Raw genomic sequence first — 72,089 nt, 5'->3', positions numbered from 1 at the left:
TCTGATCCACAAATGGGGGTTCTACAAAAGGAATAAGGTGGGGTATAGTAGTGAGTACATGATCATAGGATTCACTGGCTTTATCCCATCCCATACTGCACCACATGGATAAAGCAATGGAATAACTCATTGAGGAACAACTGGGAGATCAGCCTGGAGGTGACACCTTACTGTATATTCTCTAAATCAATAGCCATTATACAGTATGGTGTCCCTAACTATTAGAGTATAGAGGTCTAAGAACCAAGGGGTGGAAGTAGAAGTGCCCTGCTTACCCACACTTCTGGAGGTGCATTGGGAGAATTTCTGCTGTTTTTCCTGCAACACTGGGCTCTGTGAATTTAGAGAGTGTGGCTCCCAGGAAGAGGATGTTCCACCAGGGTGCACAGCAAGAATCCTATTCAAGTTCAAGTTTTGTCTGCTGCCTAGTCACTTCAGGTTCCTCATGCCAACAAATCAGCAGGCATAGAAAGAAGTCACTTGCTTTAGGGGGAAAGTTACCCTAAACATCTGGAAGAGATGGGGGCATGAAATAATATATTTGACCCCAATATATTGGTGACCAGTTGGTACTCTCTTGCAGCAGCCTTAGCTTGAGAAGGGCAAGGTGACCAGGAAATCAAGCCCCTAAGCTACAAGAGCCTGGGTCATGCCACTTAGAAAAACCACCTAACCCAGAGAAACTGCAAGCTAAGGTCGACTGCACTTTATCACAGGCAGTAGAAGATGGAGTTAATGAGTACTAGGCGGGACCTTGAGACCAGGTGCAGTGGAGGAGACGAGTTTTTTCCATTAACCTTCCTCTAAGTTTCCCTCAGGGAAAGATGCTCACTAGGCTCATCGAAAATCACTCCTTCCCAAGGCCAGTCCAGCTTCAGAATTTCTCCTGGGATTGCAATGAATCCAACTTTTTCTCCACCCACTCCTGCTGCCATCACTGCCCCCACCCCCCAGGGGCTGATCACGAGGGATCAAGGGGTAGAAAGCTCTTGTATTCACATCTCCATTGCAGATTCTGCTTTCTGGGGAACTTAACTTGTGGCAGTTTTTAATTGTATCAGTTCCTAATACATCTATTTCATTTTTTTTCTGTGTTTCTCCCTAGTTGATACATACTTTTGCAGGATGGGTGGGGCTTGATTATCGTTGCATACATGTACTTTTTTGTATTTATTAATTTAACACTGTCATAAAGCACTCTTTCCACATATTATTATATAGTCTTCATAAATCTGATTTTAATGTCAATATAACATTCCCTTCCATTGATGTAGCATAATTTTTAAAAAGTATCCTTCTATTGTTAGCCACTTAGGTTTATTTTTATTATAGAGTATATCTTATATAAAATTAATATCTTCCTTCAGAGAACTGTCTTCTTCAATTGAGTACTCATCCTGAGTAGTAGGATGATGGAGTAAAAGGGGGTAAAAATCTATTTTTAGGCCTCTTTGTATCTATTACAAAACAGCTCTCCAAAAAAATTATATCATTTATACTGCTGCACCAAGGAGCATTTCAGCACAGTCTTCTGTCACTAGAAATTATTACCATAGAATTATTGGTAGCTTAATAAATGTAAAATAGTACTTCATTATTGTATTACCTTGTATCTTTTCTGCAAATTCTGGCCAAGATGTTATTGTTTATTGTCACTGTAATCTCCTTTTGTGTGCTAATGTTCCTAAGAATACTAACAACATTTTTGTAAACTACAAGGCACTACCACCATCACCAAAATAGAAGAGGATGGAAAGGGTTTCTGATGAGTAAAATTCAAGTAGAAGCAATACAGTAATCTGCTGGAAAGAGCACTGGACTTGGAATCAATGCATGTGCCCTCAGGTTCTGGCTGAGTCTATTAGTGCGTGTGTTATCTTGAAAATATTTTAGATCACCAAAAAAATTGAGAGATCTCAGAGTAGGCCAGATCCTATTTTGATTTTTTTTTTGTTTGTTTGCAAAGATGTTTTAAAATGATAGATACCAAATGTAGAAACTGATCAGAAGAATTTAAGTCTTCAGTTTATGCTCTCCAGAATTCCCCACATTACATCTTCCCAACCCCAGGAGGTTGGAGTCTTCAACTCCCAGGTTGTCCAGGGTATTGAAGCTGACCAGCATGGCCCATTTAGTTTCAGGCAATTGATGTCTGGTGACAGAGAGGTTATCAGGCTTCTGAAGCAGACACTTGGTTGGCAGACCAGAGAACTAGGCCAAGGAAAGAAAGTATTCAGACCTAAAAGAACATTATTCTATGTTCCATGGTTTAAACAAGCTTAAGAGAAATAGGGCTAGTTGACATTAACAGACATTTTGTAAATGATAGTTATTTATTTATTTATTTTTACAAAATAATAAATGATAGTTATTTTTACTTGTTTAGGATTATTGGTTTTTGGTTTGTGGTTATTGGATTATTAGTTTTTCTTTAATTTTTCAACAGACATTTATTGAGGCACTAAGCTAAGTGTCAGGGATATAAAAGTGAATAACACAGCCCTTCCCCTCAAGGAAGATCATAATTTACAATGGAGACAGCCACTTACAAGATTATAACTACAATATGTAATTATAACTATAAGAGTGTGGTAACCACAGCCATGAAAGCATGCACAATGGCTTTCTTCTGTTGTGAATGATGTGTTTCAAAGTTTTAGTGTTTTAAAATATCTTGTTCTTTTGCTTATTAAGTAGAATAAAGAGATTAGAGGCTGAAAAATTAGAAAAGAGGAAACAAAAATGTCATTACCTGAAAGTGATAAAACTGTATATCTGAAAACCTCAAGAATATTGGCTAAGGGGCGCCTGGGTAGCTCTGTTCTTTAAGCGTCTACCCTTGGCTCAGGTCATGATCCCAGGGTCCTAGGATGGAGCTCTGCATTGGGCTCCCTGCTCAGCAGGGAGTCCTCTTCTCTCTCTCACTCCTCCTCTGTGATCTCCCTCTCTCAAATAAATAAATAAAAATTTTTTAAAAAGTATCAGCTAGAAATTAGCATAAGCAGTAAATGCATACAGCAAGTCGTTGCATTCAAAATTAATATACAGAAATAATTAATCTTCATATAGACAAACAACTAGTCAGGAATACACAGAAAAGACCTCATTTATAAAAAAAATTAAGGATAAAATAGCCACATAAAAATTAAACAGTCACAGATGCACAAAACCTATAGGAAGAAAATTTTAGAACACCAATAAGGAAGACAGAAGATAATTTGAACAAATGGAAAGTCAAGACATATTCTTGCTAGGGATAAGCTTAACTAAAGAGGCAAAGAATCTATACTCAGAAAACTATAAAGTACTCTGAAAGAAATTGAGGAAGACACAAAGAAATGGAAAAATGTTCCATGCTCATGGATTGGAAGAACAAATATTGTGAAAATGTCTATGCTACCTAAAGCAATCTACACATTTAATGCAATCCCTATCAAAATCCCATCCATTTTTTTTCAAAGAAATGGAACGAATAATCCTAAAATTTGTATGGAACCAGAAAAGACCTCGAATAGCCAGAGGAATATTGAAAAAGAAAGCCAAAGTTGGTGGCATCACAATTCCAGACTTCAAGCTCTATTAAAAAGCTGTCATCAAGACAGTATGGTACTGGCACAGAAACAGACACATAGATCAATGGAACAGAATAGAGAGCCCAGAAATGGACCCTCAATTCTATGGTCAACTAATCTTTGACAAAGCAGGGAAAAAAGACAGCCTCTTCAACAAATAGTGTTGGGAAAATTGGACAGCCACATGCAGAAAAATGAAACTGGACCATTTCCTTACACCACACATGAAAATAGACTCAAAATGGATGAAGGACCTCAACGTGAGAAAGGAATCCATCAAAATCCTTGAGGAGAACACAGGCAGCAACCTCTTTGACCTCGGCCTCAGCAACTTCTTCCTAGGAACATCACCAAAGGCAAGGGAAACAAGGGCAAAAATGAACTATTGGGATTTCATCAAGATCAAAAGCTTTTGCACAGCAAAGGAAACAGTTAACAAAACCAAAAGACAACTGACAGAATGGGAAAAGACATTTGCAAACGACATATCAGATAAAGGGCTAGTATCCAAAATGTATAAAGAGGTTATCAAACTCAACATCCAAAGAACAAATAATCCAATCAAGAAATGCACAGAGGACATGAACAGACATTTCTGCAAAGAAGACATCCAGATGGCCAACAGACACATGAAAAAGTGCTCCACATCACTTGACATCAGGAAAATACAAATCAAAACCACAATGAGATCCCACCTCACACCAGTCAGAATGGCTAAAATTAACAAATCAGGAAATGACAGATGCTTGTGAGGATGCGGAGAAAGGGGAACCCTCCTACCCTGTTGGTGGGAATGCAAGCTGGTGCAACCACTCCGGAAAACGGCATGGAGGTTCCTCAAAAAGTTGAAGATAGAACTATCCTACAACCCAGCAATTGCACTACTGGGTATTTACCCTAAAGATACAAATGTAGTGATCTGAAGGGGCACATGCACCTGAACGTTTATAGCAGCAATGTCCACAATAGCCAAACTATGGAAAGAACCTAGATGTCCATCAACAGGTGAATTGATAAAGAAGATGTGGTATATATACACAATGGAATACTATGCAGCCATCAAAAGAAATGAAATCTTGTCATTTGCGACGACGTGGATGGAACTAGAGGGTATTAGGCTTAGTGAAATAAGTCAATTGGAGAAAGACAAGTATCATATGATCTCCCTGATATGAGGAAGTGGAGAAGCAACGTGGGGGGGTTTGGAAGGTAGGAAAAGAATAAATGAAACAAGATGGGATCGGGATGGAGACAAACCATAAAAGACTCTTAATCTCACAAAACAAACTGAGGGTTGCCAGGGGTAGGCGGGTAGGGAGAGGGTGGTGAGGTTATGGACATTGGGGAGGGTATGTGCTATGGTGAGTGCTGTGAAGTGTGTAAACCTGGCGATTTACAGACCTGTACCCCTAGGGCTAATAATACATTATATGTGTATAAAAAATTTTAAAAATATTAAAAAAAACATATTCTTGGAGAAGATGATGACTCAATGTCACAGATATGTCCATTTTCTCTAAATTAATCTATAAATTTAATCCAGTTATACTCTCCCACCCAAATTTAATTAGCAAGCTGATCTAAATTTTATATGGAAAGATAAACAAGCAAGAATACCCAGGAAAATTTTTGCAGTTATTGAGAAGGGACTAGCCCTAGCATATATTAAGCATATCATAAATATTTTAATATATTATAACATAACATATAACATAAATATAAAAATCACAAATAAAATTGTGATTTTTAAAACAGTAGACTATGAAAAAACAGATCAATGGAGCAAAATAGAGAAGTCCAGGAATGGACCCAAACACATATGAGATTTTGTATATAATATGGCTAGCAAAGAGACACAACACTACTTTCTGCCTGGTGTTAGGAAGGCAGTGTAGTGGCTGTCGTGTTGTACCATCCATATTCCTGCTTCGGGACCACGAAACCAATTCCTCCAGCTGCTGGGAGTGCTACTCACTGAGGCTCCTGGGTGAGGCCCTCCATAGGAGTTGCTGTTGGCCAAAGGGATCTGCCACATCTAAAAGCACACCCTCAGGGTCAGTAATATCTAAGGGCTGGTTGATGCGGGAGTACAAATGCCTGGACCTTTTCACTCAATTAAAGCCACTCCAGGTCCAGAGCTCATGCAGTTGGATAAAGCTTTGTTGCCACGGCGTCTCAATTCAGCCTCTCCCTCTGCCCAATTTTACTTCCTTCATTACTTATAGGTATGATTCCTAAGAGTACTCGGCAGCAAACTTCTTGTGTTCAAATCTCTGTCCCCAAATCTTTCTCTTGGGGAACCTGGTCTTCAAAACGACCTCTTTGTTGGATGCAAACCTTGCAAATTCAACTAGAATAAATTTCAGCTGAATCCAAGCTTCAAATGTCAAATTAAAAAAATAGTTTTATGTACAAAATCTCCAATGTGTTTGGGTCCATTCCTGGACTTCTCTATTCTGCTCCATTGATCTTTTTTTTTTTTTTTTAAGATTTTATTTATTTATTTGACATTCGGAGATCACAAGCAGGCAGAGAGGCAGGTGGGCGTGGGGGTAGGGTGGAACAGGCTGCCGGCTGAACAGAGACTCTGATGTGGGGCTTCATCCCAGGACCCTGAGACCATGACCCAAGCCAAAGGCAGAGGCTTAACCCACTGAGCCACCCAGGCGCCCCTGATCTGTTTTTTCATACATCAGTAGTCTACTGCTTTAAAAATCATAGTTTATTGATATGTTTTAATATACGCTAGGGCTAGTCCCTTCTCAATAACTGCAAAAATTTTCCTGGGTATTCTTGCTTGTTTACCTTCCTATATAAAATTTAGATCAGCTTGCTAATTGCTATCAATGTAGTAGAAGAAACTAGAGAAGAATTTTTATACCTCGAATAGCCTAAATATTAGAACACATTTAAAAAAGATAATTTTTTCCACATTAAAATAAAATTCGGATGAATGGGTAAACAAAGTACGGCATATGCAAGGGATTATTATTCGGCTTTAGAAAGGAAGGAAATTCTGCTCCTTGCTACAACATAGATGAACCTTGAAGACATTATGCTAAATGAAATAAGCCAGTCATCAAGGACAAATGCTATGTGATTCCACTTATATGACATCCCCAGACTAGTTAAATTCACAGAAACGTAAAGTGGAAATAGTGGTTACCAGGGCATGGGGTGAGGGAAATAAGGAGGGAGGAAAAGGGAGTTGCTGTTAAATGGGTACAATGTCTATATTTTGTATTTCTGTTCTAGAAGTGGATAATGGTGATGGTTGTACAACACAGTGCCTGTACTTGATGCCACTGAACTGTACACTGAAAAAATGGTTAAAATGATATATTTTATGTTCCATATATATTTTGCCACAATGAAAAAAATAAATAAATAAAATTCTGTTTGGCAAAACCACCAAAGTGAAAAGAAACAAAATATTTGCAACTTCTATCAGAACAAAGGGTTAATTGTCCTATGAAGCAATAAGGAAAAAACCCGAAGTACAACAGAAGAATAGGGAAAATGACCAGAACAGAGAATTCACAAAAGAAACAAAATTGGCTTTTAGATACATAAAAATATGCTCAACTTCACTCCTAAAAAGTGAAATTCAATTCAAATTACATTCAGATAACTACCTTACACCTGCTAGGTTAGGTATGATTTAAAAACAGTTGGGATTCCAAGAGCCAATGACTGTATGAGGAAATATGCATGTATTGCCACCCCACAGATGGACCACGGGTGGTAATGATCCAATTATAAAAACATACACCTTTGACTCAGAAATTCCATTCCCAGAAATTTATTTTACAGACATACTGTACTTACCACTTATTACACAAGATGACACATTGCAGTGTTTTTGGTAATAATAAAATTCAAAAGCAATCTGAAAGCTCATCAATAGAACATTTGTTAAAACCTTTTTAAAAAGGAAAGCAATTCATTGAAGAAATATGTGTCAGGGGATTTGTGAAGGGTTCCACCTTTTCCAGGTGGGTAAGTGAGTCTCTAAGGAGCTTCAGACAATATTTGGGTAAATAGATGAAGGTAATAATCTGAGCTAGTTGGCCCAGGGACTTTGAGCCTTTACTGCTCTCCAAATGAGCCAAAAGCTAGAGGAGCGTTTCCAGAAGAAATAAACAAATTTGATGTTAGGACTGGGGAAAAAAAGACAAAGACAGGCTTATGAAGTCTGAAAGACGTTCCAGTGGTCCACACAAAGATTTGCACACAAATGTTTATAGCAGCATTATTCATAATAGCCCTAAATTAGAAACTACCTAAACACTCATCAAAATTTGTGAATGGATAAACCATGATATAGCCATACAATGAAAAACGGCTCAGCATTAAAAATGATCAAATTTCAGACGAATCTCAAAAAAACCTATGCTCAGTGAAAGAAGCCACATGATATCTGATTCCATTTATATGAAATATCCGTAAAGAACCAAGCCATAGAGACAGAAATTATGTATGTGGTCCCCCAGGATGGGGAGCTAGGAATTAACAGCTAATGTGCATGAAGGATCTTATTGGAGTGATGAAAGTGTTCCAAAGTGGGTTTACGCTGATGGTTTGCACTATTTGATATATTTACTTTAAACATCACCAGATTGTACTTTTAATATGAACAAAATTAAAATTATTTACAAATTATTTACAAGAAGTTCTCGGGGAAGAGGGTGTCGACTCAGGAGGCTTGTATACGTCTAGAATGAGGAGGCTCAGTTGAGGCCCTTTCCTTACTCTCCTAACTCGTGGGTTGCTTTTGGCCGGCGAGAATCCGCCTGAACATGGATTGGTGGAGCCCCAGAAAGGGTCAGGGGAGAGGGTGAGCCTTCTCTGGAGTGCTGGGGACTCTCCTGCTCCTGAAGGGGCAAAGAGGAAAGGGCAGGGTGAGTACAGAATCGCCTGAGCCTGGGTAGGGAATCCCAGGAGCTTCAGAAGGAAGATCCTTTCTCAGCCAGAAGTCAGGGCTGGAGAAGTACACGCAGAGACTGAGGGCACAGAGAAAGTGTAAACCCCAGCTGAGACCAGACAGGAGCACTCTGCCAGATAAGCAAGGAAATGGATTCCCCACATGGCTTGGGATTGGTAACTTTCCAGCCTGCATGGGTCTCTCTCTCTGGTGTGGTGGAGGGAACAGCTCTAGACCCGAGCCTGCAGAGGTAATGCTGTGCTAGGCAGCTCTACTAGCTCTACTAATGGTATGTGCCATTTGGGAGACACAAATTCAGAGTGGATGCAGCAGAAGATGCATAGCGTTCTCTTTAGTTTGATAATCTCATTATTCTGTGGCTGATTCTGTGAGGTTCCAGTAAGAACACAGAGGCTCACCAGTGAGTCATTCTAATACTCACGCTCCCAGGGCACTGCGTGAAGGGGAGTGGGGGATGTTGAGAAATGTTAAAAAAAATGCTAAGAAGGACAGAAGGCCAGGATCCCACGGGAAGGGCACAATGTGTGGCATGGGAGTTGGGCACTCTGGCTTTGCCGTCACGGATGGGATTTTGGACCAAGCCACTCTCACTAGTATGTGCTTGTCCTTGCAGAAGTTGCACAAAGTTCCAGATCTTTAGTTTCTTCACTTGTGAAACAGACACATGGCAGCGCCTTCCACCCAGAATTCTCACGGGGATGAAAGGTTGGACAGCATCTAAGTGCTTGGCACAATCCCAGGCACATAGTGTCTGCTCATTAAGTGCTAGAAAGTTGTACTATGATTACTGTTCTCTCTCCTTGTCTTAAAAGCACTGAGTGGGATGTCATGTACAGCATGGCAACTATAGTTAATCCCGCACGCATGTTTCAAAGTTGCTAAGAGAGTGGCTCTTTAAAAGAAAAAAACGATCTTTAAAAAAAAAAAAAAGATTTTATTTATTTGACAGACAGAGATCACAAGTAGATAGAGAGGCAGGCAGAGAGAGAGGAGGAAGCCGACTCCCTGCTGAGCAGAGAGACTGTTGCGGGGCTTGATCCCAGAACCCTGGGATCACAACCTGAGCCGAAGGCAGAGGCTTAACCCACTGAGCCACCCAGGCGCCCCAAACAATCTTTTTTCTTAAAAGAGAAAATTATCTTTCTCATCATAAGAAAAATATCTGTGACTATGTGTGGTGATGGGTGTTAACTAGACTTACCGGGACGATCGTTTGGCAATGGATACAAATATTGAATCATTATGTTGTACACCTGATACTAAAAGAATGTTATGTATGTCAACTAGAACTCAATCTAACAAAAAAAGCAGTGTTATGAAGAGGCCCATGTGGTGAGAAGCTGACACCCCTTGCCTATAGCCAGCACCCATTTGCTCTCCAGATGTGCCGGCTGCTTTGAGAGTAGATCTTTCAGCCCAATTCAAGTCTTCTGATGGCAACAGCTCTAGCCAATAGCTTGACAGCAACCCCAAGAGAGACTTCAAACCAGAACCATCCAGCTAAGCTTATTCTGAGTTCCTGACACTTTGAGATAACAAATACTTATTTTTTAAGCCAAAACAAAGATAGTGAGATCATGCACCAGTGAGGCATCTCCTCTTTCACAAGCAGCAAATAACAGTCAAAGCACGCTTCCGGGTGGGGTCGGCATTCCTGGTGAGTGTACCAAAGACCCTGTCTGTTTCCTCACCCTGTCTCTTTAACCCCGAAACCAGTCAAAATGAAGGCATCTTGCTGACTTATAACAACCATCTGCAGAGGGGACAAAGGTACTCTCTGCTCTAGTCAGAGAAAGAATTCATGAGCTGTTTTGTATTGCAAACTCGTAAATCAGACTGCCAGGACTGGCTCCTTGCCTTATACTTGAACTGTTGCCAATAACCCATTTTAACCCCTCTCAAGTTCTTAATGGTGGCTTCAGTAAGTGTGAGGGTTTGGGGGGCAACGTTTTAAGCCTTAAATAGGCACAAATAAATCAGGTGCTGTTCAGTACTGAGCATTTTAATCTGAATTTGTAATACAGCAGACAGAATATATGCATTATTTTCAAGGTCATGTGGACCCAATTTTTTAAAGATTTATGAGATGATGGATTTTTGTGCTTATGTTAAGTTAGGAATAGCAGTCAGCATCTGTATCATGTAAATTTAATTTAAACCTTAAGGCCATAGTATCCCATTTTTATAGCCAAGTATGCCTGCCAAGGTCACCAATTGTGCCCCTGCCCAGCCAGAACATTTCATTTCCTCTAACTGGTTTCACTTAGAAGGGAACAGAATCTGAACTTTATCAGGGATGTCAGTTCTGCAATGTGGTCTCCAAGTCCAGTCTTCACTCCCTGGAAGATTCTATGACCTTCCCGGTGCTTCAAAAATAAATCTGTGGGTGCCTGGGTCGCTCAGTCGGTTAAGCATCTATCTTTGGCTCATGTCATGATCTCAGGGTCCTGGGATGGAGCCCCACATTGAGCCCCACGGCAGGCTTCTTGCTCGGCAGGGTGTCTACTTCTCCCTCTCCCTCTGTTCCTCCCCTCCCCCTCCCCCGCTCGTGCTCTTTCTTTCTATCTCTCAAGCAAATGAATAAATAATAAAAAAAAGAAAAAAGGTCCTTGGGTAAGTTGAAAGTTACTATTTTGTAAAACAGCTGTAACACCCTTTGGTAATAAAAATATTATAATAACTTGAACACTATGGGTATTGAAATTTTAATTAATGAAAAAGATACTATTTTTGAAAACGTCTAAAAATTTTTTTAAAGATTTTATTTATTTATTTGACAGACAGAGATCACAAGTAGGCAGAGAGGCAGGCAGAGAGAGAGAGAGAGAGAGGAGGAAGCAAGCTCCCTGCAGAGCAGAGAGCTCAACGTGGGTCTCGATCCTAGGACCCTGGGATCATGACCTGAGCAGAAGGCAGAGACTTTAACCCACTGAGCCACCCAGGCGCCCCTGTATAAAAATTTTTTATCTTCTAGGAAGAATCATATAAAATATAAGATACCCTCATTAAAAGATATTACAACAGGCACAGAATACCTGAGCAGAAGGTGCAGGAATTTTCGATATGCCCTCTGATCTCACATATGCATAGCTGCCATCATTATCAATGTCCCCACCAGAGTGGTACATTTGTGACAATTGATGAACCTATGTTGACACGTCATAATCACCTTGTTAGGTTCCCCCCAAAATTGGGTACCCCAATAATGGGTCCGTGATTAAAGGAGCGAGACTGATACAAAGCGAAGGTCAAGCAAAGCTTTATTTTGTGCCCAGCATCAGGAATCAGACCGCCCATCAAACAGACCAGTTGGGACTGCCCCTCACAGAGGACGACCCCTCCCTGGTTTCCAGACTAACTTTTATAGAGCAAAGTCCATGTGGTTGGGCCCGGCCACACACAGGTGGCCAATGAGATTGTAACACACACAGGAAACTCCACAGTGATGCTAGGTGACCAATTGAATTACAATTTACCCTAGTAGACATTTGAACCAGCATATCATCTAGTTCAGAATTGGTGCCCAAAAGGTGCCCAAGGGGGGGGCATACTCCTTGGTAGGTAGGAGACAGTATGTGCCCCCACTGATTGAATACCTCCACCTGGTCTGACACCCACCCCCCGCCCCCGCCTTGGACTTTGTTACCTGGGACTGGTTTCCTGGACTTGCTTTTAAATAAGTTCCCCTGGGTGGGGGGGAGTCAATTTAAGTTTTACAACAAAATAGCAGTTCAATTTTAGTATATGTGCTGCGAGCACCAAAATAGCAGTTCAACCAGGGTGGGGCCACTCTGGCTGAATAGGTCCTTACACACCTGAAGTCCATAATTTACATTAGGGTTCACTCTTGATGCTGTACATTCACTCCATGGGTTGTACAAATCTATAATGACATGTATCCACCATTGGTGTATCATACAGAGTACTGTGATTTCCTTTTAATTCTAGGCATTTTCACATTGCTATTGATCTACTTTAGGAGTGTGTGCTCTTCTTTCAGTTATTAAGCAAATACTTAATGAACACTGCTGAACACTGCTGTCTGCCAAACAATGTGATTGACACTGTGTATATAGCTGCGAAAAAACCAGACCTGGTTTCTACCCTCCTAGAACTTACAAATGAATGAAGCACGTTAGAATGTAAGTAAGTAAATAAATAAATAAATGTAAATAATTTCAAGTGGTAAGCGCTGCAAAGGCGAAATAAAAACAACAACGAAACCCTAGAAAATTAGGAGTAAAGGAGGGGCCTAAATTAGAGGGGGTAGAGGGTGGGGGCAGGGTGTGGTCAGGGAGGGTCTCCAAGGAAGTGACATTTAGACAGATTCTGAAGGATAGATTAGTCAGCGAGAAGGGTGGCAGGAAGAGTATTCTAAAGAACAGTTATCTGCAAAGGCCCTGAGGTAGGAAGAAAGGAGCTCAGTGAATTTGAGGAAGTGAAGGAGGCAAAAAAAAGAAAGAAAAAGAAGTCAGGAGAGGCAAAGTAAAGTTGGGAAAGATGAAGCCCCTTGTTGCCATCTAGACCTTGAACTCCTTAAGCCCAGGGACCCCATTTTGTCTTTTATATATTACCCTTCACTCCCGCCCTGAGTACCAGGCACAGTATTTAATACAAAGTAGATATACCAATACATGGATGGATTTGACTACTTTACTGATTTACATTCTAAGATATCAAGAGTGTACAGAGGGAATTAGAATAAATTTGAAATAATGCATAATCAAGCAGAGTTGTTTTAAGACTTGGGTAGGTTCCAGGCATTCTCATTTGCAGAGACCCTACCACCCTCACATTATTCCAAACATATTCAAATGAACCCACAGTTTACACCAAACATTGTTTATAGGCTACCACCTAAGAGTTGAGTTGAGTTGCAGTTACTTGTTTTTCGTGATGTTAAATTTGTGGACATTAAAAGATACACATACTAATTTTGATTACACAAGGGCTGAACTGGGTAGAAAAACAACCAATGCACAGGGATCTGAGATGGGAAACAAGAGGAAAAGTTGATGCCAGCCGAGCAGGAAGGCTCAGATGCTGTATCTGGTAACCTGATGATTTGCCTGGCCAATAGCGCAGTTCCTAGGAAACAGGAAGAGGGGACTGCTAGTCTGGGCCTAACTTGGACCCCAAAGCAGACACTAGTGGGTCAACCAAAAGCACCAGGAGTCTTGGTAAGAAGTAACCATGTCTTTTTAAAGTTTTGGAGTACCCAAGGACATAGTCAGATTTTAGGAAGGCAAACATCAAACCATTCAGGGAAAAAACCCACATAGGTCTGATTACCTAGCCTGAGACACTGAACAGAGAGATGTCTCCAGAAGGTGAGAGACATCAAAAACCCAACACTGAGGATACAATGAACAGTGCAGGTGGCAGGAAGCTGAGAGCTGGAGACACTGTGCAGGTTGTAAGACAAGCTCACTGAGGTCCAATTTGGAAAAGACCAACTGGGAAAGGGAAAGCATAGATACAAAGACAGTGTCTTTGTTCAGACTGCCAGATCATAACACCACTGACTGGGTGGCTTATACAGCAGACGTTTATTTCTCACAGTTCTGGAGGCTGGGAGTTTAGGATGAAGGTACTCGGGAGGTAGGTATGCTTCTGAGGCCTCTCCTTTGACTCTGAGAGATGTGTTCACATGACCTCCTTTGTGGGCATGGGGGCAGGGAAGGGGTGGAGAGTTAGCCGTCTGGGGCATCTTCTTATTAGGGCACGAATCCCATCATGAGAGCTCCACTCTCACGACCCCATCAAACCCCAAGTATCTGTCAAGGGCCCTATCCCCAAATATGACCACACTGCGGGGTAGGGCTCCAACATGTGAATTTTGAGCAACATAATTCAGTCCATAGCAGAAGGGGGTTCACCTAAAAGAGGAGCAAGGGGATGAGCTGACACTTGAGAAAACTAAGCACAGTTTTTTTTTTTTTTTTAAGGCAGTGCAATCAATGCAGAAAAGAGAGGGGCTTCAGATCCAGACAGACCTGGGTGAATCCCATGTATTAACTGTGTAGCCATGGGCCAATTACTTAGTATCTCAGTTTCCACAGTTGTAAAGTGAAGATAAAAATGCATATGACATAGGGTTGTGGTAAGAATTAGGAGACTGCTGGGGCGCCTGGGTGGCTCAGTGGGCTAAGACTTTGCCTTTAGCTCAGGTCATGGTCTCAGGGTCCTGAGATAAAGCCTTGCATTGGGCTCTCTGCTCAGCTGGGAGCCTGCTTCCCTTCCTCTCTTTCTGCCTGTTTCTCTGCCTACTTGTGATCTCTCTCTCTCTCTGTCAAATAAATAAATAAATAAATCTTAAAAGAAAAAAAAAAAAAAGCATTAGGAGACTGCTGGTTTAAAGTGCCTGGCACAGAGAAGAGGCCTCGTGAGCTCTGGAGGGAGTACGGAAGGCATGGGTGTGGGGCTCAGAGCAGCAACCATTGAATGCTGAAAAGGCGCTGCTCCAGAGTAGTACTTCCAGTGAGTGGGAGGCAGGACTGCGCAGCTTTTCTAGTACCTACCGACTCCGAAGTCCCTTAAGTCTTATTCACCTCCTCTTGGCTGTTGTGACTCTCAGTTCTTCTCAGCACTCTTAAAAGATCTCTTTCCATCTTCCTTCCACTCTGACGACCAATAATAGTAGCTATCATTATTCCTATTTTATAGAGGTATAAGCTCCAACCCTTGGGTAATTTACTAGTCCGAGATCAGGCTGCCAGGGGGTAACAGAATCTGGATTTGCCTCCAGGACTTCCTGGTTTCCCTCTCTGAACACCAGCCTTCCTGCTCCGCCTTTGTCATGCAAATGTCAGTAGGAAGCCACTGGAGCACAAAATGAATGGGTATTTTAGAAAGAGCTTCTGTCTCCAAGGTTGAACCAATTCTGTTTGCGGAGACCAAGAGAATTTATGTGAGAAGACTGTTGGCGGCAGTTCAGGGACTGTGCAGCCAGGAGGGGTGCCAAAGGCTGTGGATGGGCACACACTGTTCCCATTTGTGAAAAGGGGAAGAGTGTTGATTCTGCAAACCACCAGATGCCAGTCCTGGACAAAGTTCTTGAAGGGCAAATTGGGAACATAACAAAAAGGAAGGAAATAATTACTAGGTGCCAGAGAGTTTTCGGTGAGAAGAAATTATTCTACATAAACCTTGCTTTCCTTTGTGATAAGATAAAAGACTGCATTTTTTTAAAAATTTATTTATTTGGCAGAGAGAGATCACAAGTAGACAGAGAGGCAGGCAGAGAGAGAGAGAGAGAGAGAGGGAAGCAGGCTTTCCGCTGAGCAGAGAGCCCGATGCAGGACTGGATCCCAGGACCCTGAGATCATGACCTGAGCTGAAGGCAGTGGCTTAACCCACTGAACCACCCAGGCGCCCCAAGACTGCATGTTTTTATTTAGACAATGCATTTTGCTCATTCTAATCAGCAAGTTCAAAATGTATAGATTGGAGGATAGACAAATGGATTTGAAACAAGTTAAAAATCTTTTCTTTTTTCCAATTTCATTGTTTCCATGAAAAATACAAACTTGGAGCTATTCATTTTTTTCCATTTTTTCTGTTTTCTTTCTTCTTCCTTCCTTTCCTTTTCCTTCCTTCTTTCCTCCTCCCTTCCTATCTCTGTCATTCAATAGTTTGTTAGTCTCTCTGTCTATCTGGAGAGCTACAAAAAGGTAGACTCAGTTCTCTAACCTCAAGATGTTCCAAGGACACCAAGGTTCCCACTCAAACCCTGAGCTCAAATCCCACCTCTACCAGCTCACTAGTTTTGTGACCTGTGGAAATAACTTGACCTCTGTAAGCCTCAGCTTCCTCATTCACAAAACGGGGATAATAACAGTACTAACCTCATTGGGTTGCCTTGTGTACAGTAAGCATTCAATAACTATAGCTGTTATTATTTTCAATAAACTGTTACAAGTTTTGGCACTTCCAGTAGAGGGAAAGCAAGAAGCACAGGATAGCAGTGTCAATCATGACCACATCCTTTCCTAAGTCTTTCAATAGTCTTTTATCAGCTCCTTTTAATTTATGTTGATGAAGTAATTTGTGTAATTTTGCAGGCCAAACTCACTTTCCTTTCTGGTCAGTTTCCACAGGTTTTATATTAATTTGAAGGTTTCTACTTGGCTTCCCAGAATATTTTCTCATCCTTGGGAGAGGCAGACCAAGGCCCTGGAGTGGCCCTATGAAGTACAAGAGTAGACTAGGAGGAGAAATGCGGGCCGGACTCCTGGGAAGAAGTGTAACCTGGCATTAGACCTGGAGTAGAGCATGGGCCCACACTCAAATACCCATGGGCACCTGCCAGGTAGAATTGTGTGACTCTGGCTTGGTAACAACTGTATCTAGTAACTGTCTTTTGTTGCTATGTGCAAAATATAGGTCCAGTGTTGATGGCATGTACAGATATTTATTTTTCCCCTCAAAAAGATGGATATCCAGATTTTTATAAGAAATCTCCCCGTACTGGGGCTCCTGGGTGGCTCAGTGGGTTAAAGCCTCTGCTTTCAGCTCAGGTCATGATCCCAGGATCCTGGGATGGAGTCCCCCATTGGGCTCTTGGCTCGGTAGGGAGCCTGCCTCTCTGCCTACTTGTGATTTCTGTCAAATAAATAAATAAAATCTTTCAAAAAAAAAAAAAAAGAAGAAGAAGTCTTCCGGTATTTTAATGTTTGCAACTAATTTAAAAACAAAACAAAACCAGTCTGAGAAGCAGGATTCAGCCCACTGGCCAGGAGCTTGGCTTCTGTGTTCCAGGTTCAGTGTTCCAGGTACAAACAGCCTCCCCACTCAGGTCTACACCCTCTCCTTCAGAGGAGGAAAAGGACTCTGGAAGCCACACAGCTGAATAGGGGACTAGAGCCATGCTGAGAGCCAGAATAACCTCTCCTTACAGGATGAATTTAAGCATTTATTTATCAGTCAAAATCCTCTAGTGGCCAGCTACATCCACCAAAGAACCAAGTTTCTGGGAACCTTGTTTTGTAATCACTGGTGAGAGACTTTACTGCAGATAGGAAGTGGGAAGCCAGAACTTCAAGGTCTTGTTTTGTCTTTAGCGTTTTAAATTTTATTTCTCTCTTCTCCCACTCTTGCCTATGTTTTTCTTTTCTTTTCTTTTCTTTTTTTGCCTATGCTTTTCATTGTGAGAGCCAAGTTCCCAAACTGCAGAACCCAATTCAGGAGATCACCCACGCGGTGCACCTGTCCCTGCTTACCAACTCTCCTTTGTTGCAAGGATCTGCTCCCAGCTAAGAGTATGCTTGGAAGAAGTCTGATAAATTCACTCACTGCAAGAATTAAGTTAAGTGTCAACACTTGCAGTGAGGTATCTGATAAGAAGAACACCCCTCGGCCACCTGTTTTCTCCTCTGGAAGGTTTTCGCCTTTAGTACTCTTTAACTTCGCAGTCAGTTTCCCATCCCTGCAAGGGCAGACCCCTCGTCGGATGGCTGGGAGAGATCCTTCCAGAGGTCTGGCGAGTGGGAGAACGGTCTTCTCACTGAGGTTAAAGCGTGGCCAAACCGGCAAAAGAAGACAATCAGGGATTTTCAGTAAATGGCAGACAGGAGTCCCTCCAACTGTTTTTGAAACTTTTCCGTAGTTGGCTATATGCACTTTGAAAAAGCAAGTAGAGGCGGGTTAGAGGAAGCGAGGAGGAGGAAGAGGCCAAGAAGAGCGAGGGAGGAGGGGCGCATGGCTGGCGGAGCGGAGCGCAGGCGGGAGGCCCGCGCCCGCGCCGCAGCTGCAGCGGCGAGATGCGCCCAGATCCCGGTTCTCGGCTCCGGGCTCCACGTCCCGCGGGCGCCGCGTCCCGGCTGGGCACAGGTCCGCCGGGCTGAGCTCAGGCTGGCATAGGACGGCTCACCGGCCGCCGCTGTCCCGTACCCTCCGCCAGGGGTGCGGCTGGCGCGTTCTCATCTGCCTCCAGCCGGAAGCCCAAGTTCAAGTTGGGTGAACAGAGGCCTGCTCCGCGCTGCAAGGACGTGGTGCAGGTTTTCGAATTTAACAAACCCCCTTTCCTCTAGAGACTACCCGCCCCCCCCCCCCGCCCGCCGCGAGGCAGTAACGTATGCGCTGCTGGCGGAGATGGGGAGCAAATCATGGGAGAAGGGACGAAGCAGAGATGTTACTGAAGGTGATCTGGGGTCAGTGTCTCTGATAAAAGCTTCAAACCGGTTGGGAAAAATAAAGTTCTTAAACTGTCCTCATACATGTAACCGTCCTTTTTTAAAAAAGGGGTGTGTTGTGGTGTGGGGGGGGGGGCGGTAAGGAGCGTTGTGGGCACTCATTTTTCTTCCATTCCACTTCCCACCAAGCAATTAATAGCAACTTATTAGCAGCTTAAGGGCTTGCTCAAAGGTAGGCAACGGGATGCAGAGAAACTCCTCTTGCTGCTGTCTCTCCTGCGGGGGGAGGGTCTAAGGGGACCAGTCAATGATTGCTAAGGGGAGCTTTAAATGGTTTGTGAATAGATCTGACCTCTAAAATGGAAAGCTGAGTTAATGATAACTAAGGAGGAAGCAAATTCACTAGGCACTCAATTTTTAACATGTTAGGAGGAGGTATTACTAAAGACTGAGAGTGAAGATGTCTTATATCAAAGGAAATAGGCAGAGAACGTAGAGTAGAAACACATTTCCTCTTGATCAGTGGGTATTGGCTAAGCTGTCATTTCAAGTGGAAGATGCCAGATAGTTTAGTAAGAGAGCACCTTTCCAGACAGATGGACAGGGAATATACTATTAAAATGAGATTATAGTGAGCCCCAAGCTTCCGACAGTAATAAACTCTTTCCCACCCAGATAGGAGATAGGTTTAATTACTACATGGAAGGATTCATCTAAGTCATAAAAGGCCCAGGTGCCAGAATGTTCAGTCTTGCCCAAGTCAAGGATTGGCCACCAAGAGCAAGCACAGACTTTCCATTTACGAACAGCCACCCTACAAAGGGATGAGTAATCACTGCATTTTCTCTCTCTAAGCTGCTGATCTAATAACCAAGGTGAAATGTAATCTCCCGTGCCTGCTGAAATTCCTAGCACAATAATAAGGCTCAATAAATATTTGTGGAATCCATTGCTGAATTCATAATGTCTACTACATTATACTTCTTAGACCTTCTTAGAAACAAGCTGAGATGCAATTTCAGCCATCTTAGCTGATATCTTATGGGACCTGGTCTTTTAAATTAGCCCAAAGGTTGTTGGAACAGCAAGGGATCTTAGGGTTAGGTGAATCCACCCTATTTGCTTTACAAGGAGTACACTTGAGACACAATGCGAGGAAGTAACTTTCCTGGGCTCACATAGCCTATGGAACTAGGATATGAAAACTCCTACTCCTGCCTAGGATGGACACGAGCTCTTAGAAAAAGATCAGCCAGCCCAAAGGACACATGATGTTATAAAAGTAGATTTTCAGATTCATAGACCTGTACCCTGGGGATTAATAATACATTATATGTTTATTAAAAAAAAATTAAAAATAAAATAAACCCTCAAAAAAAAAAGTAGATTTTCATTAGGGAAAAAACATTAGGAAATGCATTGCAGTGATGTGTGAAGAAGTCCTTAGCAGCCTCTTAGTTCTCATAGTGTCATTACAAGTGACTTGGCAATGTGGAATTCTCAGATCTAGAACTCTAAGTGCTAAGGCTAAAGCCTATTTTGCCTTGTGGCTGTTCATTCTGAAAACTCTAAGGAACAACAGATCTTTTTTTGTGTTTCTGTGAAGCAGGTCCTTATTCTTAATAAAGAAGTTGAAATCTGGGATAAAATTTTTAACTAAAAGCCAGGTACCTGAGATTGAAAAGGATCTTACCGTCTTGCCCTCCAAAATATTAACGAATTGGTTCTTCAGGTGCTTCCTTGGGGAGCACCAGATGATCCGGGCAAGTAAAACTGACTGGTGAAGTCTTTTGTATTTTCAGGCTAACCCTTGATTTAGGTGTGTGGGAGGGGACCTCCTGTAGAATTACACTAATGTGTTTGCTTTGTGAAGAGATTCAGAAAGAAGGCCAGGAGAAAGGAAAAGTCCTCCAGGAGGAGTATTAAGAAGAAGTCTGTGAAGAAGAGAAGACAAACAGATAGCCACATTAAGAATCTAGTCTCATTGGCTCCAAGCTCTTTTCTCCTGGCTCTTGCATCGCTGACTCAATCTGCAAGGAAATGAACAGAAGTTGCTGATGCGTGGTTACACAGATGAAATTACATTCCTTACACCCAGTTTATAATGGCAGGCCTGATATTCATCAGCTAACTCAACACTGAGCTTCCTGGTCCCCCACCTATCTGGGGGTAAGAATTTCACTGACCATCATTAGGAAAGGCATACGCTCCTACGCATCACTCTTGCCTTACCCAGCTCCATGGCACCCACAACCCTCAAAGCATGCTCCATGAATCCAGCCCTGGGGGTGCCGCAGTTTGTCATACAAGCCACCCTGCAGATGGGAGCCATTGGTGCCATGCTTGTGACTGAGAGTGAAGAGGCTGACAAGAAGGCTGCCTTGGCCCAGGCCATGTAGGTCCACCTGAATGAGGCTGCCCTCCATACCTGGAGAACCCACGCAGTCATCCATTCTCTGCTCAGAAAGCCACGGATGCCTGCTGTATCCCAGTCCCTTTGAAGAAGAGCACACAGGGGGCACCTGGGTGGCTCAGTGGGTTAAAGCCTCTGCCTTCAGCTCAGGTCATGATCCCAGGGTCCTGGGATCTAGCCCCACATCGGACTCTCTGCTCCACAGGGAGCCTGCTTCCTCCCCTCTCTCTCTGCCTGCCTCTCTGCCTACTTGTGATCTCTCTCTGCCAAATAAATAAATAAAAAATCTTAAAAAAAAAAAAAAAAAAGAAGAGCATACAGGACTGGGACTCTTCCTACACAATCTCATCTTTGGCAGGACCTCCAAGCAGACAGGCTTAGCCTTTGCAGATGGAGGCAAGCCTTCTGGATATCTCAGGAGACATTTTACTGTATCAGCAAAAAGCTGGCCCTGGATCTTCAAAGGGACATCACCCACAGGAAGTCATCTTCCTCCATGCTGCAGAAGGTAGCCATTGAAATATTTATGCTGGCCTCCCTGGTGCCTCCAGGCTGTGTGGCTGAGCTCTTTGAAGTGGGCAGATCTAGTGCTGGGTGTGCCATCCACAAGATTGTGGATGCCATCTGTGCTACCTTTCGGCACCTCCAGGAAAACCAGCCTGACTTGGAGAAGATCATCACAGAAAGGTTCTGGACCAACTATGGCTTCCTGATGTGTGCTGGGGCTATTGGAGGCACACTTATCAAGGTATCCTGCCCCAGAGGGTAGGAAAAGAACTATCCAAACAGGCATCATCAGTACAGTACTTTTCAGTAATTCTCCAAGTGTATCTATTCTTTTATTTTTTTTTTTTAAGATTTTATTTGTTTATTTGACAGACAGAGATCACAAGTAGACAGAGAGGCAGGCAGAGAGAGAGAGAGGGAAGCAGGCTCCCTGCTGAGCAGAGAGCCTGATGTGGGACTCGATCCCAGGACCCTGAGATCATGACCTGAGCCGAAGGCAGCGGCTTAGCCCACTGAGCCACCCAGGTGCCCCAAGTGTATCTGTTCTTGATCTTCATTTCAGCCAAGTGTTTGTTGGCTGCCCAGGATCCAGCCATAATTCACATGAATTGCAGGCAAGTCATTTTTGCCCCAGGGGAAATGCAGGCACTCTCCTAGCCCCTACCCAAAGAGAAATGGGGAAAGGCTTAAGGCTGTAAAGATTGTCCTTATGGGTGAACAGAGCATATCTTCTCTATCCATCAGTGGCTGTCAGCCTCACAACACCAAATCATTGCTCCCTAGGAGCTGTGTTTCAAATGAGCAGCTCTTGGCTTTCTGGGGCACCGAGGAGCAAGTCTTCAGGCAGTTGGGAGACTAGTGACAGTGTCTCTGGGGTGAGGCATTATGTCAGGCCCAGAGCACCTATGATGTGGTCACCAGCTGCTGCTGGCTCCCTAATCTGCGTATCCATGGAGGTGAGGTCTTCTGCCTGGAATGGGACCGGAACCTCCACCCTTGCTGTGGCCTGGAGCCCGCCAGGCAAACAGTAAGAACCTAAGGCAGCTGGAGTTCCAGGTGCGTTAGGCCATCAGTTGGTCCCTGGTAGTCCAAACCCAGCCAATGCAGGGTGATGACTCTCCACCCTGCTTTTTCACTTGACTTTCTCCTCTAGGCCCTCTTTCTTCTTTCCCGGTTAAGATTCCCCTATCCCCTCTTCCGGAGAAGAAAGTATTGCCATTAACATTTGAAAGCCTCCAAAGGTACTGTATCTTTCTATAAAGTGCCTGGAAAGGGAATGCAGGCTGGTCATCACCAGAGAAGAGGAACAGATTGGCTGCACTGTCAAATAAACTTGTTTCAGGTGTGTGGTTGACTTACAGCCTGGGCAGTTTATAATGGCAGATGTGTTCACCTGCTGGTCCTGCCTAAAGTTTCCTTAGTGCTGCTTTTGTCATCCCTAAAGGGGATTTTCATATACATTTATGGCTGTACACACACACACACACATATACCCCTATGGTGTTCAAATAATAATAAACCAATCCTGTTTGAATAGTAATAATCTGTATTAATTTCCTATGGCTGCTGTAACAGATTGTCACAATCTTGGTGGTTTACAACACAAATTTATCACCTTGTAGTTCTGGAAGTCAGAAGTCCAAAATCAGCCTCAGTGCACTAAAGTCAATGTGTAGGCAGGGCTATGCTCCTTCTGAAGGCTCTGGGGAGACAGTTTGTTCCTTGCCTTTTGCAGCTTTTGGAAGCCACTTGTATTTCTTGGCTTGTGGCCCCTTTCTCCATCCTCAAAACCAGCTGCAGAGCATCTTCTCTCCTTTCTTTTTCTTTTCTTCTTTTTTTTTTCTTAAGACTTTATTAATTCATTTGACAGACAGAGATTACAAGTAGGTGGAGAGGCAGCCAGAGACAGAGAGAGGAGGAAGCAGACTCCCCACTGAGCAAAGAGCCCGATGTGGGGTTTGATCCCAGGACCCTGAGATCATGACCTGAGCTGAAGGCAGAGGCTTATCCCACTGAGCCACCCAGGCACCCCTCTTCTTTCCTTTCTGACCTCTGCTTCTGTTGTCACAACTCTATCCTGTTTCTCTTGAGCTCTGAAGTCCCTTCTATGTCTAACAGTTGATGATTCCATGTTCCTCAACTCAGAGAAAGTGCTTACCACTAGGAGGACAGAGGTGTGCTGAAGTTGCCCAGGGATCCTTCAAGGCATGAAGTAATCTCCCAACCATTCTCTGCTGGGCAGTGCATGGACTGCTGAGATCATCCATTCACTCAAAGTTTTATGTGCCCACTGTGTACTGGATAAAGAGGGGAAAAGATCCCGTCTTTGTCTTCAAGAATTCCAGTGGGATAAAAAGCCAGGCAACTGGACAGTTAATACACAGTAAAAGAGCTGTCATGAGGACGTAAGACCTGGGCATATTGCTGCAAAAGAGGAGCTGCAAGTTGAGTAGAGCGATATGAGTTTGCACTTGAGCTGAACGGTAAGGGACAAGCATGGTTATAAGAAGTTCTAGGAAGTGGGGCCTGCAGAAAAGCACTGGGGTGAAAGCAGTGTGGTGCTGCAGGAGAGCTGCAGGTAGTTCTGCAAGCTAGAGGCCAGAGTAAGGAGGAAGTGTCGGGTGGTGGTTCGGGGGAGGGGCTTCATGCCATGCTAAGGAGGCTGAACTTCCAGTGAGCCAAAAAGAATCATTGATGGAATTAAGCAAGGGGTGACATGATCAGTTTATCTTTTTTTTTTTTAAAGATATTATTTATTTATCTATTCATTTTTTTAAAGGTTTTATTTGTCAGAGAGAGAGAGAGAGAGAGAGAGACAGAGAGCGAGAGCACGCACAAGCGGGGAAGCAGCAGGTAGAAGGAGAAACAGGATCCCCAATAAGAAAGGAGCCTGATGTGGGAGTCTATCCCAGGGCCCTAGGATCATGACCTAAGCTGAAAGTAGATGCTTAGCTGACTGAGCCACCCAGGCATCCCTATTTATTTATTCTGGAGAAAGAGAAAGAGAGTGAGAGAAGGGGCAGAGGGAGAGGGAGAGAGAATCTCAAGCAGACTCTCCTGAGTGAGGCTCCTAGTGAGACTCCCAGTGAGACTCCCAGAGTGAGACTCTGCTGAGTGGGATCTGATCTTATAACCTTGAGATCATGACCTGAGCCACAATCAAGAGTCGAATGCTCAACTAATCAATCAGGCACCCAGGGCCCCCTGTTTAGCCTTTTAAAAAGATAATCCTTGGCTATACTCAACTGATGAATCATTGAACATTATATTAAAAACTAATTGTGTACTATACCTTGGCTAGTTAAACTTAAATAAAAACATTATTTATATAAACTTGAAAAAAAAAGATAATTCTTAGTAGCACAGAGGGATGAATTAGAGGGGGAAGAAAGAGGGCTGGAGAATCAGCTAGGAAATCAGTGGGGAATATCTGAAAGCTGGAGGCTGAACTGTACAGCTGTATGTGCGTGCATGCGCGTGCGCGCACACGCTTGTGTGTGTGTGTGTGTGTGTGTGTATGTAGGGATGGAGTGAAGGGTACTTTATCTGTACAGCTGTGTGCATGTGTGTGTGTGTGTGTGTGTGTAGGGATGGGGTGGAGGGTACTTTATCAGAATACCTAGAAAGTTCTGCTTTGTTTAGCATCCACCTTCTACTTGTGATTTGCCACTGTAGCTTACTGGATGATGGAGCTGTCCATTTTCTGGGCGGGGTTAAATGAAGGGACTCTGGAGATACAGTTTCCAAAGCTGCCCTGACCTTTCAGGCAGTTTTCTAAAGGCAAGTATCTTCCCTCCCCTCCCAGAGTCCCCTTCTACTGGCTGAAGCTCAGGCGCCCACAGAGGCTGGAGCGGTCAAGAGTGAGAGGCAAACTGTGGACTGGAATTCTGTAGAGCTGGAGGGGGAGCCTCGGCTTCTCCATCTTTGGAAATGTAGCCAGACAATCCCAGCTGTGATTTTGCTTGTGTTTACCCTGTGCCCCTACCACCACTCTCCATTTTTTTTCTCCTTCCCTCACATAATTTCCTGGAAGTGAAAAACCTCACAGATGTCTGTGTGGAGGGTGGGGAGGTGGGTGGGAGGTGGGTGGGGAAGATTTTAGGGTGGACCATGAGTATACCATGAGTTAAAACTGAAAGCTCTACTAGTTAAAAAGTGTAATTTGAAACAAGGTTTTGAATAGTCTTTTAAAAGGTCTCTTTTAAGATTTACAGGTCACCTTTAGGGGAGGTGATAGGTAATTTGTAAATGCTTTTCAGTATTAATGGTGATAATTACACAGAGAGGAAGCCTTCTCTTTTGGTTGGGGGACATGAGGAGATAGGGCAGAGGTTTAGTTATTTGCTAATTCAGGGGTTGAGAAGGAAGAGAAATGCCTTGTTCCTGAGGTGAGAGGAAAGCTGATCTTAGGGCCCCAAGAATGCTAAGTAACTGGAATCAGTGACCAGTGGAGATGAAGTGAGACTCAAACATTGGATGAGAAGAGTAAAATCACACCTCAGGCCCATCTTCTGCTTGCCCTGCACTCTACCAAGAGATTGCCACTGAAAAGATAGTGGTTGGGGTATGTTGAGATCAAGGTAAGCTTTGGGTGAAGCCTCAACTTGGAAAAGTTCTGAACTGGAAAGTCCATCTCCTGTGATCCCATGGTCTTGGAATCTCTTCAGGTCTCAGCTTCTTTCTCTGTAACATGAGAGAGCTGCACTAAAATCAGCAAGTGTGCTTGTAGCTCTAGCACTGCATCGCTTCTACTGTGAAAGTGCCATTGTCCTTGCCCACTGTAGACCCTGCAGCATTCTCTGAGGCCTCAGACAAGCTTATGATGATCTGAGCTGGTCCCAGTTCCTGGGTGGAGACTTTCCAGCTAGGTGGCAGGAAAGGAAGAGGGAAGAGAGCCTGTTTCTCCTGTCCCCTGCCATTCTTAACTTTCTGAAACCAAGGAAGGCAGGAGCCTACCAGAGGTTTGGGTCATGGTGACGGCATGGTCCTGGGCAGAGGAGGGAGTAGAACAAAAGAACAGAGATTGAACTCATCAAAGACAGAGAAGAAGAGATGTTTCACCAATAGTTTTACCATCATTTGGTGAAAAAGCATCAAAGGTAACCCTCTTACCTCCAGGAAGAAGGACATGTTTTTTTCAGGGAGTTTGAAAATATCCACTAAAACACCACACCAAGGATTAGCTGGAGATGGCTGGAGAGGAGCATATCTGAGCTATGTGTGTGTGGAGTTCCTGCTCTCTGCTCAATAACTGTAAATGAGATACTAAAGATGCTTTGACACACTAAGACCTAAAATAGGCAGTATTCCTGCTTACAAAGATTAAAAAAAAATCACATACACAAGGCTTATCACGATACCACACACAAAAAAGAATGCTCCAGTATAGGCTCAGGCAATGGTCCCCATCAGCCCACTCTGTGCTTTAGGGAGGAAGAGGAGTTGGCCTGTTTGGTGGTGGGAAACACCATATGTCACCGGCAGCACCCTGGGCAGGGGGCAGCAGCTGGGTTGGCAGAGACTCATTTCCAGGACTGGTCTACATTTGGACAAGGGAATGGGGAGCATGGCTTTCTCTGAAGAGCCTGCTGATACCTAATTTGAGCCAGAATCAGAGAGGACTTCCCAGATTACATCAAGGGGATCTCTAACCTTGCCTGATTACTCTTCCTGTTCATTTTCTTTCTGGTGATAATTATTTATTTGTAGCTTTATTTAATGACTATCTTCCTCTTTAAATAATAAGGTCCGCAAGGACAAGGATGACGTGTATTCTTTTTTATTGTGGTTAAAAAAAAAATCATAAAATGTCCCATCTTCACTATTATAAGCGCGCGTTAAGTATATCTACATTGTTGTGGAATAGATCTCCAGAACCTTTTCATCTGGCAGAACTGAAATTCTATACCCATCAAAGAAGAACTCCCCTATTCCTCCCCTTAGCCCCTGGTCACCACTATTCTGCTTTCTGTATGTGTGAGTCTAACTACTTTAGATACCTCATATAAGCAACATCATATAGCCTTTGTCATTTGGTAATTGGCTTATTTCACTTAGCACAATGTCCTCCAGGTTCATCCATGCTAAAGCATGTGACAGGATTTCCTTCCTTTTTAAGGCTACATTGTATTCCATTGCATGTACAGACCACATACTGTTTATTCACCCATTGATGGACATTTACTTTGCTCCAACCTCTTGGCTACAGTGAAAAACAGACCTAAGCCTCACCACCGTGGTCTCTCTTGGCTAAAGCCTGATTGTAATTATTCGAAGCCCAGATCCAGAGGCTTGTCTACCTTTGCTATGGGGCTGAGACAGAATGAAACATATGGAAAAAACCTAAAACATTACCTGCTTTCAAATCAAGATCTTTTTATTGAAATCCCAATTCTTTCCTTCTTATTTACCTTTTTAATCTACCTCTTCCCTTCATTATAATTTTTAAATTTCTTCTAAAAGAAAAAGGAGGAGAAAAAAGAAGCAAGAATTCAAGTCCCAATGGAGAACGCTTCCCAAAGTCCTGAGTACCTGGGTATGGCAGAAGCCATGGTCTGTGGGTCTCCTTCCCAGCCCAAGTGGCCTAGAGATGACCTTAGGAGGGCTCCTTTCTTATGGACACCTTCCTGGTGCTAGGTGTGACCCTCTCCAGCCAGCTGGACCAGGGCTGCTCTGTGGGCATTGCACTATTTGAGCTGTGAAGCTGATTCCTAGGCCACTTCTCTGACCAGGCACCTCCCATTTCAGCTACAACTGTGGCACCAACAGTCTGATGGCACCTGAGGGTCCTGGCTGTGCTGGAGCTTGTGTACTTGGCCCACCTGTGCTCCAGGATATACTGAAGATACTCCTGGGATATTTGGGGCTGCTGATGGAGGCTTTCTGGGAGGCTGGCTTCTGTCTGGAGACTCTGGCCTCCTCTGGAGTTCTGCTGGAGAAAGAGAGATTAGAGCTGCTCTCCTCATCCCATTCTTTCCTGGACCCAGCTTTAAGACTGTAAAAGATTGCCATGATGACCAATTATCAACTACATTTAAGGCAAGAGCCAGTTAAAAGCCAGTGGAGGATCACTGGGCTTGACTTCTAGTGTCAGCCTTAACATTGACTGGCAGTGGCACCTTCTGCAAATTACTTTCCTCTGGCTAGGTGTTCTCATCTATAAAATGGTGGGGTGGAAGACAGTCTCCAGCCATCCCTTCTAGCTTTAATAACGCAAACTCCGTCACCTGTAGTAACACCACACTTCCTTCCATTTTTATGCGCTCCTTTGAGGGGATCCCAACTTGTATCATTTATGACTTCCTTCCCCACCCAGTCTCATGTCATGGGGGCAGTAGGCTGGAATGAATCCTTTTCCTTTCTTTACAACCCCCAGTGGGTGATGGGATAATCCGGGTGGCCTGCACTGAGCCCAGCTAACGTGAAAGGCCCTGTACTCTGTTTCTACCTCTATTGCAGAGAGTGGCTGGAATGGCAATAGGCAAGGGACAATGTTATTGAGGAGAGAACTCCCAGAGAAGCTCCCACTGCTGTAGAATTTGCTATGGCTTCTGCTTTGTGTGATCCTTTAGCTGATACTCTCCTGGGAGATTATCAGGGAAGTGCCCAGTACAACAGATGACACTGTGGAGGTTTCAAGGTAGGAGAGCTTGCTAATATTGTAGGGCCTTGTACTCTGCCTGCTTTGCTTAGGTTAGAGCCTATGGCAGAACCTACAGAGAGGATTTCCTCACCCAGGTGAACAAGAGACCCCAAACCTGCCCAGGACCCAACAAGACTGGATGTGAGGTGAGGAGCTTCCTTAGCCAGACCACCCCAATCTGTTGAAGAGGAAAGGTAAGTAGGCAACTGCTGTCTTGGGCCCTCTTGAAGCAAACTGCAGGCTTCGCCTAAATAAGGCAAGGGTGTGCTGCCCAGTGTTTGTCTCGCTGCTGCGTGCATGATATGGGCTACACTTAGCCTTCTTGCTTATTTGCTTCCCCTTCAACCTGGGTCCTGAACGATTCACTGCTGAAAGACACTGACTGGTCAATAAGCAAGCAGGCCCAAGGCAGGGCCAGTTACCCTCCAACGGACTGTTTGCACAAACATCTTTGTAGGAAAATCCCTTCGATGGCAACCAAGCAGAACAGACCTATTCCCACAGCACAGACTGCTGCTTCTGTTAAGACAGTACCACCCACAGCTGTAAGGAACATCTGATTTGTCTTGAAAAGAGGGGATTGTTATCATGAACACCAGGGCTGGCTTTGGGAAGCCAGGGCTGGGAATGAGAAGGTGGTTGTGGGACCCACGCTTCTGCCTGGGACACCGGGGAGGAAGGACATGAGCGCTAGATGTCAGGAACTGCCACATCCCTCTCCTTTATCGTCTTGACTGTGGCTCCCTGTCCCGGTTCCCACAAAGGAAAAAAGTCAGGTTTGGGACTCTTTGTCACTCCTGGGACACCCTTGGAACACCTGCATTTTGACATTACCCCCAGTCTATCTCCCTTGTCTTCCTGAAAAAGTGCTCTGTGGGCCACCTAGAAGTTGTTTTGAGTGTCCCAGCTTAGAGCTGGACAGAGGCTTAAAGGTTTCAAATTCTGAGAGCCTGAAGGAGGACCCTAGAAGGCTGTAAAGCAAAAGAGAAAGGCTTAGAAGGCTTAAACAAGAAGCCAGGAAATCACTTACGATCTGAAGTTGTGTATTCACCATAAATTCAATAGACATTAAGACCTATTCTGTCAGACATGTGCTAAGCACTCAAAGTAAGAAGAGGAGTAGGGCATGGTCCAGTGGGGGAGACAGCTATGTAAACCATAACTGCAATCAATACAATGAAAGGAGCACTAACAGAAAAATGCCAAAGCAATGAGAGGAGGTCATTCCATCCTGCTTTCTTCTCTCTTTCTTTCTTTTTTTTTTTTTTTAAGATCTTATTTATTTATTTGAGAGAGACAGAGAGAGAGTATGAGCAGAGGGAGGGAGAAGCAGAATCCCCGCTGAGCAGGGACCTCAACCCATGACTTAATCCTAGGACCCTGGGATCATAACCTAAGCCAAGGTCAGACACTTATCTTGACTGAGCCACCCAGGTGCCCCCATCCTGCTTTCATCTACAGGGATATGTGGGGAGGTGGCTCCCATGTGAGCAAAGTGGATTGGTAGCCCTCTACCAGAACTCTTTTTCCTCCTCTACTCCCTCCCCCATTCTTTCCTTTTCTTCTGTCTCCTTTCCTCCTACCCCACAGCATGCAATGGCACCCAAGAATACTCAATCCTCCCACCAATACAAACAGTTTTAAATAAGTTGCTGACCCCTGTCTAAAGGTAACAGAACTTTCCAGTGGAATTGGGTTATCTAGCTCCTTAGTTCTCTGATGTGAGGAGGGCTCATTATGTTAAACTATTATTTTGGGGATGGAAGTTTTCTTCATGACCAAAAAGTCAAGTTCAAATCCTAAGATCTGAACCAGTCAGACAGAAACAATCTAACACAGACAAAAGTGCAAAGTATTTGTATGGATATATTTCTTTTGAACTCGAGTTTTTATTTTTGAAAAAAATAAGAGTTTGAAACTAGAGTTTCAAACAATATAGTCTGAAATCCAGGTACTTACTACCCACATTTTACAGGTGGACACTATCATGCTTGTTTCAGATCTTTTCTTAAAAATATTTAGATTCAACTAAAGATCTACTCACCTTCCTTTGCCCCTCCTCCAGAAGAAATCACTCTTCTGAAGTTGGGTTGTGTCATTCATTCCCATGCATATTGTTATAACTGACATATTTATGTGTTAAAAAAATAAATACTAATAGTTTATATGTTTTGAAACTTTACCTAGAAGGTTTAATACTGTACATATATTTTGTTACCCCCCCTTTTTTTTTTAACTCAATACGGCCTTGATATATCAGGTTCCATTAAAATCCTATATTTCATTGTAAGAGGAAATTGGTATATTTCTTATTTATATCATATTCGTTATACTTTCTATTTATCATACTTTTTTTTTGATTTCTTTTTTCCATCTCTTTTTCCTACCTTCTGTGTGTCAACACTGTTTTCTTTACTCCTCTTTCCTTCTACTACTTTAGAAATGATATGTTCTATTTCAATTTTTGTAGCCTCTATAAAAAATATTTTTAAAGATTTTATTTATTTATTTATTTAACAGAGAGATACATAGGGAGAGAAGGAACACAAGCAGGGGGAGTGGGAGAAGGAGAAGCAGGCTTCCCGCAGGGCAGGAAGCCCAATGTGGGGCTCGATATCAGGATCCTGGGATCATGACCTGAGCTGAAGGCAGACGCTTAAAGACTGAGCCACCCAGGTGCCCCGCCTCTATCAAATTTTTAATATGAATAACTGCCTCCAAAATGTCCCTTCCCCTTCCAAACAAAGACCTTAGACTATTTAACTTTGATCTGCTCTAGTCACTTGCCATGTTATTATTGTGTAATGCTGTACTGTCTAATGTGGTAGCCATTAACCACATGTAGCTAGTTAAGTCAAAATTAATTAATATTAGATATAACTAAAATTTTTTTTGGTTGCATAGCCACATTTTAAGTGCTTCATAGCCACATGTGGCTAATAGCTACCATATTGGACAGCAGAGATAGAACATTCCCATCATTATAGAAAGTAGTACAATGCTAGTTATTTATTTACATTTAGTTTTGGCCCTCTCCAAATTAGTTGTTATTAGTAGTAATGACTTTTAGAGTCAGTATTTCTTTAGATTTATCTTTGTGTTTACCAATTTCTTTGTTTACCTTTGTTTCTTTCCTTACTTTTGTAATCAATCTCCTTCCTTCTGAAATTATCCTATAGGAGTCTGCAGTGGACCGAATTGTGCCGTCCTCTCCATTCATATGCTAAAGCCCCAACCCATAATGTGATTGTATGTGGAGATAAGGTCTTTAGGAGATAATAAAGGTTAAATGAAGTCATAAGGGTGGGGCCCGAACCCAACAGGACTGGTGGCCTTATTAGAAGTTACTTTGTAGGGATAGATGTTTTTGAGACTTGACCTGCATATACACAGGCAGGCTAAGAAATGTGGTTTGTGAGACTCGTGCTGTGTGAATAACCTTGGGAGCCTATTGTTTGAAATATATTGTCTGGCCTCCAGGTCAGAACTGCCCCTTCTCTTCTGGATACTAAGAGCTACAAATCTTGTCTCAGATCCCCTGATGCTCCAGACTAGGCTGGCCCCCCAGATTGGCATCCAGGAGGGGAGGCAGATACACAAAGCCAGGTTCCTTGAAAATACAGAAACACGATAACATAGAAATGCAGCTCGCTCCAAACTGCACGTGGGCGAACAAATGTTTAATTCCAAACCCTGTTATTTGCCATATAAATAAGGACCTTATGGGTAAAGATCAGTTGGAAGTCTCACCTGAGGGGAGGATGCTCTGCCCTGGCCTCTCAGTCAGGACTCCTGCCTGGCTGTTTGCATGGGGCTTCGCAGGCTAATGAGGCTGGATGCTTGAAGTATCCGATTTGATATAACTTTGCCTTATTCTCATTTCTTGCCTGCTATTACCTTCATCTATGTGTAGATTCCTTTCCTCTTCTGTTTCTACTAGGTTTCTATAAAAAGAACAAAGTTTTCTTTCCTTTTTGAAACCAAAACATGGCTCTTGTGAATCTTTTGTTTAGAAAAGAAGAGGAAGAGAGACTCTTCTTTCCTTCTCTCTCTCAATCGCTGGCTCTCTCTCTGCATATGCTCACAGTCAAGGTCGTGTCAGGACTCAGCAAGAAGGTGGATGTCTGCAAACCAGAAAGAGAGCTCTCACCAGAAACTAAACCCTGCCAGACCTCGCTCTGGGACTTCTAGCCTCCAGAACTGTGGAAAAGAAGTTTCTATTGTTTCAGCCATCTAGTCTGTGGTATTTTGTTATAGCAGCCCTAACAGACAAATATAAAGTCTCAAGTGTTATTCTGGAAATCTTTGTTTTGCCCTAACTCTTTAAAAATAATTTAGCAAGGTACAGGATTCTAGGCTGTCAGTTATTTTCTTTGGGAATTAAAAATATTATCCCATTGTTTTTTTAGCCTTTGTTGTTGTAATTGAGAAATTTGTAGCCACCCTAAAATGTTGTTCTTTTTTTGGATTGCTTTTAATATTTCCCCCATATTTCTGGGTTTCATGACAGTGTGTCTAAGGGAAGATGTGATTTCATATTCCTTGCTTTGGGTTCATTGTGATTCTTTAATCTGAGAAGTCTTGTCTTTGACCAATTCTGGAAAATGTTTACTTATTATTTATTTTCTTAATTCTTCTCCATCTAGAATTTCCATTACATATATTGAAACTATTCATTCTAGCATTCATTTCCTATAACTCCTCTTTGTATTTTTCATTTCCTCTACTCTGCTACATTATGGCAATTTTCTCAGCTCCACCTTCTAGTTTACTAATTCTCTTTTCAAATGTGTCTATTCTGCTTTTAACTAGTCCATTAATTTATTCCTTCAACAACTATATTTTGCAATTCTAAGAGTTTGATTTGCTCAAACCCACCTTTCTTTCAGGGTCTTGTGTACTGTTTCTCTACCTATTTATTTTAAATATATTGGTTTTAGAATCTAATTGAATTTCCCTGGACTTCAGTTGTCTAGATTATGAACTGTGGCTTTAAATTCAATGGTCTCTACAGTGATTTTCACCTCTGAAATTCTAGTGTGTATCCCAATATTCATTTATTTATTTATTTTTAAAAATAAACACTGCAGGCATACTTTGCATTTCCAATCAATGAGGGTGGCATTGGAGCCTGGCAGTGAGTAAAGAATGATTATTTTATTTATTTATTTATTTATTAAGAATGATTATTTTAGAAGCCACCTTCCCCAGACCTCTAGGGCTCTGAGCCAACATCTGCCATTTTCTCATCTCGCCTTCCTGTATTAGCACAGAGAGAAACAGGTGGCTAACCAGATGAAAATAAGCCAGGAAAAATATCCATCTGGGTTTGGTTTCAGATCAGAGATATTTTTTGGAGGCTCATCAAAGAATCCAGTTGAAAGGCTGTGGAACAGAGGTAAACACTAAACCTCTCAGCTTTTCAGAGATTTTTGGATTGATTGTTGTAGCACTTAAAATATAAAATTAGTGTTAATAGTTTCCCTGCACTCTCTGGACTATCAGAGGGCTGGAAGAAGGATAATGAAGGCCTGTATTTCTTTTTATCTAAAGATTACTACAGTTGAGCTAGAAGAACATAAGAAGGTGCTGGACGTGAGCTGTGGGTTATAAGCTGGGTTTGAAGACATGATCTTGACATATTTATATAAAGGGAAAGTGAGTGATCAATACAACCATCTCTGCAGCTTGTTTCCCAAAGTGCCTCATAAGCATCTTTCGAATTCTGCTCCTATGATGTCAAATATTCATTGAGTAAAGGATGCAGTGAGACTCAGTCTTCCCAAACCCTGCTGTGGATAGGGCCTGTGGGCTCTTCATCAAATGGCATGGAGTCAGTTAAAAGATATTTAGCTTACTTCAAAGGGCACTGGCTTTTGCCAACATCCTCCCCCACCGACCAGAAGCAATTATGCTGCTTTCATGGTTTATTTCCTTTGCTTAGATTTTTAGAATAAAGTTGATTGAGACATAATTTATGTACAATTTATCAAGGTATAGTTTATATACAATTAGTTATAAAATTTAACAAAATATAATTTTCCTTCCTTTTCCATGTTCTCCTAGACAAAGTTTTGGAACGAAATGTCGAAACTGTATTCCTCTCCTGACTCCTGGTGTTTTGAAAGATGTGGTTGCTTCTTAAATTTCTCTTCCTCTGTGTCGTAACTGCAAAACAACTTTTCATTCTAAACAGAGATCTAAATAAAGATCATTAGCAACTAGATGCTTTTTGTAAACCCTTGAGGCATCGTGTGTGTGGCACGTGTGTTTATTCATAATTTTTATGTCTCCCTCCTTCATTCCTACTTCCATCTAAATAGCTTTTTAAAAATTTTTAAAAAGTTCTTATTTATTTATTTGACACACAGAGAGAGATCACAAGTAGGCAGAGAGGCAGGAAGAGAGAGGGGGGGGAAGCAGGCTCCCCGCAGAGCAGAGAGCCCAATGCGAGGCTCAATCCCAGGATCCTGAGATCATGACCTGAACTGAAGGCAGAGGTTTAACCCACTGAGCCATCCAGGAACTCCCATCTAAATAGCTTTTAGATCTGTCCATTTTTTTCTCTGAAAAGTTTCATTCTCATCCTTTCCTTTTTTTCCCTTCTTTAAACACCCTTTCCAGGCCTCATTTCTTTTATCTGATGAAAACAATCTATTCTACATATTCTCTAGCCAGAATAATCTTCCTAAAGCATGTCATACTCTCTCCTTTGCTCAAAGGCTATCAATGGCTTCCTTCTGCCTACTAAATCAAACACAGCCTTACTCTGCAGGTCAGTGTCCTTTACAGGAAGGCCCAGTGCACCCCTACTTCTGGTCCTACTGTGTACTCACTTGCCTTTATATTTTGCTGAGAATGTCATTACTCTCACATCTCCCTGCAAATACTTAGGTTTTTGATTTGAGGATCAACATGTGGGCAATATTTCCTGCAGGATATATTGTGACAGGAAAAAAAAAAAAAGCCTTAGCTTTCTATCATCACTCCCATGCAAATTTATATCTGCCATTTTTAAACTCCTAAGTCACTTTGTACCATGCCTAGAACATGATGCCTTTTTCTCATGGAAATTTATGTTTGTGCCTTATTTTCCTCACTAGATTGTAAACTTTTCGTCTTATTCATCTTGGTATCCTCCTAAATACCTTGATATAATATAACAAAATACTGGTAGTATTTTTTGTAGTATGAATAAATATTCACATTTCAAAGCTCTGTTGGCTGAATAAAAACAAGCACTTAAATGATTTTTGAAACTTCAAAATTATGATCCACAGTTTATTTGAAGGATAAGATAGAATAAAAACTGATGACAAATAATATCTAATCTACTGTACCATACAAAATTCACACATAACTGATTAAATGAATGAATAAACAAATGTTTATTTGTACATGTACAGGACATGTACAGACATGTACAGACACTGGCCTATTTGTAAACTAGCAGAAGTTATTTATCACATCCAGAGAAAAGTCTCTTTATACTTTAAACAGTAAAATGAATAAAAAAAACTTTAATGCACTAAGGTAAAAATACGATATGCTGTCTTTTTAACTAACGTAAAGTATTTTAAGAGTCTCATGCTCTACCGACTGAGCTAGCCGGGCGCCCAACGTAAAGTATTTTAGAATATAAAATACCTACTTGTTTGATATTTAAGTAAATTCTACTGAGTCTGATGGGTCAGATTCTGCATGTGGATCTTAACATATTCATTCATTCTTAAATGAGTATTCAATATAGCCATACAGACCTGGGTTCATATCCTGTCTCTATCTATTACCGGTATGTGATTTTGGGATCTTTAAAGTTGTAGTCTTCTCACCTGCAAAACAAGGATTAAACATAACCACATCACAAAGTATTTTGAAGATTAAATGAGATTATATGGTAAAGTGCTGGGCACAGTGACAAATACTACACATTCAATAAATGGTTGCTATTTTTTCAAGTTAAATCATAACTTATTTCAAGAGAGATTTTTGTATTCTAAGGTTGTGCTGTCTAATATGGTAGACATTACTCACATGTGGTAACTGAGTATTTGAAATGTGGCTAGTCTGAACTGTAATATGGGTAAGGATAAAAATCACATTGGATTTTTTTTTCAGTATAGAGAAATAAAATATCTCATAAATATTTCTTTTATATTAATTACATATTGAACTGATATTTTAGATAAATTGGGTTAAATAAAATGTATTGCCAAATTAATTTTCACCTCTCAAAAGTGAAAACTGTTTTTGCTTTTTTGAAATGTAGGTACTAGGGGCACCTGGGTGGCTCAGTCGTTAAGTATCTGCCTTCAGCTCAGGGCATGGTCCCAGGGTTCTGGGATTGAGCCCTGCTGCATGGGTCTCCCTGCTCAGGGGGAAGCCCGTTTCTCCCTCTCTCACTCCCCCTGCTGTTCCCTCTCTCGCTGTGTCTCTCTCTGCAAATAAATAAATAAAATCTTTAAAAAAAAGTTAAAAAAAATTAAATGTAGGTATTAGAAAACTACATTATATATGAGTCTTGCATTGTATTTCTGTTGGGCAGCACTGAGCTCAAGTCTCTGGTCAAGGACAGAATGAGGTATACAGATGTTCCACTAATATTTGACTGGTTGGTTGATATGGCTAAATTTCTTCATCATTTCATTATATTGACACAATTAAAAGCACAAGAGACTTTTTTTAAGTGCCCACAAGTCAAAACAAATGTACAGAGTGGTTATTATTAGAGAATCTCATGTGTAAATGAGTTATTTACTCAGTAACTTTTTGGTGATTTTTTCCTGCAGATCTTTAAGGACTGAAGCAAAACTCTTCAAACAGAGCTTTAGTGAAACCTGTGTGGTTAAGAATGGGAATGACCTTTTATTTGTCAATAATACTTTAGTAAAACTGGGGAAAAAAAAAACACCCAAGAAAAGAACGGAGATGACCTTTCCGGGACTAAGAAATCCAATTGCTGAAATTAACTTTGGCAAATGACAATGAATCACAAATTGTCTGCAGGCCAGCTATGTTGACAAATCTAATGGGCAAATCAGGATCACTGATGCCCTCTGGTTCCTGCATTTTCCTGATCCTTATAGCATATCTAACTGGAAGGAGTCTAGGATGCAAAGGATGGGGGTGGATGCTATGACTCTCTCCTGTCAGTATTAGACATGTTGGTTAAATCAAGAGACCATTTGGTCTTCCTCCATAATGGTCCTTAAGCATGGAGCAAATGCCTCTGACGGTTTTCAACATAGGCAGAACTGGAGCCGGATAATACTCTCTGAATGCATTACTCCTTTAGCCAATTGGATTTGTAGCCAACAAGGTATCACTGAAAGAAATGTCTGGATTGGTTCTATTCTAATCTTTTGATGGGAGTGGGAAGGTGGCTTAAATATGATCATTTGAATTGTTCCAGAATGCACCACGGTGCTTCCTCTCCTTCTCCCCCACATCTGTTGACTCTTCTCTAACCACTAATACCTTCACCACCATCTCACCATCACCACCAGTGGTTAACATTTATTTAGTGCTTACTACATGCCAGGCACTTTTCTCAATATCTTTTCTATCTGAATACTCAAACCTCACTGAATACTCAAACTACTCTTTAAACTACATACCACTCTTAATTTTCAAGATGAGGAAACTGAGGTACAGAGTAAAGTAAGTTGCCCATAGTTGCACAACTAATAATTAGAGCAGCCAGAAGAAGAGGGGAGCCTGCTGATCTTGGTGCTTAAGACCACAGACTACGGCATCTGGAGAAGATTCTGTAGTCTAGAGAACATAAGAAAACAGATTGGCTTGGCCAGGGCAATCCTGGTCCTGTAAGTTATTCCTTAGGCTGCTCCAGAACCTAGAGGTGTAGGGTTTTGACCTCCAATCTTTTGCGGCCTCTGCGTGAGTGCCAAAGGTCTATAATGGCCTATGGCATTTTCCCAAGTGCCTAAAGCTCGTTCTTAATCACAGAGTATTGTTTCAAGTTTTGCAACGCATAGTATTGTTCATTGGTTTGAAGAAAGAAATGTATCATTTAGTGAGAATAAATTATTTTTATTTATACATATAAATATTATGTATATTTATTTCAATATAATATATTTGTTACCTTAAGTGCCTTTGGGTACTTTTTGCTCCCTAAGGACGTGGAAAATGGAAGTACCACATATACTTTGCAATCTTTGTTTTCCACCATATTCCTGCATGCTTCTGCTCTCCAGGGAGCCCCCTAGTGTTTCTTTAGCCTTGGCGACTAGCTTAGGTCCATGAAGGCATAGGGTGCAGAAAATGGATACAGAGCGAAAGCAAGAATGTGAGCAATAGAAACCACTGATCGACTACTTCATCAGGTTACATGTGCTGCTTCATTCGGAGCAAGAGGTAGAGGAAGGTCATTGGCCAAACTCAGGTAGGGTCTATATAGACTCTATATGAGATGTAACAAATACCCCAACATCGTGTGTATGTGTGTATACGTTTATTTTATTTTTATTTTTATTTTTAAAAAAGATTTTATTTATTTATTTATTTGACAGACAGAGATCACAAGTAGGCAGAGAGGCAGGCAGAGAGAGAGGAGGAAGCAGGATCCCTGCTGAGCAGATAGCCCGATGTGTGCCCTGATCCAAGGACCCTGGGATCATGACCTGAGCAGAAGGCAGAGGCTTTAACCCACTGAGCCACCCAGGCTCCCCTGTGTGTGTAACAACCTGATAGATTTTTCTTTCTGAGTGGTTTGGAGGAGTAGGGAAATAACAAATGAAATCCTTTCTTTGCTCAAAGACCTCATGTCCTAATGAAAGGGAGAAACACCCAATTAAATATCCACATGTCCTTCATGACTGAAGATTACGACATTAAGGTAAATTAAGTCTTTACTGAGAACTAGAACATGATAAGTTTTAAGTGGAATTGTCTTTACACAATTTCCAAACTTGCTATGGGCTCATGGAATATTAGAATGGGATAAATTATTAGGAATTTTCTAATTTCCTCGTTTTTCATATGAGGAAACTAAAATGTTAGAGTCAAGGATTCGGTTTTCACATTCCCATATTCCCAAAAGTCCTTTTCCTTTGCAAATGAAATTATTTGCTTAATTTGCTTGTTTGAACTAAGCATCCTGGTTCTTTTAACATGAATTTCAACTTGTTTTCAGAGCTGAGAATGTCAGTACTGCCTTCAATATATTCACAAAATGATAGTTATGGTCAAGGGATAAAGGTACTCTTACATTAATAAGTAATTATCTCTTACTGTATAATTGCAAGCAGGATCCTCATCTAGAATTTTCCGTTTTTATAAAAAAAAATTCCTGTTAATATAAACCAAAGCAAGCAGTTGGATGACCACCTTTTTTTCCTTGAGTAAGGATCAATGTATCTACCCACAAGGATGATGCCAAGTATGTAGAAACTATAAACTGTATAATAACTAAAAATACTTACATACAAATACATGGCATATATATTTTGTTTAGGCAGGTTATACTTAGAATACTTATTAGGGCACAGTGAGTCCTGGGGATCTTCGAACATAAACTAATTACAAATTAATTGGCTGAACTTACAGATACAGAATTCGCAGGTGTCTGTCTAGTCCTGTTCAGTAAAATTAAAAACACATGCTGAGGCAATAGGACTGTTCTTGATTGCACTGGGTGGTTACATGGGTATACACATAATAAAAATTCATTGAGCTGTACACTTAGGATTTGTGCATTTTACTGTATATAAATTATACCTCAAGAATAAAACTAAAAAAAAAAAAACCAGAAAAGACTAAAAACAAGCGAAAAAAACCACCTTTTTGCAAAGGTTGCAAACAAGCAATTGGTCTTTTAGTTATTTGTAATTTCAGATTTGCTACATCTTAATTATGACTAATAGAGTGGCCTGAAACACTTTTTTGTTTCTTCTTCTGTTTAATTATCTTTCAATAAACTAAGTTAATTTAAAAGATCTTGTGATCTCCCTTTAAAACGAGAAAGACTTACCCATTTGCAAGTAAGATGGTGTAGTGATTATGTGCTGAATTTTGTAGAATAAAACACGAGGCCATCTCAAGGGGGCAGGACACAATACTGAAAATGTTTCTTTGACTTCGCCCTCCTCCGCCGCCTATTTTTACGTGTTACTTCAGGCTGTGGTATTCAGAGAGCATATGCGTCGCTTGACTAAAGAAACTTTTCCAAAGATGCTATTATTCTATTTCCATCCCACAGATCTCAAAATTCACTTTTTTCTCGGAATGCCACTTGAGGGCAGTTTGCTTGAGAAACATACCCAGCACGCCTGATTTTAGTACATTTAAAAAACAGGTTGCTATTATGTTTTTATGTCCTTGCGTAAAAACTCCCATTCTCTGACGTTTAGGCTACTTTTATTACAACCGCCAGACAGTCTTATTTAGGGTAGGTCAAGGAACGGCAGCTTGAAAAAAAAACAAAAACAAAAACAACCTACAAAACATCCGGTAAAAGGGGGAAGACTACGACTCCCAGAATGCAGCGCGTCCTCCTTCTCTTGCCCGCCTGTCCAATGATCAGACCCCACGAGCCTCCTCTCGGCCCCATTGGTCAGCTTTCCTGTCAGTGAGGGGAGAAACCGAGGGCTCCGGGTGTCATATTTCCCGCCACTTAGAGGTGCGTCTCGGGAAAGCCGAAGTGGAACAAGTTCTCGATTGGATCTTCGGTCTTCTCGCGTAAGAGGAATCAGCCAATCAGAATGTGAATATCGTCCCGGAAAACCCCTCCTCTTCCTGACGTAGCCTTTGGTGGCGGGAAAAGTTCGGAAGTTTTCGCGCCCGGGCTGGGTCATCGGAAGACCGCCGGCGCGGTTCTGGGGGAAGCGGCTCCCTGGCGGCGAGCATGGCCGGGACAGTGGTACTGGACGACGTAGAGCTGCGAGAGGCGCAGAGAGATTACCTGGATTTCTTGGATGACGAGGTGAGGGAGGCGCGGGGGCGCGAGACTCTGGCGCTTGAAGGTCCTGGGACGCTGACGGGCCGAGGGAGGCCACGGCGGATGCTGCTCCACGCCGGGCCGGGGTGGGGCGGGGGACTCCCGGGAGGTCCGTCGGGCCTCCCGACTCTTGCGGCGGGGCCGGCGCCCTCAGGAGTCTTCCGTCCAGGGTCGCGTAGCGTTTCTGGCGTGGAGTCCGCTGCTGGTGTCCTGTAGGTGCAGCCTTGAGAGAGCGATCCTGAAACTCCTGCGTGCTCATGGGGCGGGGTCTCGCGGAAGGCCGCGGGTTTCTTTCAAGTGCGCACAAAATGGCCAAGCTCGCTTTGACCTTTCGGAAATCACTCCCAGGTCTCTCAGTTTGAAGGGAGTGTGGGGGGAGGAATGCTGTCGGACTGATGCGGGACAGAAGGCTGGCTGGGGACAAAGCAAAAGCTGACACCGAGCAACCTTCTCCGACCCCCCTCCTGAGTGGGACCTGTGTGACTTTCTTTGGGAATCTCCCACCTATCTTAATGTTAATACCTTGTTAGAGGGGAAAATGACCTTGACGGTGGCAAGGCTTCGGCATCTTGTAGGTCCTCTTTAGCGTATGAAAGTTCTATTGAAAACCTCCCTTTGCTTACTTCCCCCACCCCCCTTGGTACTGAACCTGCCACCCTTCACAATCCCGGGGCAGCAGCTCTTTCCGCCCACGGGTCCTGTCCCCGTGCTTTAATAAACCACCATTTTGCACCAAAAATGCCTCAAGAATTCTTTCTTGGTCATCGGCTTTGGACCTCACCCCACTGAACCTCACCTAGGTTCTAGAACTTCATCAGAACGGTAGGGATCCGCTAACTTAAAGACCTGCAGGTACCCGCGGAAAAGACTACCTTACTTGGCTGCATTGGATTTCACTGCCAAAGGAGATGCAGAAAAGTGTTTGCTATGCTGGCAAAGGGGGCTTTGTATGCTGTCCAGGATCGGAAGCCATAGAATATTGTAAAGCATCTTAAAAGGGTGGATAATGCTGGGTCTGTAAACAAATACGGAGGCTTCCTATTCTTTTAGGTCTGGCTAGAGAACTCTTTTCCCTATTATACAGCTAATCGGGGGAATAGAGTATTTTAATTCCCTCTGTAATTTTTTTTAAAAGATTTTATTTATTTATCAGAGAGAGAGAAGGAGAGCGAGCGAGCATAGGCAGGCAGAATGGCAGGCAGAGGCAGAGGGAGAAGCAGGCTCCCTGCTGAGCAAGGGACTCGATCCCAGGATGCCCAGGATGCTGGGATCATGACCTGAGCGGAAGGCAGCTGCTTAACCAACTGCGCCACCCAGGCGTCCAGTGAAAAGTCATTTTAATCTGCTAATTTACATTTTGATAAGCCTTTAAAAATTTTTTAAAAAATTTTTTCTTAAGATTTTTTTTTTTTTAATTTGACAGACAGAGATCATTCGTAGGCAGAGAGGCAGGCAGAGAGAGAGGGGGAAGCAGGTTTCCTGCTGACAGAGAGCCCAGTGTGGGGCTCCATCCCAGGACCCCTGAGATCATGACCTGAGCCGAAGGCAGAGGCTTAACCCTCTGAGCCACCCAGGCGCCCCTTGATAAGCTTTTATTTGTCCTTTTTGACTTATTATGACCTTGTTTTAATTCTCCTTTAGAAGTTGAGAAATGACTGCATACAGAAAAGCTGCAGATAATAATAGAAATCATAACATGGACGTTGAGATTATTATACATCTTGCAACTGCCTCTTAGGGTGTATTTGGAATCTCAGGCTAGTGAGTGAAAATGTGGAGAAATGGGAGGTCCCTTCTGCTGCAGAGATTGATGGATTGATCTTTCTGTGAGAACTGCCTCTGTTTAAATATTGTCTTATTTTTGAATTTGTGCCTCTTGTGATATGTGGTGGTTATTTTGCAGGAAGACCAGGGAATTTATCAGAGCAAAGTTCGGGAGCTGATCAGTGACAACCAATACCGGTTGATTGTCAATGTGAATGACCTGCGCAGGAAGAATGAGAAGAGGGCCAACCGGTAAGTGGTAAGGGGTTTCTTCCAAGATGCTATCCTGGCTCTGAGTGACAGTGGCCCCCTTTCTCTTCCCCGGATTGGAACAGGCTTCCCACGAGAAGGCCTGGATGAAATGGTCTTTTTTGGGGGAGGGGGGGATGGAATGTTTTTTTTGGACCCTCATTGTCTCACTTGCTTCTGTGTTTTTTTTTCTTCCTTCCAAAGTAGGTGGTGGGCATTTTCCTCTCCGGAGCTCCTCTTTCCATGTTTAACTGAATATCATTTCTGTACCTTTGAGAAGTTGAATTAAAGTTAGCACTCAGTTCTGATATATTTTACTGAGTCATCCAGGGTGGTAGGAGAAAGTAGAAGCTAAATTTTTACATCACTTTTATTTTTGAAGGTCAGATTTTTTTTTTTTTTTTTTTTTAGTTTTTCTCTCTCTGCTTAATTATCCTCTCTCTTGCCCATATGCAGCCTCCTGAGCAATGCCTTTGAGGAGCTGGTTGCCTTCCAGCGGGCTTTAAAGGATTTTGTGGCCTCGATTGATGCTACCTATGCCAAGCAGTATGAGGAGTTCTACATAGGATTGGAGGGCAGCTTTGGCTCCAAGCATGTCTCTCCCCGGACTCTTACCTCCTGCTTCCTCAGCTGTGTAGTCTGCGTGGAGGGCATTGTCACCAAGTGTGAGTGGCTTCAAATCAGGGCTAAGGGAATGGAAGTGGGATAGTCTTAAGAAGGCCCGGGGAAGCAGGAGAGGCCGAGTAGAGCTGGGTAGCATAGCCCTGAACTTACAGGGTGAAGCTGGGAGGAGCTGTGGTATGTACATTGATGAAGGGGTCCAGAATGATGAATTCTACTGAGTGTGGGAGTGTCTTGGCTCTTGTAATCTCCTCATTTTAACTGTGAACTCCTATCATTTCTGGGTTAGGAAGAGTTGTACTTGAAGTTTTATGTAGGTATGTTGATGTTCTAAATATAAAAATGAATAAATGGCTAGTATTATTGAAGTAGCTTAAACTAGTCAGAAGAAAACAGTATTTAGAGTCATGATAGACTTGCCTGCGTCAGATTCTACCCTTGTCAATGCTAGTTGAATGACTTATGCATGTTTTCCATTGCTAGGCTCTCTAGTTCGTCCCAAAGTTGTCCGCAGTGTCCACTACTGCCCTGCTACCAAGAAGACTATAGAACGACGTTACTCTGATCTCACTACCCTGGTGGCCTTCCCTTCCAGCTCTGTCTATCCCACCAAGGTGAGGGGAATGAATTAATTGGGCTTCTTGGGAGGTGGGAATCAAGTATGTCTGTTTTCATGCAAATAATTGAGTGATATCTGAAGTCTTCTAAAGTACATCAGATGAAAAGTAAGGATTAATCTCAAAGAAAGATTGATTGCTAGCCAGAGTTTAATATGAAAGTCTTCAATTCTAATTAAAAAAAAAAAAGAATAAATACTCTAGAAAATTTGACAAATTGTAGAAGGATTGAAAAAAGTCATTAAGCTACGTAGATCTTTGAGCAAAGTTATATATAACTTTATAATCTATTTAAAGTAATATGGGACAATACTTACACTATGGTGTTAACCATGATATCTTTGCAAATATTTAACTTTGGGTTGGGAGAGGAATGGCATTGGAAATGACTTTGTACTTAATGTTCTGACTGATCTGAACTGAAGACAATTTGAGGCTTTCTTAATGAGACAGAAGATGATTAGTGTTGGTTACTTGATGTCTGAATTCATTCTATTGAAGAATACCTGTCCCTGCCATCAAATTTAATTGAGAGCCACTGTACCCAAAGAATTGTTAAGCACTGTGGAGGATACAGATATGAGTATAACCAGTTCTTATTTTCAACTCAATTAGTGCAGGAATCTTAATGTAAAATAAGAATGAGTACCTTAGAATTATAACTGAAGCATACTTTAGAATCATTGAGTCTGTCTTCAGGTGAAATGCTAAGATTCAGAAAGATTAAGTGACTTGCACATGGTACCAGTTAGTGATGACTCTAAGGACTAGTACCCATGTCCTTCTACTTTCAGGCCAGTTGCATTTTCTGTCACCCTGCTCTCTTCTTCAGTAAGATACTTCCTTCTAGACTATCTTCAGTAACTACTCAGGGAGTACTCTTCTGCTGATTACGGGCGCCATGCTTCTTTGCTTAAGATCTGAAATACGTTGGACTCCTGGAGGTCATCTAGTGTGGTACCGAAGAATATGGCTTGGGAGTTATACTTGCCTGAAGTCCTGGCTCTGCAGTTTCCTGTGTGACTTGGGGAACTTACTTAACCTCTCCAGTCTCGGTTTCCTTATTTGTTACATGTGAAAAATACCTGCTTTACCGAGGTGTTAGGATGATTACATGAGATCATCTCATGAGATAATAGCATAATGCCTTGTACATAGTAAGCACTCAATAAATGGCTGCTGTTGCGTTTTTAGAAAATTGAAATGGCAAGGGAGTAAAAGTTTAAAATGTCTTTACTCAAGTTTAATATACATACAGGAAAGTTTATATTAAAGTATGCAGGTCACTGAAATTTTACAAGCTGAAAATACCTGGAAAATCATCATCCAAACCAGGAAACAGCGTTCCTAGCACTCAGAAGTGTTTGAGGGCCCACACTCCCCAAGGTTAACCCTATCCTGATGTCATCAGCAACACAGAGTAGTTTTGCCTCTTTTTATGTTTTATCTAAATATTCCTGTGTTGGGCTTCCTTTGTTCATCATGTGTATTTGAGATTCATTCATGTTGTGTATAGGTGTATTTTATACATTTTTATTCACGCATTCCATTGGGTGAATATACTACATTTATTTAACAATTCTGTTGATGGCATTAGGATATTTTCTAATTTTTGCCTATTGGGAATAATGCTGCTGTGAACATTGTACTATGTGGCTTTGGGTCAGTGTTTCTGTCGGGTATTACCTAGGAGTGGAAATACTGTGTCATAGTACAGGAGAAATAAGAATCTTAATTTAGATTTTAATGTAACCGCGGCTCCTTCAGACTATAGTTGTCCCTTCCATTAGATGATTTGTTACTAGATCAGATGGGAATGGAGAAAACTGGAGTACACATTTGGCTTTTTTTTGTTCCTAGATACAAAAAATCTCATGAGGTCATTTCCAAATTATATTTGTTTCCTACCAAAAAAAAATGAGTGTGGCATTACTAAGACCAGGACAAGATAACAATGCTTTTCTGTATGTCTTTTTCAGGACGAGGAAAATAATCCCCTCGAGACCGAATATGGCCTTTCTGTCTACAAGGACCACCAGACCATCACGATCCAGGAGATGCCGGAGAAGGCCCCAGCTGGCCAACTTCCCCGCTCAGTGGATGTCATTCTGGACGATGACTTGGTAGATAAAGTGAAGCCTGGTGACCGAGTCCAGGTGGTGGGGACCTATCGTTGTCTTCCTGGAAAGAAGGGAGGCTACACCTCAGGGACCTTCAGGTAATGGTGCAGCTCTGAGGCATTTGGCACGCTGCTGGCAGCTTGCATTTCTGGTAGTATTCATGCTCTAGTTTGCCATATTGTGGGGCATACATCAGACAGGTGGAGCAGTCTAGCTATGTGGAAGATGGGATAGCTCTTTTCCATCCGATAAAACTGGTAATACTATTTTATGCTGAAAGTGGGAGTTGTTGATAACATGGTTATATCCTCATGGCTTACGTGAATTTCTCACGTATTCCCACCTCCTTCTGATCCACATTTCTGTCCGAAGGAGGATCTGTGGGACAGCCGAGGATAAATTCCTGAGGTGAAGAATCATCAGCATATTTGTGTCACAGATTAAAAGAATCAGCTGTTGAATTCAGAACAACCTGTCTTTTTTACTTTATTATTTTCTGATTTGCTGTTGTCTCTGATGTTAGGAATTAAAAATCGCAGGCTTCTTCTTCTTCTTCTTATTCCTCCTTCTTCGTCTCAGGACTATCCTGATTGCCTGTAATGTGAAGCAAATGAGCAAGGACGTTCAGCCTTCATTCTCTGCTGAGGATATAGCCAAGATCAAGAAGTTCAGTAAAACTCGTTCCAAGGTCTGAGCATCTTATAGGGATTTGAGGGTGGGGATGGATTTGTTAGGGTTGTGTTTGGCATGGGACACCTTTCTTCTTTGTAGAGGATCAGGAGGAGGGTCAAGGTTTTTTCTCTAAAGGATGTTGTGTTAGCTTTTAGTTTTGACCCAGTCAGCAAGTAAAAGGATGTTTTTGCTGTCAGTATTTCTGTTTTGTTACCTGCTAGGCTGCTAAGTGAACCTAATATAATAAGAGAATATCAGGGTACCAGTAAGTCCATGTGGACGACAGTAGTGATGCATTGTTACTTAAGTTTTTTTTTTAAAGATTTTATTTATTTATTTGACAGAGAGATCACAAGCAGACAGAGAGGCAGGCAGAGAGAGAGAGAGAGAGAGAGAGAGGGAAGCAGGCTCCCCGCTGAGCAGAGAGCCTGATATGGGACTCGATCCCAGGACCCTGAGAGATCATGACCTGAGCTGGAGGCAGGAGCTTAACCCACTGAGCCACCCAGGCGCCCTGTTACTTAAGTTTTAAATAGGTTATTTTTGTTTCAGTTCTCTACTTTGTTTTGCTTTTTGAAGACAGAATGTCCACAGGTAGAATTGAAGAAAGGGTGGTTGACCCTGGAACAACATGTGTTTGAACTGTGGGTTTGCTTGCTTGTGGGTTTTTTCTGATAAATCCAATACAGTACTATAAATGTGTTTTTCTTACGATTTTCTTAATGATATTTTCCTTTCTTTAGCTTATTGTAAGAATGCATCATATAGTACATATCATACACAAATGTGTTACGTTTTTAAAACAGATATTTTTGTTATTGGTAAGACGAGGTCATTGGTAGGGTATTAGTAAAGTCTTTAGGGGGTCAAAAGTTATGCATGGATTTTTGACTGTATGGGGTGTTGGCACCCCTCACTTCTGCACTGTTCAAGGGTCACCTGTATGTGCCTGTGTGATCAAGGTTACTGAAGAAACATACCCGTACCAAACCAAAACAAAAGGTTACTGAAACCACAATACACATTCTTATTAAACCTAAAGTGTTTTGAACTGGAAATACTTTTTTATTAAAGATAACTCTCTAAGCAGATTTTGGAATACAGGCTTTCCCTTTATCTGTTCTGACAGTAGTCTCATCAGTGTGATTTGTCTTAAGAAATGCTTTTACAGTTACAAATGTGGAGTTCTTCAAGCATTTTTATAGGCTGAACTATGAAGCAGAGCTTCGCAAAACCATATTGAATCTCAACAGGCTTTTCCCTTTGGTTATTCCTCCTGTAGGATATCTTTGACCAGCTGGCCAGGTCGTTGGCCCCTAGCATCCATGGGCATGACTATGTTAAGAAGGCGATTCTCTGCTTGCTCTTGGGAGGGGTGGAACGAGACCTTGAAAATGGCAGTCACATCCGTGGGGACATCAATATTCTCCTGATCGGTATGGCATTGGGGATTTGCATCAGACTCTCGGTCTTCCCTGTGGAGTGTGCTTGTGGGAATCTATAATCTAAAAGAATGTGTAGGGCGCCTGGGTGGCTCAGTGGTTAAGCCTCTGCCTTCAGCTCAGGTCATGATCTTGGGGTCCTGGGATCGAGTCCCGCGTCGGGCTCTCTGCTCAGCAGGGAGCCTGCTTCCTTCTCTCTCTCTCTGCTTGCTTCTCTGCCTACTTGTGATTTCTCTCTGTCAAATAAATAAATAAAAAATCTAAAAAAAAAAAAATAAAAGAATGTGTATTCTCTACCTGGTATATTTCAGTTCCATCAAAGGGCAGAAGGCTAAAATGAATCTTTTCTTACTGTTTTCTTACTGTCATTTTTGTGTTTCCTGATTTATGTCTAAAATATATTCTTCCGTGAATGGTAAGGGAATATTATTTATAACCCATTAATGTAAATTTCTGTTATGCCAAGAGCTGTGCTAGAAAAATAGAACTTGCTGCAGTGCGGTGTGGGAGTGGAGGAGTTTCCTAGCAAGTCACCACTGTCCTACTGAATTATAGGGGACCCATCGGTTGCCAAGTCTCAGCTTCTACGCTATGTGCTGTGCACTGCTCCACGGGCTATCCCCACCACTGGACGGGGCTCTTCTGGAGTGGGTCTGACGGCTGCTGTCACCACAGACCAGGAAACGGGTAAGGGTATAAGGGTCTTTGGCAAACGTCCCGTGGTGAGATCAAGTGTAATTTCTTGTAGTTTGCTCTTGGGAAGCTTGTATTGGGAACATACAAGCTTATCTTGTTACCCTGAAAGGTTAGTTTGAACCAGACTATAGAGGCCAGGGTGTCCTCTGGCAATAGGGGGTGAATTAATTAAGTCTTTGGGTGGCCGGTCTGGATAAGAATGTCTCCTAAAACACAGCTTTTGAAGAAGGCTTTGCATATTGGAAGGGAAAGAAGAAATAAAAATGAAGATAGTGCTCTTTTATAAATTAGAGGAAGGGATTTGAAGACTAGTGAAAAGAGAGCAGAGATCTAGTTGGGGAATTACTTGAGGATGAAGATAAAGAGACAATCTGTGAAAGAAGTTTGTTGGAGGCTGGCTGCTTAGGGATAGTTCAGATTGGAACTAAAAAGATTGACCCACCAGGGTTTTTCTCTAAGTCTCTAGGAACTGACTGTTCCTCACTATTTTCTCATGAGAGACATTGAGTGCTTAAGAAGGAGGCTGAAATCTCTCCCCTTGTCCTCTACAACCTGGATGGTAACACCTATCTTGACCTGCTCATTTCCTAGGGGAGCGCCGCCTGGAAGCAGGGGCCATGGTCCTTGCTGACCGAGGTGTGGTTTGCATCGATGAATTTGACAAGATGTCCGACATGGACCGCACGGCCATCCATGAAGTGATGGAGCAGGGTCGAGTCACCATCGCCAAGGCTGGCATCCATGCTCGGCTGAATGCCCGCTGCAGTGTTTTGGCAGCTGCCAACCCCGTCTATGGCAGGGTAAGTGCAGTCAGGCACTTTACCATTGTCCTCACCCTTGGTTGGTTTTGCTGAATAGCTGGGCCATGAAGTTGATTCTTGGAGTCCCAGAGAAATAAAAGGCCAGACTAAAGTTAAGCTTGTCCACCGTTTTGTTCTTGTCCTTAACTTAGAGCAGTGCTTCCTCACGTTTTCAGCCACATCAGAATCCCCTGGCAAGTTATTCATTTAAATAACTTGGAAAATATAAAGAAGAAAACAAAAGTAACCTTCAGTCCCACAACCCAGTAACCAGTATTCTTGCCATTACAACGAAAGTACCACATGCAGATGGTAGGATGTATAAACAGAACAGAGAGTGCAGTATGGACATTGAAAACCTTCCCTTTTCTCTCCTAGCCCTTCTCCAAGAGATAATCACTAAACTCTTTGAGTGTCTGGGAAACAGAAACTTAAGTGTATACAACAACTATACTGGCTCCTTGTAACCAAATTAGTCTGTTTATCTTTGTTTTTTACGATGATGATGATGATACTTATTTATTTATAAGGTACCCCTGCCTGATATTTGATACTATGATGATTATATTTATCCAGCTTGGGGTTTGCTGAATTTTGCCTCTATTTTTTCTTTATTTTTTGGGGGCAGCTGTCTTACATTCCATTGATTTATAGTAATTTGTTTAGTTTCCATTTGGTGGGCATTTGGTGTTTTCCCTTGCTATTGTGAAATGAAGTTGCAGTGAATATTCCTTTATGTGTATTCTGTTACACATGTCCATATGATAAATACCTAGTAACAGAATCACTGAAGAGTTAAATGCATTTTTATTTTGGTAGAGATTGCCAAATTGCCCTCTTTAAAGATTGTACCATAATAATGCTATTAACTAAGACTTACAAATAGTTTGTATTTATCAGCTGCTTTTATCCTCACAGTAACCTTGTAGGTAGGTAGTTATTATCCTTATTTTACAGGTGAGAAAATGGAGGCATAAAAAGTTAAGTAACTTATTTAAGAGTCACAAGCTAGAAAATGGCAATCAAAATTTGAATGCAGAGCCTATTCTGTGCTCTGGCAGTTATGATTCCATAATGTGTGGGGTTACCTGTTTGGGTGGAGTTTTTTAAACATGTAGGTTACCTGGTCCCCAGTCGGTTTCTGAATTCAAATCTTTGGGTTGGGGCTCTTGGTAACTCTGGTTTAGAAAGGCTTCATAGGTTGGTGATAATGCATAGCATGGGCTGAGAACCTTGGTTTTTAAATTAATGGTAACAGTATTTATGTCATCCTAAAGAATTATATTGGGAAATGCAGGGAGAAAATAGCAGGTCCTGAAATGGGAACATGTTCAGAATCATTATTAAGGTTACCCTCAAGGCGTATTAGACCGTCTAACTGTGAAGTGTTTGCAGGTGGGTAGTCTCGTCGGCCCTGAACTGAAAGATAAAAAAGTATACAGGTTTTTGAGTCCCAGGGAAGATCAAGATGTTATGATTTATAGATTATTGACCTTTTTTTTTTTTTTTTTGTGGTTTTACTCATTACCTTCTAAGTAAGGGACTCCGGAGTTTCCAAGTGCTTTTGGTTTAGACAGCTTGTCAACTTTATAACTGGTAGGGGAAAAGGAATCATCTTTCAGGGTTGGTCCTACCCTTGGAATGGCAGGAGCAGAATAGGGCTTGGGAACGAGGGGACTGGTCTTGAGACCTATGATAAGCCCGTTAGAGGCACCTCAGCTAGGAGGTGTGGTTCTGAGTTTGCTCAGGTCTCCTGAGCTTCATTGAAAGAAGGGTTGCACGTAGAGGAACTGAATTAAGTATTTCAGTAGCTTTAAGTAGTCTCTTGTCCTTTCTTCCCTTTGATGTCACCTCCACTTTGCTTTTTCCTTCTGTTGCACAGTATGATCAGTATAAGACCCCCATGGAGAACATTGGGCTACAGGACTCACTGCTATCCCGATTTGACTTACTCTTCATCATGCTGGATCAGATGGACCCTGAGCAGGATCGGGAGATCTCGGACCATGTCCTTAGGATGCACCGTTACAGGGCACCCGGGGAACAGGATGGCGATGGTGAGACCATGGGAAGAGTTAGAGTGACTAATGGAGGGGAACCTAAACAGACACGGTTATCTCAGACCTGGCCCAGGTCATGATGGGTGTTTGTTTTTGGGTTGATGTTGAAGGTGCCCTTGTCTTTGTGACCACTTCCTTCTTGCTCAGTGAGAGTCATCCTAAGGTGTGTCTTTTGTTCATTTCTGGGTCTAGGAACACCTTTGAGCATCTTCTGTGAGCCATGTCATTCCACTTTTCTTATTTGTGGGCTCCACATGTCTGTGTGTCTTGGCTTTGTTAAGTTTTTCCTCTCTTCAGAAGAACCAATTTCTTACTCTGCTTTCTCCCAACTTGGGTTTTCCAGCTATGCCTTTGGGTAGTGCTGTGGATATCCTGGCCACAGATGATCCCAGTTTTAACCAGGAAGACCAGCAGGACACCCAGATTTATGAGAAGCATGACAATCTTCTGCATGGGACCAAGAAGAAAAAGTGAGCATTCTTCATACTTCTTGAAGGAACCTGAGATTTCTGTCATATTAGCATGTTTTTATGTGCTCCCCAGGCAAGATCATGCTTGGATTCATAGCCATGTGGGCCTGTTTTCTTTTCTGGATCTCACACTATATACCCCTTCTCCTGGCCAGTTTCCTTGTGTTTATGGTGATTAGGCTTAGGTTCTAACCTTCCTAAAATGGAAGACTTTGACAACATGCTCAGCTGATGGTGGGTATATCATGTGATCTTCGTACCTTAATTACTGCACAAGTCCTGTAGCTGTGACAAGCTAATGTTGACAGGACGGTAGACTGCAAGCCCTGGGTGCTGTGCAGGTAGATTTGGATAAAGGAGACTAGGGTGGAAGTGTTCAAAGTGTGAAATGTGAGATCTTTTACTTCTGTTTAGGGCTGTGGTGCAGTAGGAAGCATATAGATTCAAACCTGTCATTTCAGAACAGAATTTAGAGTCAGAAGACTGAATTTAAGTCTTCCCTAAGCCACAGTTTTTACGTATTAAATAGGGCAAATAATACCTAAACTTCTGCCTGTACTGCTTACCTCACATACATTAAGTAATAGTTACAGAATTCAATAAACGTAGATGAGAGGGTCTCATTCATTCACATTCTATATAAATGGGATTTATGATAATGGATTCTAGAATACATCTCTGCCACTTGACCTTGACTTCTCTGAGGAGAGGCCAAGCCCCCACCCCAGTCATGTGCCAAGGTTTGGCAGAGAAGATTTCCCTGTGTGTGCATCCAGGGAGAAGATGGTGAGTGCAGCGTTCATGAGGAAGTACATCCACGTGGCCAAAATCATCAAGCCTATCCTAACTCAGGAGTCAGGTGCCTACATTGCAGAAGAGTACTCACGCCTGCGCAGCCAAGACAGCATGAGCTCGGACACTGCCCGGGTGAGTCCCCACAGCCAAGATGGGCCTGGGAATTCTTAAGTACAAGACTGGGGAGTCCCTGTTACCTGGGAGTTCTGAAAGCATTTTAACTTAGGGATTCCTTATCTTTTTCTTTCTGGTCTGAAGGACTTCCTGTTCTATAATTCTAATAATTTCCTTTTATAAAGGAAAATGAAGTGAGAATAACCAGAAATACCTGTATCTCATTAGTTCAGATGATATTGGCCTCCAGAAGTTATGATACATTCAGCAAACAAAAGGAGCCACTTTTGGGTTCTTACATGCAGTTAAAATAGGAAGAGCTATCCTCAGAGAGTTAAGATCTGCAACTTAGGAGGTAGGAAGGTAGATGGAAAAATCATATATGCATATTTATAAATTTCTAACCACAATGTGGTGCCTAGGAGGGAATGAATGGGAAAGATGATTGGAGTGTAGATGAAGAAGCTGTTAGTTTTTCCTTTAGACTTTATAGAACCGGTATGAATTTGATGGAAGAGAGTGTGCTATTTGAGCTGGACTTTGATAAATGATTAGTTGGATAATCATAATGGTTGTCCAAAGCCATTTCTAGAAATCTGCCTGTGAATTTATCTAAACTGTGGGGCATGGAGTTCACACAGGATTTCACAGCAGAAAGACCCAAGTCTAAGACCGTTATTATGTGCTATAGATATAGACTCTTGGATTTAGGCCTGATCCCAGGTCACTTGTTCTAGCCTCACACCCAGATAGGCACTCTGTCTTCTGGAATTTCGGCTAAGACTTTCTTGACACCTCTAGAAGCAGCATGTCTGGCACATCACTACTTTGAAATGTTAGAAACTTCTTGTATTTATTGGGCTTAAACTTGCTTCCCCATGACTTAGACCCATGGGTCTTAATTTTGTTTTGTGGGGATTATGTATGACTTGTCTTCTTCAGATTAAGAAGCCCCCTTTCTATTTTAATTGTTTCTCTCACTGTGTGAACATGTTTCAGTGTGTCAGAAGCCTTCTCATTGAACAAAACACTGTTTGAGCTCGGGTCTTAGTGGGTCTGGTAAATCTCTCAATTTGGATTCTGTAGTTCTGCTAATGCAGGCTAAGATTTCACAGGCTAAGAATTGGAGCTTATAAGGAGTGTGTAACCTCCACACTCTGGTAGCTTTTAAATCATTAAAAGATTTGGTGACTTTACTTAAAAGTGAATATATTTGGGGCACTTGGGTAGTGTGGCTCTAGTGGCTCTAGTGGCTCAGTGGTTTAAGCCTCTGCATTCAGCTCGGGTCATGATCTCAGGGTCTTGGGATCGAGCCCTGCATTGGGCTGTCTGCTCATTGGGGAGCCTGCTTTCCCCTCTCTCTCTGCCTGCCTCTCTGCCTACTTGGGATCTCCTCTTTCTGTCAAATAAATAAATTTAAAAAAAAAAGTGAATATATTTGTTTTTGAATATGGAATAGGGTTTTATTTATACTATCCCATGATAATTTGCGAAACTTCGAAGTGGAAGTGACCAGATCAAGGATCATACAATGGGAGAGGTAGGAGTGTGGCAGAAAAAACTAGCCCTCTGTTCTGGTCCCAGGTCCGGCTAATTTTTGGGCCTTGCACAAATCTCTTCACTTCTCAGGTCATAGTTTTTTAATCCATAAACTGAGAAGGTTGGATAATGTCAGGGATGCTTAACTAGATGGGCACATCATAATCACCTGAAACTTAAAAAGTATACATGTCCAGTCCTAAACATAGACATTCTGACTCATTAGGTCAGAGATGCCATTCAGCCAAAAGCATTTAAAAAAGGTAGAAGTTGTGCTTGCTTCGGCAGCGCATATACTAAAAAAGATAGAAGCACGCTGGTTTAGTATACACCCCCCTCCCCCATGAGAACCACTTGATGAGAACATGCCAGAATCCTGTTCTCCTCTGGACTTGAATTTACCCAACTTGAAAAATTTGTCCTCACATGACCTCTTTCGCACCCCTCCCTTAGTGTAACCTTGTTCAAGTTACCTGAAGCCCTAAGTCCCATTTTCCTCATCTGTAAAACTTGGAAAAGTTATCAGGAGTGTTAAATGATGCAGTTGGTATAAAAGCAAAGTTCCTAGAGCGTTGCAGACTGGCAGTACAGGATTGTTTTTCCTCCTTCACTATTGTAGTCTTTCTAGCCTTTTTTCTTTCCAGCTGTAAGATGCCTCATTTTCTTCTTCCCTGTTCACCTACCCCTTTCTCCCTCAACACTCCTGTTTTCTTGGCTGCTTTTATTTATTTATTTTTTATTTTTTAAAAAGATTTTACTTATTCATTTGTAAGAGAGCGTGTACAGAAGCGGGGGAGTGGCAGGCAGAGGGAGAGGGAGAAGCAGGCTCCCCGCTGAGCAGGGAGCCCAACGTGGGGGGCTCGATCCCAGGACCTTGGGATCATGACCTGAGCCGAAGGCAGCCACTTAACCAACTGAGCCACCCAGGCGAACTGATTGACTGCTTTTATCTTTGTGAATTTTATATAGTGTTTATACAGAATATATAGCTCTGAATCCTTTGCTTATGCTTCCTAGAGTCAGTCTGGTAGTATCTTTATCCTTTTCTGTAAAGTGGGAGTGATGGGAATTCTGACAAGTAATCGTCCCTTGTTCTCTTCCTCAGACATCACCAGTTACAGCCCGGACACTGGAAACTCTGATTCGATTGGCCACAGCCCATGCCAAGGCCCGCATGAGCAAGACCGTGGACTTGCAGGATGCAGAGGAAGCTGTGGAGTTGGTTCAGTATGCTTACTTCAAGAAGGTGAGGGCTCCCGTGCTTGGGCCCGAGAGCTCCCCCTGAGTAAATACTGGTGCTTGGGCTGCCTAGCCCTCCACAGTTAGACCTGCCTTTAGGTCATCTGTGGAAAGCAGCATCTAGCTGGGAAGCTTTAAAATACTGATGCCAGAGTCCCTAGAGGCCCCAGAGATTTTGGTTTTATTGGCGTGCTGCACCATCAACAGATTGCTTCTCTACCTACTCATACTTCATCTCTTAAAAAAGTAGGTTTCCAAAGGATTCACATTGGTGATCTTCCTCTTCCTTCTACAACGTTTTCCTTGCCAGTCTCTTCAGGGTTCCCATTGGCATCTCAAAATCTCACATCAAAAGTTGAATTTTCAAGCTTGGGCCTGTCATTCTGTTTTTGTTTCTGCTCATGACATTGTATTTCTGTCATTCATTCATTCTTTATTTATTTATTTATACAGGATTTTATTTATTTATTTGGCAGAGAGAGATCGAGAAATATCAAGAGAGGGAATACAAGCTGGCATAGTGGGAGAGGGGGAAGAAGGCTCTCCGCTGAGCAAGGAGCCTGTTGCAGGGCTTGATCCCAGGGCCCTGGGATCATGACCTGAGCTGAAGGCAGACACTCAGGCGCCCCTGTATTTTTGAAGCCTTCACTGTCTTTTCCTGTTGCCCACCCCCTCTCCAGTTCAGTGAACTGTAGTCATCTGGGGTTTAGTTATGGGTTTGATAGGCTTTTCCTGGGTTACTCTTTTTGCTAGGATGGGAGTTTTAAATTTAAATTAGTCACTTGATCTATAAAGAAATGAATTGTTTTCCACTTAACCGTTGTGGGCTGGACTTTTTTTTCATTCATTTCTTTGTTCCTTAAATACTCATTTAGTATCTACTATGGTCAAAGAAATTGAACATACCTCTCAGCATTTTTTTCTTTTTTACAGACTTATTTATTTTAGAGTGTGGCAGGGGGGCAGAAGGACAGGGAGAAAGAATCTCAATCTCAAGACTCTCTGCTGAACGAGGAGCTTGATGTGGGGCTCAATCCAGTGACCCTGAGATCATGACCTGAGTTGACACTAAGAGTTGGACACTTAACTGACTGAGCCACCCAGGCGTTCTCCCCCCCCCCCCGCCCCGCCCTGCATTTTTAAAGATAGGTAGCAGCCTGTTCCTCTGTCCCTGGTTCTGGGACTCAGGGATAGAAGCTCAGTCATTAGACCCACAGAAGTTATTTCTGCTGGTGGTGTAGATGGATTCTTACTCAGAGTTCTTCATTCAGTTTCCTGGCATTGGTGACCCTTCCCACCCACCCATGCTTGGCTTGGTCTCAGGTTCTAGAGAAGGAGAAGAAACGAAAGAAGCGAAATGAAGATGAATCAGAGACAGAGGATGAAGAGGAGAAAAGCCAGGAGGACCAAGAGCAGAAGAGTAAGAGGTAAGGCAAAGCAAAGACATGCATTGGGGGCAGGGAGAGGGGAGAGGAGTGGATCAGTACTGCTGGGGTTGACATCAACTTTTTCTTGGGAAGGGTACTTAGATCTATGGGGTTGGAGGCCAAAGACAACCTAGGCAAAGTAGAGAGCTTAACTAGCCCCTTTGTTCTTTTGTATGATGCATTTTTAAAGATTTGTTTATTTATTTTAGAGAAAGAAAGACCGTGCACGTGCATGGCAGGGCTGGGGCAGAGAGAGAAGGAGAGAGAAAATTTAGTAGACTTCCACAATGAGCAGGCATTGGGCTCAATCCTCTAACCCTGAGATCATGACCTGAGCGGAAATTAATAGTCAGATACCTAACCCACTGTGCCACCCAGGTGCCCCTGGTAGGATGCTTTTGACCTCCTTCCTGCTAAAGAAATGCTAAGTAGCAGGAGCACACTAACTCAAATAGGTTTTTGAGTATATCTTTCGGAATCCTTTCTCATGGTAACTTTTCCCCTTTCATGCCTGTGATTGAATTTCTAAGGTGGTTGGTAGAAAAAAAGAGCATTGGGTAGCATGGCCTGTTTGTGTTCTAGTTCAGAGACTTTCAGTGTCTTTTGCAAGAAAAAGTAGCAGTTTATACAATCAATTGTAATCCCTCTTTCTGAGAAACCACTGTTATGCTAGACCTGGGCCTAGCATTTTGCTTTGATTGTAGATCGTTCTAGTAATTTTTCTCTGGTCAGAGGCACAGGATGGGTTTCTTTTAATTGCTATGGGTATTTTAGGAGGAGGACTCGTCACTCTGACGCCAAGGATGGGGGCTCCTATGACCCATATGACTTTAGTGACACAGAGGAGGAAATGCCTCAAGGTGAGTGAATGTCTCCTATTGATAAAGAGGTGGTTTCTTTGCTGACTTCAGTCACTCCGTGTACTGCATTTTCTGGTGGGTTGCCATTTGGTTCCCTGCTTAGGACCCTGTATCCAAAAGGTTTGTCCCAAGAGAACCTCAGGAAACCCAGTCAAAACTTTGGAAACTGGGCTTTGCTCAGTTGTTGCTTCCTTCCCAAGGAACTGTGCTCTTTGCCAAGCCTGGCGTAAGCATCTCAGATAATGTATTTAAGGGTCTCTTTCCTGACTCAATTTCTTAACCCTGGCTGGTTCCATAAAAACCCTAGGAAGTGGGTGCTCGGTAGGCTCAGTGAGGTGTGGGGAGTGGAGAATATTACTTTTCTGGTGTCTGTGGAAATGGCTTCACCATGTTGTCTTTCCATTATCTGTAACCATTTATCCTCTAAAGTGCACACTCCAAAGACTGCAGATTCCCAGGAGACCAAGGAGTCCCAGAAGGTGGAATTGAGTGAATCCAGGTGAGTAGAAAGTTGAATGCCACATGCTACTGAGGCAAGGACTTTCTGGGGAGAGGGTATGAAAACACGCTGATTATCAGTGGAGCTCAAACTTGTAGGCTCAGTAAGTTTTAGAACAGCTTATATTCTGATTTTAATTTCAAACCTAAAAAAAATTGCAAAAAAAAAAGTTGCAAAAGTAGTATACAGAATTCTTTTATACCTTTACCCAGAATCCCTGGTTGTTTACATTTTACCATTTGCTTTATAAATGGTTCCTTGTGGGGATTTTAAATATAATGTACTCAGGAGGTCACGAAGGAAGATAGTCTTGAATTGAAGCAAGGACAAAATTTTTATCTTACTATTTGGGTTCTTCTCAGTAGGGTATACACACACACACACATTTTTCTTCATTGAATTGTTCTTTGTTTTGGGATGAGAAGTTTTTACCTCTAGAGGTTCAGGAATAGTTTTACTTAAAACTTTTATAAAGAAGATTATTTATTTTAGAATGTGTATATGTGTGTTTGTGTGTGCATGCATGTGCATGCATACTTGTGCACATGGGTGGGGAAAGGGGCAGAGGGAGGGAATCTTCATGCAGTCTCCTGACTCTGAGCAGGGAGCCAGACTTGGGGCCGGATCTCCCCTCCCTGAGATCATGACATGAGCTGAAACCAAGAGTCGGATGCTTAACTGACTGAGCCATCCAGGCATCCCTTATGTATACATTTTTATGTTTACTGGATACCGCAGAAAACCTATGACTAAGGTTTGCTTTTTTCTTTTAATACTTTGAGCATAGAATGCAGTATGTTTACTGAAGAAAATAGGAAAACATTGAAAAGTATTTAGAAAAAATATTAAAATCAATTGTAATCCCTCTTTCTGAGAAACCACTGAAATATATTTTATTTATTTATTTTTAAAAATTTTATTTATTTGAGGGCGCCTGGGTGGCTCAGTGGGTTAAGCCTCTGCCTTCAGCTCAGGTCATGATCTCAGGGTCCTGGAATCGAGATCGGACCTCTGCTCGGCGGGGAGCCTGCTTCCTCCTCTCTCTCTCTCTCTCTCTCTGCTTGCCTCTCTGCCTACTTGTGATCTCTCTCTGTCAAATAAATAAATAGAATCTTAAAAAAATTTTTATTTACTTGAGAGAAATAGAGAGTATACAAGCAGAGGGGAGGAGCAGAGGAAAAGGAGAAGCAGACTCCCTGCTGAGCAGGGAGCCCAACGTGGGGCTTGATCCCAGGACCCCGAGATCATGACCTGAGCTGAAGGCAGAGGCTTAACCCACTGAGCCACCCAGGCGTCCCTTATTTGCATTTTCTAATGATGGACACTTAGGTTCTATAAAACTGGTGTTTACAGTAAAACATTTTTAATATTTATCACTGTGTACTCAGGCAAATGTATAGCTGTAAGGTTAATTTCTTGAAATGGACTCATCGGATCAAAGGATATGTACTTAAAAATTTCAGTATATATGCTGAATTGCCTTTCAAAGATGCTGTTACAATTTATATATTTTTTTTAAGATTTTATTTTAGAGAGAGTGCACATGCAAATGTGCTCAGGGTTGGGGGTAGGGAGCAGAGGGAGAAGGAGAGAGAATCTCAAGCAGATTCTTCCCAGAGCCTGACAGGGGCTCAGTCTCGTGATCCTGAGATCATGACCTGGGCAGAAACCAAGAGTAAGATGCTTACCCAACTAAGCTGCCTAGTTGCCGCCCCCCAAGTTTACATTTCTATGGAAACACCAGTTTCCCACATCTTCATACGCCTCTGATTTTTAAAATGGTATTATTTCTCAGTGTGTAGGAAGCTCTATAATAGAATGTTGGGGGATGCCTCTACTGTATTAACACTTGACATAGGTCTTGCGTGAGAGTTTTTGGGTTTGTTTACTTCTTCACCCATCTTTTCCTGACTTGGGCAGGTTGAAGGAATTCAAAGTGGCCCTCTTGGATGTGTTCCGGGAAGCTCATGCACAGTCGGTGGGCATGAATCGCCTCACAGAATCCATCAACCAGGACAGAGAAGAGCCCTTCTCTTCAGCAGAGATCCAGGCTGCGCTGAGCAAGATGCAGGACGACAACCAGGTCATGGTCTCCGAGGGCATCATCTTCCTCATCTGAGGAGAACTCATCTCTGAACATTGGGGGCTCTGCCCAAGTGTTTCTTCTGTATTTCCTCTCCCTGCTTGCATCAGTCTTTGTCTTCATTTCCTAAATAACGGTGTTAATTGAACCGAAGTTGAGAGACATGTGACAAAGCTGACCTTTGGGAATGAGTATGTGGGGTAAAGGAGAAAGAAGAAAGTGGGCAAGGACTAGATTCTTGTATCTTCTTCATTCGTTCATTCATTCTCCTTATTTCCCACCAGAACAAACCAAACCATTGTTCATGGTAAATAACATATAACTTCTGAGAATATGGGGGGAGCACAGCTGGGTTTTGTTCATCCTTTCCTTGTTTGTTGGCTGTTTTTTCTCTCCTGAGCACATCGGTCTGGAACAGGCTTTGGGTGGTTCTGTGCTGGTGGAGTAAAGCTCTGAAGCAAGTCATGAAGGCCAAGAAAGCTTTCTTTTCTGTAATACCAGTTAAAACGAATGCATACTTCTGAGCTAACTATCTGAGACTTTGAATAAACTTTACCTATTTTTATATTACACACATGGCCTTAATAATGTGTTTTTGTAGACACGTTTAATTTTGTTTTCCTTGAGAGCTCTGCCCTACAGGAGCTGCACCAAGTCACCACACGGTGGCAGCAGGCTGCTGTTCTGTCCTTGGGGCTTAGGTCACTCGGCAGTTTTCTTCTTCAGTGATACCAGCATTTATCAGTTAGTTGTGCAAGCCAAACTTTACTAATTTGGAATAGCTAAATGGCCGCAGAAGGCCAGTGAATGAAAATCCAAGAGAGGTGACCCTTTGGTTGCCTTTTTTGAGCTCGAATCAAAGCCCGTTCATGGAGAAGTAATAGCTGGTATATCAGATGCCTCAATATTGTGAGTTCTGGCCCCTTTCAGGATCCTTGTGAAACTACTTGCACCTGGATGTTCAGCTCTTGGTCTTTTTGTGCAGAAGTGTGTAGAGGGACTTGGGTTTCATCTTTCCTGCTGTAATGCTCTCAGTAGCTTCCAAAGAACTTTTACGTTTACTTGAATTAAAAAGAAAAGTGTCCTTTATGGGGGCCTGCATCACATGAACTGGAAGCCGCTCTGTAAAGGCGGTTGTTTTGGTTTTCTGCTCTAAGATTGGTGAAGTACTTTCTTCTCCCTTTTTGATGATAGGAACACCTTACCCTGAAACCAGGGCGGGCAGAAGATGGGGAGTTCTGTTTCATCTTGATTTTTTTTTGCCCCCCCCCCCAAGATGTGAAATCCAAGTCCTATTGGAAGTAATCTGGAGAGTCAGGAGAGGGCAGTGGCATCAGGAGTGGACTCTGACCTGAATTGAGCACTGGCCATGAGTCCTGTATTATGGTCTACTTTGCAGTGGGTGCAAATATAGGACTACATGCTCTTGAGGCCTAGTGGTTGGGGATTTATGTCTAATGTGTCAATGAGAAATTTTAAAATAAAATGAGGGCATTACACAATAAGAACTATAGGAATTGAGGGGCCCATGAGAGTATCAAAAAGGGATGTGGACCACCGTGGGGTACTGATGAAGAAAAGGGGGTCTCAAATGATCATTTCCAGAATGGTCCAACATTTTGTCAGTAGGACTCCTGCTCTCTATCCTTCATACCTTGAGAAACTGAGGCAGAATAGGAGAGTGGGCCGATCTAGCAGTATGTAACAACTGTAAAGCTAAGTTTACCTTGTTAACATTTCAGCTCTGCAAGCTAACCAAAAGAATTGAAGGGAGAAGACCATGTATTCTACAGCCACAATAGATGCTCATTGTGTTAAATTGACTGTTAGGAACTCAGTGAGTCTTTACATCAGGATTTTAAAAACGTGTGTGTGTGTGTGTGTGTGTGTAGTTTCTCAACTTACAGTAACATTTAAGAAGTTGGTAGGCATTTAAAGGATTTGTTCCTACTGAGTGTCCTTATGTTTTTCTTCCTGCTGCAGGCATTGACCGGCCACTTATGTAGGGGTGACCTCTCTGCAGGTCGTTCTCCCCTGAGGGTGTCACTGCCACATAGCGCTGAGATCCGTGATGGTCCGGATCCACCAGGACAAAAAATAACTCTTCATTCTCTACATACTTCACTCAAAAAGAGAAGTCTGTTTACATTTAATTTTGCCACTGAAATAGTTAAGATAGTTTGTGGACCTTAGAGAAATATGTCCTATCTTGGAAATTTTTATGCTACCTTATTTCTTAACTCTCCTGGATAAACGAAGTGTCAGTATGAAAAGATAGTTGTCAAAAAAGACAGTTTGCTAAGACTTGCTGGAATGGGGTCTCTTCTCTGCCACTTATCAGATAACTTAGGGTAAGTGTTGAGCTGCTTGTTATTTGATCTGTGAAATGGGGGTACTTGTTGCCTGGATGGAAGGAGACTTGTGAGACATAATTGAGAGCAAGTGGTAAGTGCTTGCCAGCATGGAAATACTCCATGATACTTTCATTATTACTGCAAATTCCAAGTTTCACAAAAATAGAATGTTGCATTTTGATGTGTTTATAAAAAAACATGATCCTTTGGTCAAATCCATTTAAAACAATTTCCCCCTTGTTGAGTTCCTGAGTTTTGTTCTTTTTCCTGCCTTTCCACTTCTTTTTTTTTTTAAAGATTTTATGTATTTATTTGACAGAGATCACAAGTAGATGGAGAGGCAGGCAGAGAGAGAGAGGGAAGCAGGCTCCCTGCTGAGCAGAGAGCCCGATGCGGGGCTCGATCCCAGGACCCTGAGATCATGACCTGAGCCGAAGGCAGCGGCTTAACCCACTGAGCCACCCAGGCACCTCACCTTTCCACTTCTTGATGGTTCCCGTTCTCTGATCAGTGTGGCTCTGACTCAGGTGCTTCTTACAGGGATAACCCTTTAGCTCATGGTACTGGGTTCATCAGCCGCCTGGTGTGGGCAGTGTTACCTCAGTCCTCGCAACAGCCCTGTGAGGTATGGTCATTAGGAAAATAGAGGATGAAGGTAATGAGGAGAAAGGCTCACAGAAACCAGATAGGTTATGCCCTTCTCATTTTTTCCGAGTTTTCAATGCCCAGTGATCCTAATGATTCCAGACTTCCTGAGGTCAGGTTTCCCCAAAGGCTTTGGTTAGTGGAATAAGGCAGGTGCTAGAGACCTGTGTACTGGCTGCCTCCGTACACCATTCTGGCGAGAGCTCTTTGGGAGCTGTTTGCCTCCCCTGCCAGGTCACTCCCCTCTCCTAGGAGTCAGGTGTCACCACTTGAGCTTCAGAGTAGGGAAGAGGGGAGGTGGAGTGCTGTGCATGGGTTGCACAGAAAATCTCTTCAGAGAGCCGAGTTGGCTGAGGAAATGAGCCCTGCACTGGGAATCAAGGGCACTGCCTTTGAGTTCCTTTTCTGACATACTGTGACTGAGTTATCGAGCCAAACTGGGCAAGCCACTTCCTTAGAGGGAAGTGCTTGGTTTCTTTATCTGGGAAGGGAGGTGGTTGAAATAGGTGCTCTGAGGTCCCTTCTGGTAATGTATGACTCTCAGCACCCAGTGTCAGGTCTACCCACAAGACACGTTATTGGCCTTGGCACCCCTTGCACGTAATTGGCCTTGGCACCACTTGGAGGCAGGTCAGAACGAGTCTCCTAGCATCTTGTTAAATATCCTTTTTGAGGGGCGCCTGCCTTTGGCTCAGGTCATGATCCCAGGGTCCTGGGATTGAGCCCCGCATCGGGCTCTCTGTTCCACGGGGAGCCTGCTTCCTCCTCTCTCTCTGCCTGCCTCTCTGCCTTGTGATTTCTGTCTGTCAAATAAATAAAATATATTTAAAAAAAAATCCTTTTTGAGGGTTGTGATTTGCGGGCTTCTCTATTTTGTAATTAGAACTCTGGGATGTTTCCATTTATCTCAAGGGGTTTCATTTAATTCCTAGAAATTTTTTCAGTAAAATTTGTTTTTGTTTGACTTCATTTTAATTTGCTGAAATGTAAACCTAGTTCACTTTCTTTGTTGGGTCTGGTGCCTCAGTGATGAGTGCTGGTTTCTATCTGTCCCAATATATATATTTTAAAGATTTTATTTATTTATTTGACAAACAGAGACCATGACCCGAGCCGAAGACAGAGGCTTTAACCCACTGAGCCACCCAGGCGCCCCTATCTGGGCCAATATTAACCAGCATGTAACCCTAGCTCATTCTCTTTAGTCTTTCCTCAAGGGAGAAAATGAAGATTCTGAATTCTTTTCTGAAATATTCTTACTCTTAAGCCCTGAGTGTGTTTCCATAGCTTATAGGAGGATATTAGCCTCTGCTGAGATCTTCCATTCTGATAATTGTTCTCACAGTGTGAACTTTTGGTGGCAAGCTAAGCCTTCCTACCTTCAAGTACCAACATTTAACCTTGACAGAAAGGTCGGCTCATGCCATCTTACATATATGTGCTACTATTCTCTTAATTTAAGTGGATGGAGTCCTGAATAGAGCTTAAGAAAGTTGGATAAAATATCCAAAAATATAGCCTAAAGTTGGAGTTGAACTGTGCGCATAGTTCTTTTTTTAAAGGTTTTATTTATTTGACAGAGACACAGTGAGAGAGAGAACACAAGCAGGGGGAATGGGAGAAGCAGGCTTCTGGCTGAGCAGGGAGCCCGATGTGGGGCTCAATCCCAGGACCCTGGGATCGTGACCTAAACTGAAGGCAGATGATTAACTGAGCCACCCAGGTGCCCCCATAGTTCTATTTGTTAAAATGTTACTGTGACTGGGATGCCTGATAGCTCAGTTGGTTAAGCGTCTGCCTTCAACTCAGGTCATGATCCCAGGGTCCTGGGATCGAGTCCCGCAACGGGCTCCCTGCTTGGTGGGGAGCCTGCTTCTCTTTCTGCCTGCCATTCTCCCTGCTTGTGCTCTCTCTCTTTCTGACAAATAAATAAAATCTTTTAAAAAATGTTACTGTGATTAATAAAACATAATGGGCAAAATAGAGAACAAAAATTATTTTACTACCTTACTATAGCTATTATAATTTATTCTTGACGAACTTTAAAACCAGTTTTGAAAGTGACACCTCACAATATACCCAGCGATACCAGCAAGTTACACATGAGGCATTTAAGATTGAGATTAACAAATGATTGTAGGGATTTAAGGAGTAAGAATGTTTTGAAACTTTGAATTGAAAGTCAGAGTTCTGAAAATCCTGCAGAGGAAGTGAAAGTACATGTGACATTTAACTTGAATGGATAATAAAACACTTAGCAAACTAGAATTATCAGAGGGATGCTGTATACAGGTTCCAAGCTCCCCAACAAACTAACTCCCAGAGACAGCTACTCCATCCCCGTACTTAGTGAGTGGGGCAGCTGAGAAGGGCTGGCTCTGCTGATAGCAATCATTTGTTAAGAGCTTGCTGTATATACAAAGTTCTGGCCATGTAAATCATCTCATTAAATCTTCCCTACCATCCTCTGAAATTCGTTTTACTCTCTGAATTTCTCTGAAGAGGCAGTAGGCTTAGAGTGGTCAGAGAATTAGCCTAGGGCCTTCTAACTAGTAGCTGGTCAAGTCCAGGTTCAAAATCAGGGCTATCTTGGTTTTTAACTACTGTAGTTTAACCATGATATCGTGCTGCTGCCCTCAAAGGGATGAGACTACTTTAAGGAGCTGGAGGTAGTCCCAACTATGTCTGTGAGTAGAGCTGGTGTGACAGCCCAGGGACCAGTGTGCAGAGAGGAAATCGAGGACCTTCTACCATCAGTGATGCTCTTGGTAATTTGCCCTTGGAAGCCTATATAGCAATAACTGATATTTGCTATTTCATACCATCTCACAAAGTTTGTGTTAGGGTGGGCGCTACAGATACCGGGAAACTACGATTCTGGACCTGTTTACAATTTTTTAAAAACTAAAATAAGTATAATTTTTTTTATAAAAACAAAATCTTAGGGTACCTGGGTAGCTCAGTGGGTTAATGCCTCTACCTTCAGCCCGGGTCATGATCCCAGGGTCCTGAGATCAAGCCCCAAATTGGGCTCTCTGCTCCGCGGGGAGCCTGCTTCCTCTTCTCTCTCGCCTGCCTCTCTGCTTGCTTGTGATCTCTCTCTTTCTCTCTCTGTCAAATAAATAAATAAATAAATAAATAAAATCTTAAAAAAAAACCACCCAGAATATTTTCATTAGAGAAACCCTAGAAAATAACCATAAGAAGTCAATAGGAGCACCTGTAATCTAGTCACCCATAGAAAATACACCTTGGGTTTTTTTCCCCCAATGTATATATATACCTGTATAGTTGGGCATTTGTTGCTATTAATTTTTCATGTATTTTAATAAATATTTAATATGAAATATAATATTTCATGTATCAGTATTAAATAATACTGTGTTGAACAGCCTGTTGCCCAATTTTTATGTACATACTTATTTACTTCCTTAGGATGATTTCCTAGAAGTATAATTGTTGGATCAAAAATATGAACATTACTAAAGTTTCAGATATGTTTCACTAAATTACTCATTTTTATCCCCACGTGTATGTATGAGGGATGCCCTTTGTCTGATACCCTCGCTGACATTGGGTATCTTGCTCACCCCCACCAACACCTTTTTAAATTCCCCAGTTTACTCTGGTTAGGATTTAAAATTAATTTTTAAGATCTCACACTATGTACTTCTCATGTAATACCTTCCGTAGTACCTGCAATTCACTAATGGAATTGCTTTAAAAATTCTATCATTACAAACATCAAGTGCAGAGAAGGCAACTTCCCACCGCTATGTCACTGGGAACTGCACATGAAAAGTCAGCAGAGCAAGGTATCTTAAGAGCTGTCCCCGAAACCATCCGGCCTGCTCTTGTTTCCATTTATCTTGTTCACACCCAGATAAATGTGTGTAAGACAATGTGCAAAGGCTAAAAAGGTTCAGAATCAAACGAGTCAAAGGCTGGTTTTATTTTTCCTCATCTTCAGAGAACAGGTGTCCTGACTCCAGTCCAAACATCACTTAGAAGATGCGACTCACTGCAAGTCTGATCTGACAGCTGCTCTCCCACTGTGCCCTGGGCATCTTTGTTGTAAATTTCTCTCCAGCCTGTATCTGCATTACCTCTCTGGGCTTGGGGTCAGAAGCTCTGTTTTGAGCTGTAAACTCTCTATTTGATAGCTGCATCGCTTTGGACAGCTGCCATGTGTTTTTTAGTTTCAATTTCTTAACTTGTGAAATGGAGACATTTATCTTATCCTCGTGCAGTTGTCTTGAGAGGCAAATAAAATCAAGTATATGAAAATGCTTCGTGAGCTCTAGGGCTTTCCCCACCATCTAAGGCTATTAATATTAGAATCACTCTCCTTCCTTCCTTTTTTTTTAAAAAAATTTTTTTAAAAGATTATTTATTTATTTATTTGACAGAGAACACAAGCAGGCAGAGAGAGAGAAAGGGAAGAAGGCTCCCTGCTGAGCAGAGAACCTGATGCTGGGCTCGATCCCAGGACCCTGGGATCATGACCTGAGCCGAAGGCAGAGGCTTAACCCTCTGAGCCATCCAGGCGCCCCACTCTCCTTCTTGACAGCACTTTGTTAAAGAGAAAAACAGCCCTGGAAGCATTGGAGAGAAGGGCCCCTTTGTTTGAAGATGGGTACTGGAGGGAATCAGGAGGCATCAGTCTGTGAGGTGGTGGTCTGTGGGAAAGCCCGCGAACCTCCATCATCAGCTGAGGGGGTTACCTCCTGAAATCTGCAATGGAAGCCAACAGCAAAGGTAAAGAGGTGCCTCCCTGCCTTAATGGCTACTGTGAGTTGAGGGCCAGGTGAAGGGGGGTACTCTGGGCACATGGATTTGTAGGGCATGAGAGGTGTCATAGAATAAGAAAGTCAGCAGTGGTGTTCTCTGGGTTATTTGCTTATCATAAAACCTGGGTCGTGGACGTAAACGTGCAATCTACAGGAAGCTCTCTCTCCAGCTTACATAAGTACACATGTCTGCATGTCCAAGGACCTTCTCAGCATCTATGTTTTCTCCCTGTATCTCTGCCCTTCACCTTCTTCTGATGGCCTCTTGGGTCAAATGCAGCAGAGGGAGTGGCAGAGCGAGCCTGCTAACGGGGTGCACTTGCTCTCTGCTCCATGGGCTCCGCTTTTCCTTCCCACGTCCCTTCCCCTCTCCGTTTCTCCTCCTCCATCCTCCTGCCACGTGTCCTGCAGTCCCTCACCTCTGCAGCGAGGAGGCGCCCCTTGCAGGAAACCCATTTCATCCCGCCACCCTACAGTGTTGCTACTCAGATGAGGGGAGCCCCGAGAGTCATCATTGTGAGTCAGTCCCATGCAGGAGTGAAAGTAATACATTTCTCAGAAGGGTGGTTGTTTCGGTGCTCTTTCTCTGGTCTTCCCCCCACCCCCAAGTTATTCTCTTCTTAACCTGGATCTCTGTGGGAAACATACTTAGAATTTTTAGCATGTGGAGTCATGTGATTGTTTTCCATAGAAAGGAAAAAAACTGAAGAAAAGGGCAGAAGATACATAACTGTATCCACCCACGTGTGCACACTCATAAACACCCCTACTCCCAAGACTGAGATTGCGGGTATGTTTAACTAAAATATCAATTTTGGGGGGGGTTTCACTTTTCATAGGATCCCAGATTTGAAGAGACCTTGAAGGAGGTCCAGTCTAAAAGCCCCCTGATATATGATTGCCCTCTGGAATGTCACTACCTGATATTCCCCAACATCTTGCTGTGACCTTCTGGTGACAGTCTAATTTCTCTCCATTTGAAAACTTCCAAATACTTGAAAACAATATTATGTGTCTGTAAGTTTTCTCTTGTTCAAAATAACCCTCTTTAATAATTTTTGGGGCAGCCCATCTGATCTATTAGGAATTGAGAGCAATGTGGGAAGAAAATCTTTCTTGTATACCCTCTTAGGTCCTGCATTCAGGCTCTGTAAATTAAGCTGACAAAAGACAAATTAATAGGAAAAAGGGTTTATTATTTATGTGTATGGAGAGCTTCATATGAAGAAGAGATATGAAGGACCAAAGAAGTGGCTAGATGTCAGGTCTCATTTTTTTTTTTTTAAGATTTTATTTATCTATTTGACAGAGAGAGAAATCACAAGTAGGCAGAGAGGCAGGCAGAGAGAGAGGGAGAAGCAGGGGTCCCACTGAGCACAGAGCCTGATGCGGGGCTTGATCCTAGGACCCTAAGATCATGACCTGAGCCACCCAGGGGCCCCTCATATTTGGTTTTAACAAAGAGTGATAAACTGTGGAGAAGTAACTAGACAAAAGATTGGATTTCTAAGGGAAGTAAATTATGGGAAGGTAGGTATATGTGGGAAACTAATAAAAGATAGAAATATTTAGAAGAATTTGTTATTCAGACTCCATTTGGGACTTCACCATTGAAAGGAGTTTCCTCCCATGATTAAGAGTTATCCTCCTCTTCCTCATAATGGGAGAGGGAGACGCATTTATAAAGAGAAATGTATGCCTTGCATTTAGATGGAAAGACCGGGGTGTGGGCCAGAGAGGGAGTTTCCCTCATGTGGCAAGTTGGGGGGACTTTCTTTAATGAACTGGGCTGGGGCCACTCATTAGACTTGGGTCAGTGTCTAAGGAATTGGCAATTTAACCTAGAGCCAAGAATGGAGTGCAAGGTCATCTTTCTGGGGCTAGATTTGCCATCCCAAGTCACTGCCCCAGAACTTTGCTGGTTGTCTGTATGACAGCAGCGGGGAAGTCCAGGAGCAAATGCTGCTGATCCCTGGTTCCTGTATGACCCCGGTAGAAACAAGCTGAGGAGAAATTTTAGTGGGAGGAAGCCAGGAAAATTCGACAGCATTTGACAGACACTC

The 72,089-nt window shown here is 42.5% G+C and overlaps 1 protein-coding gene across 1 annotated transcript; it reads left to right on the top strand.

Annotated features, from left to right (window-relative positions):
- The first annotated feature begins 41,979 nt into the window (after positions 1–41,979).
- On the top strand, positions 41,980–62,809 carry MCM3 (minichromosome maintenance complex component 3). Its single transcript, XM_004771880.3, has 17 exons — positions 41,980–42,155; positions 44,074–44,186; positions 44,640–44,848; positions 45,288–45,418; positions 47,401–47,639; positions 48,121–48,229; positions 49,496–49,649; positions 50,211–50,342; positions 50,943–51,151; positions 53,034–53,208; positions 53,555–53,681; positions 54,458–54,608; positions 57,235–57,375; positions 58,692–58,795; positions 59,570–59,655; positions 60,085–60,154; positions 62,075–62,809. Exons 1-17 carry the CDS (start codon positions 42,078–42,080, stop codon positions 62,271–62,273), a joined length of 2,427 nt encoding a protein of 808 aa, XP_004771937.1. The 5' UTR covers positions 41,980–42,077; the 3' UTR covers positions 62,274–62,809.
- Positions 62,810–72,089: the final 9,280 nt, after the last annotated feature.

Source organism: Mustela putorius, unplaced genomic scaffold (genome assembly GCF_011764305.1).
Source record: "Mustela putorius furo isolate JIRA1106 unplaced genomic scaffold, ASM1176430v1.1 tig00003983_pilon_pilon_pilon, whole genome shotgun sequence".
In the NCBI taxonomy this organism is placed as follows: Eukaryota; Metazoa; Chordata; class Mammalia; order Carnivora; family Mustelidae; genus Mustela; species Mustela putorius.
This window is presented reverse-complemented; position numbering and strand designations above follow the sequence as displayed.

Coding starts and splice junctions, on each gene's coding strand:
- MCM3 (XM_004771880.3), top strand. CDS start 42,078: ATGGCCGGGACAGTGGTACTGGACGACGTAGAGCTGCGAGAGGCGCAG. Junction 50,343..50,942: donor CACCACAGACCAGGAAACGG/GTAAGGGTATAA, acceptor CTCATTTCCTAG/GGGAGCGCCGCCTGGAAGCA. Junction 54,609..57,234: donor TGAGCTCGGACACTGCCCGG/GTGAGTCCCCAC, acceptor TCTCTTCCTCAG/ACATCACCAGTTACAGCCCG.